Source organism: Mesocricetus auratus, unplaced genomic scaffold (assembly GCF_017639785.1).
Source record: "Mesocricetus auratus isolate SY011 unplaced genomic scaffold, BCM_Maur_2.0 Super-Scaffold_100003, whole genome shotgun sequence".
Classification (NCBI taxonomy): Eukaryota; Metazoa; Chordata; class Mammalia; order Rodentia; family Cricetidae; genus Mesocricetus; species Mesocricetus auratus.
The window spans coordinates 47,933,460-47,999,364 of record NW_024429188.1 but is presented as its reverse complement, the minus strand read 5'-3'; the positions used below and the strand labels follow the sequence as shown (position 1 = coordinate 47,999,364).

The following is a 65,905-nucleotide window of genomic DNA, read 5'->3' as shown; positions in this document are numbered from 1 at the left end:
CCCTGTCTCGAAAAACCAAAAACCAACCAACCAACCAAAAAAAAAAAACAAAACAAAACAAAATCGAGCGAATGCTCTACATGAGATGTTTGAAGTCATGGGCAAAACAGCATGTCTGGAAGAGGAGCCACATAAGAGCAAGGCTAGGATTGAACAGCCAGGAAGAAAAAGAAGCTGAACAGGAGTGGCTGCTGTGGTAGGAAGACAATGAAGAATAGGCCTGGGAAGCCTGTGTATGAAAGGTGTTTCAAGGAAGAAACAATCTTGAGGGTCACATTTTGCTTCATAGTTCAAGGAAGATGAGGACTAAAGGTGTCCATTGGATTCCTTGACTTGGTGGTCTATTATGACTTTATTATAAACTGAGGCTCAGAGGCCAGATTAGAATGTATAGAATGGGAGCAAACAAGCAGCCAGGCATAGTAACAAACATCTGTAATCCTAGCACTTGGGAGGTGGAGGCCGGAGGATCAGAAGTTCAAGGTCTACTTTGCCTCAGCTACATAGATGGCAAGTTTGAGGCCAACCTGAGCTACATGAGACCCTGCCTGAAAAAAATACAAAACCCAACGAAAGACAAGAAATAGGGTGTGAAAATAGCACAGGTTTCAGGGTGCAGCTCCTTGGGAGCCACACTTAACTCTATCATGATCCCCAGCACCATAAAAGAAAAGAGAAATGAAAAGAGAATACAGTTACTTCCAGAAGAAAGAAAAGGGAGTTAAGTAGTAGCAAGAGTTGGGTATAAAATCAAGAGAAACTTTTGAGGACTGGAAGAGACCTGATGTTTAGACATCCCAACAAGAGGGGAAGGCTGACTAAACAAGAGAGAAAAAAAGATAGTACCCTAAATCTTCTAGAAATGTGTGAGGGGATCAGATCAGACACAAAATATAATGGGTAGAAAGAAGTGTAAGGCTTAGGCATGTAGCTTGACAGTACTTGCCTAGCATATGTAAGGCCCAAGATTTAGTCTACACACTGCCCTAAAAACTGTAACAAACACTTCATTCATAAAAAGAAATATAAAAGGAGGTAGGGAGAGGATTTGTGTTACTGTGAACAAATGGAGATCCCAGAGTAGGAGATGAAGAGTTGAGATGATGCACTTAGCATGACGCCTGGCATGCTAGTTTTTATGTATCAGAAATTATACCTGTAGATGCCATTATTATTTTTGTTTGTTTGTTTTTCAAGACAGGGTTTCTCTGTATTGTTTTGGAGCCTATCCTGGAACTCACTCTGTAGACCAGGCTGGTCTTGAACTCACAGAGATCCACCTGCCTCTGCCTCCCAAGTGCTGGGATTAAAGGTGTGCGCCACCAATGCCCAGCTCTATGGATGCCATTATTGTCAGGAAATTCAAAGCAGAAGATGAGCCTAACTGGAACATGGAGACAGGGTCATGTCCTCAAGGTATACTCGTTGGAGGTCCCTTATTTATCTCTCTGCCTCTGGTGTGCCAGGTGAACCTCTTTTCTTTACCACATCCTCCCTACCTTGATGTTCCTCTGTTCCACACATGGGGAAGCAATAAAATAACTATTGGAACTAGGAGCTAAAAACATGTCTTTTTAAAAAATAGGGCTAGGGACATAGTTAGGTTGGTGAAGTGTCTGCTATACATGTATGAGGACCTGAGTTTTGATCCTCAGTACCCATATAAAAGCCACCCCAAGCTGGGAATGGTGGTGTATGCCTTTAACCCTAGTACCCAGGAGGCTGAGTCAAGAGGATCTCTATGAGTTCAAGGCTAGCTTGATCTACTTTGTAAGTTCCAGGACATCTAGACCTTGTCTCAAAAGAATAAACAAAATAAAAGCAATCCCAGCACTGGGAAGGCAGAGAGGAGGAGATCCCTGAAGCTCACTGGCACGTCAGACTAGCCAAATCAATAGTGAACTATAGGTTCAGTGAGAGAATGTCTCTAAAAAATTAAGGTGAAGAACAATTGAGGAAGATACTTATGTTTACCTCTGGCCTCTACACATATGCATGCACGCGCACACACACACACACACACACACACACACACACACACACACGCTGTGTGATTTGTTGTTACTATGCAGAAAACACAATTGGAAATCTTATGCTTTAAGTTTTGGCTTTATAAAAAGAACTAGTACCATACTTCGTTAACTCTAAACATTTGGCATTTTATATATAAACTTTACATATTAAGAATTACCTGGATTTTTTAAATCCTTACCTCCTTTCTCTTCAGGAGTTTGGGAAAGTTGATGTTATCCTGATTTTGATAAGATAGAAAAATGCTACACAGTTAAGATTAATGCATATATGTATCTTTCTCTAGTAATTTTACCTCAAACTTTGCTTGAAAGTCTCCCTTATGAAACCAACACTAGCCTTGAACTTGTTCCATAGCCCAGGGTGGCCTCAAAGTTGCCATGTACTTCAGTTTGGCCATGAACTCATGATCTTCTTGCCACAATACCCCAACTACCGATATTACAAGTAGGTATGCATTACCACAACTGACTTTGGGGAATCATTGTTTTTGTTTTGATTTTTAAGATAGGGTCTCATTATATAGCCCTCAGTGGCCTGGAACTCACTCTGTAGACCAGGCTGGCCTTGAACTCAGAGATCTGTCTGTCTCTGCCTCCTGTGAACTAGGATTAAAGGTGTGTGCCACCACATCTAGTTCATACTTTAACTCTAACTTTGTTCTTATTTTTGAGATAGGCTCTTGCTATATAACCTATACTAATATTGAACTCATATTGATCCTCCTGCCTCAGCCTCATGTTTTGGGACTACAGGTATGTGCCACCATGCCTGGCTGACACCTCTAACTTTAAAAAATATTATCAAGGGCTGGAGAGATGGCTCAGAGGTTAAGAGCACTGGCTGTTCTTCCAGAGGTCCTGAGTTCAATTCCCAGAAACCACATGGTGGCTTACAGCCATCTGTAATGAAAGTGCCCTCTTCTGGCATGCAGGCAGGACACTGTATACATAATCAATAAACAAATCTTAAAAATATTATCAAATCTACCTATGTCAACTCACCCCTTGAAAGATAATATTAAGAGTAAATTGTAGGTTGGTAAGGGTAAGACAGAGGGTAAAGGCAGTAACTCCCAAGTCTAACAATAGAGTTCAATGCCTGGAATATACATAGTAGAAGAGAACTGACTGCCACAAGTTGTCCTCTGACCTCTGCACCAGTACACACAACACGTGCATGCATGTCTACACAAAATAAATAAAATGTAATAAAATTTTTAGTTTTGGTTTTTTGATACAGGGTCTCACTATATAGCTCTGATTAGCTTAGAACTTGCTATGTAGACGAGGTTGGCCACTCAGAGATCCACCTGCCTCTGCCTCCTAAATCTAAGATTAAAGGCATGTGTTGCCATGTACATCTAAAAAATGTAATAATTTTATTTTGGTTTTTCGAGACAGGGTTTCTTTGTAGCTTTGGAGCCTGTCCCGGAACTTACTCTGTAGACCAAGCTAGACTCAAACTCATAGAAATCCACCTGCCTCTGCCTCCCGAGTGCTGGGATTAAAGGCATGAGACACCACCCAGCTAAATTTTTTAAAGAATAAACTGCTTCCAAGTTTAGAAAGTATTCTTGGCTGAATATAGCAGCACAAACCTTTTTAATCCCAGCCCTCAAGAGGCAGTGGACCTCTGAGTTAGGTCAGCTTAGTCTACATTTTCAATTTCAGTACAAGTGGGCTACATAATGAAACCCTGTCCCAGAAAAAGAAAGAAGGGGAAGGAAGGAAAGAATGGAGGAAGGAAAGGAGGAAGGAAGGAATGGAGGAAGGAAGGGAGGAAGGAAGGACTCTTGAGGTTTTAGTTCAAAGGAGAAACTTTATTTGCCCCCAGAATCCACAATGGGAGCAGTGAGAATTGTTATGTATCCTATAAACCCAGGAAGTCTCTACCTCTCATCAAACTCCTCTGTGGGTGGAACTCACATCCTTGGAGACATTCCCTGTCATCCCCTAATTTTCCCCAGCTCCCAAATCCTCATGTGCACTACTGTCCACACTTGTTCCCTCAATTCATTTTACACCTGGATCCTAATCAGATCAAAAAAGATACCAACAAAGAGCTTGACGCAGGTGCGGTAGCAGGAGGCTCTCCACAAATTCAAGGCTCACCTGGACCACATACTGGGACTCTAGGCTGATCAGGGCTACAAAATGATACCCTAGAAAGAGGAGAGGAAAAGAGGGAGGAGAGATGGAGGAGAGAGAGAGAGGATGGGTGTGGACTTAGGAGAAGTAAAGAACTTGAGACTGTCTGAGGTTTGGAGCTTCCTTGCTGGGTATTTCTTGGAAATGTATTATTATTGTATGTGTATGTGTGTTAAGTCATGCATGTGCGTGTGCAGGCACCCACATGCAATAGCACATGTGGGGAGATCAGAAGGCACCTTTCACCATTTGGTTCTCTATCATGGGTTCCAGGGATCGAACGCCACCAGCCTTGTGTAGCAACTGTCTTTATTCCTCAGCCATCTTTTTAGTTTCTTAGATTTTGATTCTCTCAGATTATTGACTATTCTGCTGAGGGAGACTAAAAATAAATCACAAGTCTACATTTTCAGGTAGGTTGGCTGTCACCCCAACATTCAGGAACCTAGGTAGGAGGATTTTTCCAAGTTTGAGGCCAATCTGAGTTATATCTAATGAGTTCGGAGTCATCCTGGGTCACAGTGAGAGAGCCTCAATCACAAAACCAATAAATAAGAACAATAAAATAAGAATAAATAGAAAGGTCTATACAGTCATTCCTTATCCTTTAATGTCAGCATGAGGGAGGGAGGTCCATTCAGGAAACTGGTGACTGTACCTAGCTTGGAAGATACTCAAATCCTTTATATAAAAAGGCATTGTAGTCATGTGGTAGTGCCCCATGCCTTTAATCCCAGCACTGGGGAAGCAGAGGCAGAGGCAGGTGGATCTCTTAGTTTGAGGCCAGCCTGGTCTGCAGAGTGAGTTCCAGGACAGCCGGGGACACAGAGAAACCCTATAGGGGAGGCACAGTATTTGCATATAACCTATACATATTCTATAACTATCCACCTCTAGATTATACTAAGTAAATGCTTTGTAAATGATTTCTACACTATCATTTAAGACAATCTATAGGGCTGGAGAGATGACTCAGCAGTTAAGAGCACTGACTACTCTTCCAGGGGACCTGGGTTCAATTCCCAGGACCCACAAGATAGCTCACAACTTACTGTAACTCCAGGATGCAACAGCCTCACATAGACATACATTTAGGCAAAACACCAACGCACTCAAAATAAAAATAAATAAAAAAGAAAATCTATAACCATTCAGTACAAATTTTTCTTTGTATCTTCAACTCACAATTATTAAATCCATGCATGCAGAATCTATGGATACAGTGAACTAACCATAGTGTCTTTTATTTACTTTTGAGGTTTTTTTTTTTAACTTCATTACTCGGTTGTGTAGGTTTTGAAATATTTCATGTGTGTGTGGGGGGGGTATGTGCATGTGAGTGCAAGTGCCCCACAGAGGCCACAAGAGTTGGATCCCCTGGATCTGGAGTTACAGGTGGCTGAGAGACACTTGATGTGGGTACTAGGAATCAAACTTGGCTCCTCTGGAAAAGCAGCACACAATTAAGCCTTGAGACATCTTTCAAGCTCCCATACTGTTTTTAAGTTCCCTTTTAGCAAAAGTTGTGGCTTGGTGGTAGGATGCCCTGCACGGCATGTGGCAGGCCCTGGGTTAGAGTATCCCCATCATTACAAACAAAAATACCCAACACTTTTGGGTCTGAGCATGGGGACTTGCACCTGTAATTGCAGCAGTGAAGAGGTCAACGCAAGATGGTCAGTATGAGGCCAGCCTGGGTCACATAACAAGACTATAAAAATATAAGGACCTATAATTTTAGAATTTTTTTCAATCTAGCCACACCCACTAAGTTTTTTGTCTTCTCCTTTACACATACTCTGATATGTAGTAGGGTAAACAACAGCAGAAACACTATGGTCACCAAGAAGCTCATTATGTAATCCAGACTGGTCTGGACTTTCTATGTAGCCTAGGTAGATCTTATACTTGCAATTCTCCTGCTTCAGTCTCCTGATCTCTAGACCTGTAGGAACAAGCCACTACACCTAGCTAGAATGTCTTTTTTTCTTTAAATCAATCTAGTCCAGGATGGCCTGTAATTCACTATGTAATCTAGATTGGCCTAGAAAACATGGCAATCCTTCTACTTCAGCTTCCCCAGTGCTGTGATTCAAAGTGTGTGAGCCATTGGACCCAGCTCAGAATGTCATTTCTTTTTTCTTTTTGTTCCTTTTATTCAGAGGGAGGGTTGCAAGACAGGGTTCCATGTAGCCCAGGCTGGCCTCCAATTCAGTATGTAGGTGAGGAGGGCCTAGAACTCCTGATCATCTGTTTTCACCCCCTAAGTGGTAGGATTACAGGCATTCACCACCATGCCCAGCTCAGGTCTTTCTCTTGAGAGAAATGAACAAGTCTATTTCTCAGCTATCTGTAAGCCACCCAACATGTAACTGGACATATAGGAAGTATTCATAAATTCCTGGTGGCTGTGAGGAACAGAATGCATATGCATGTGCTTGTTTTCACACATGTGCCAAAGACACAGCCAAGTGGGGGTGGGGTGGGGCTCAATCCACTCTTCCACGATGAGGTGAGAGATGACACTTATGTGAAACTGCAGAATATAAGGTTTATTTAGGGGAGCAGCAGCACATTTTGGACAGTTTTGCTTGTTCCCTCCTGCCGCTCAATGACAACACACAGTCAACCATATCCTGGTCTCTGAGGTTCTAAGGAGGTCACCAAGGGCCGGCCTAGAAACTCAACTGTCTGCTGTTCCTATTCCCCCATAGCTTCCTCCGCTTCCTCCGCTTCCTCCTCCTCCTCTTCCTCCTCCTCCTCTGTCCAGCTCAGGTCATCATCTGAACCCTCAGATTCTTCCTCATCCATCTCTAACAAAACCCCTGACCTAGCCTTCTCAGCTAGAGAATCAGGGTGCTCCAGCTGGGCCCAGGATCCTGGGTCAGCCTTGACCAGGGAGATTTCAACCCGTGATGGCATCAAGGAGACAGAGCTCTGCTCCACGTTTATGACCTAAGGAGGCGGGAAAGACAGAAAGAATGAAGAAATCACAGGCTTGGGATTAGAGTGGTGATGAATAGGAACAGAAAAAAAGGGGAAGGCAGAGGAATGCAATGGAGAAGGGCTGAGGAAGGAAGGGAGAGGGAAGAGGACAGGAAGGAGGGAAAACCAAGGCAGTTAAAGAGAAGTTCTCTATCTTCCCAGGGCAACTCTTCAGGATCCCTCTACCGACTGGCCCTCCTCTTACCTATCTACCTCCCTTGCCGCTGCCCATTGCTCTTCACTTACCCCCCAGAGCTTCATTTGTGCTTGGAACACACGGTTACCATCAAAGACAGCGTGGACATGAAGCTGAGACGAAAGAATTAGAAGGGTAGTATCAATTCCCGAAGGTCAGAAAGACGCACTACTATAGAACCAGGTCAGAGGCAAGATCCACAGGCAGCCAACCCTGATGTAATAACTTTCCATTCCTCTCAGGGGACTGCGGAACCTAAAGAGTGGCAGTGTAAGCTGGGCGTTGGTGGCGCACGCCTTTAATCCCAGCACTCAAGAGACAGAGGATGGAGGAGCTCTGTGAGTTTGAGGCCAGCCTGGTCTACAGAGTGAGTTCCAGGACAGCCTCCAAAGCCACAGAGAAACCCTGTCTTGAAAAACCAAAAAAACCCAGAATGACAGCATACAGCATTTCTCCCTGTAAGACTGTACTCCATCAGAGTTCACTCAGCCCCTACCCTGCCTCAAATCATTTCTCACCTCAGTTTGACTGGCTTTCACCCAGTTGAATGCAGGAAGTGGGATCTGGCCATATACAGTCAGCACTACCAAGGAATCTGTTTGGTGCCAATCATGGCGGCAAGATGCTGGCAGCTGTAGAAATGTGACATGAGGATGGTAAAAGTCAACTCTTCACTCAGGAGGAGTTTCACAGGATATAAAAGACATAAGAAACCTCAGAAAGATGAATTCTTTCACATGGCCAAGACTCTGGGCTATAAGAAAGCTAAAGCACAGAATCTTACTTGATTTTATCAGCCCAGGTACTAGGAGAGCATATCTCTGTAATTGGGACCTAACCAACTGTTTAGGAAAGGGGGCCTTACCTGCTTTGCCCAGTCGTGTCTACCAACTCTGCATCCTGGCTGTGCCAGGAATGCTCCAAAATCCAGAGTCTGGATACCACAACAGCTCCAAGACTTCATCCTGGGGGAGGAAGATAATTCATTTGAATCCCACTCCCAAGCCCTTACTCTCATTCATATTGGGAGAAGCCTGCCCAGTACCTTCTCTTACCCCTCATGGAACCGAGGTGCCCCGGGGTGGTAAGTACATGGAGCAGCATCACTCTCAGGACCTTGGTAAACCTAAGGTCAAAGGGGAATCAGGTCATTCAAATTCATGCCTGTACCCAGACATCCCTCAGGTATCTCTCAGCCACATGCTTGAGCCCCCCACAAACTCTCACTCACAGCATCACATCCTGGGTTCTGGCAGCTGGAACCAGTCCAGATCAGACTACTGTCAAGTCCTGGGCAAAGGAAACAGTCAGGAACCTTTCTATTCCCCCCACCCTACTACCACTTATATGAAATTCCAGTCTTTGAGACCAGTCCTATAACCCACCTACCTGCTCCAGGTTCCTGATCTAGTTCCTTCTGTTCCAATGCCACTCCCAGGGCTTGAGATATAATAAGTGGCAGCAGTTTTGGAGGCATCTCTGACCTAGAGGTTATAAGCAGGCATTTAGAGCTGATGCATTTATCAGAATTACCAGCTCTAGCACCCCTACCCACAGTTGGTCTAAGTAGTCAGGGTCAGAGAAGGCCCAGGGCTTCCTTCACACTGGGTTGTTTCTAATCTTCCCACCTTTCTCTGCAGAACTATATCACTTCCTCTTCCTCTATTTGATTGTGGATCTAATGTTTTCTTGCTTGTATTATTCTCTGCAGTCTCCGGCTAATACTACTTCCTGTGATGTAAGGTAGCTTTTTGGTTTTTGTTTGTTTTTTGAGACACAGCTTCTTTGTATAGTCTTGGCTGTATTGGAACTCATTCTGTAGATCATGCTGACCTCGAGCTCATACAGATCTGCCTCTCAAGTGCTGGAATTAAAGGTGTGCTCCGCCTGGCAAAATGTAGCTTCTTAGGGGGCTGGAGAGAATGCGTAGCCTGGGGGGACCATATTGCTCTTGAAGACTTGGGTTCAGTTCCCAGCACCTATACCAGGTGGCTCACAACCACCTGTAACCACACACATATATAGAAAAATATAATTTTCTGGGCAGTAGTGGCACATGACTTTAATCGCAGCACTTGGGAAGCAGAGGCAGGTGGATCTTTGTGAGTTTGAGACCAGCCTGGTCTACAAAAGCTAGTTCTAGGACAGCATCCAAAGCCACAAAGAAACCCTGTCTCAAAAAACCAAAAAAAAAATGTAATTCCTGGCTAGTCAGGGTTATCCTATTTCAAAAAATTCAAATAAAACATTGAGCTTTTGTTTTGAATTTTTAGTCATATTACTAGTTTAATGTAGGGAAGAAGGGCATGTATACTACATACAAATAAAGCACATGTACGGACAACTTGGTAGAGTCACTTTCTCTGTTTGCATCTTTATGTAAGTTTCAGGACTCAAACTCAGCTAGTATTATGTAGGAATTACCTTTTCCTGTTAAAGCATATTACTGGCTCTTTTTGTGATGTTTTGAGACAGGGTATTACTTGGTAACCATGACTAACCTGGAACTCGATGTATAGAACAGACTAGGCTCAGACCTGTGGTGGGTGATCCTGCTGCCTCTGCCTCCTAAGTGTTGAGATCTACAGATCAACAACATGTCTAGCAATTTAAGATTCATTGTTTTATTTTCTGTAGTCTAGGCCAGCCCAATATCAACAGACTCAACATTTTAAGTATTGGGATTATAGGAATGAGCCAACAAAAACTGTAGTAGCTGTAAGATAAAGTTCTTCCAAAACCAAAAAGATCAATAGAGGTGTGTTGGTGTGGGGGAGGCATGAACAAGGTACAATGATACATGTATGAAATAACACATTCTCAAGTAGGTGTGGTAGTGTACACTTGTAATGACAGCCTTCATGAAGTTAAGGTTGGAGGATCGAGTTCAAGACTGGGCCACACAGAACCTATCTCAACAAAATCAAAACACAGGTTATGTAGCTACTACTCTGCCATATACTATGTATTTGAGGAGCTATCTATTCCATCATCCTTATACTGTCTTATAGCAAAGGGCATTTATTTTTTTGTTTTTTTTTAGACAGGGCTTCTGTGCTAACAGCCATGGATAGCCTTGAACTCATATTGTGCTGGGACCACAAATGACATTTTTTGACAGAAATTTCCCCTATGACAAAAGATGCATCATGCAAACCAACCCATGACCCTCCTCATATCTCTAACCCCTAGTTTCCAAACCCCAGTGAGTCATTAATTCCTAGGAAGCTACATAGATATAGAAAAAAGTCCTGGGTTTCTTTACTTAGGCCTTTCTCGGAGCAAGGTCTCTGCTGACTTTGGAATTGTATTCAGAGGTTTTTGCTCCTGAAGTGAACTTGTGGCAGGGCCCTCAGGCTGAGGGACCTCAGGAAGCTTCTCAGCACAGTGTGGTCCTATAGTACAGCCCTAGTACAGATAAGGAAATAAGGATTAGAAGGAGAACTCTTCCATAGGGTGCAGAATCCAAGCAAGCAAATGTTTACCTCGATGTTTAAGAACTCAGAGAAATCTACAGTTCGTTTTCGGCAACAGGACCAACCCTGATAACAAAAGACCCTGATGAGCTTAGATTTCCTAGGTACATTTCCTTGGGGGAGATACTCTTGCTAGGCCATCACCTATTCCTCACCTTAAGTGCATCATGGAAGATTGGGACACCAGGGTGATAGTGACAGGAATCTGTAAATACCAGCAGAAAGATCAAGGTAGGAAAGACAACTGTCAAATATCCCTCATATTTTCTTCAGGTTTACGTTAATGGCTTTTCTTACAATGTGGAAAGTAAACCAGCAGACTAATTTATGCCCATTTTTTCTCCTCCCTGTTCCCAATGACCAGCCCACGGCTGAACAACACACACTCAGAGCCCCTGAGGACAGTACTCACCAGGGAGATTGGTATTGGGGTCAAAGTGTTGCCCACAGCCTTTGTTATGGCAGAGCAGAGACATGGAGGCGTTGGTTGAGCTTACTCAAAGGGTATTTCAAGGAGTCTGGCTGCAGAGTGGGGAACACCTCTTAGTCTGGAGGCTTTTAGCTGCTTAGAAGGGCCAGCTGTTTCTATCTTTAGTTCAGGAGGCGTCCACCTCCAAACATGGGCAAGGGAACTTCAATTGGGCTTACCAGCCAATAGGAAAGTGCTCCAGAGTATTTTAGCTCGGAGGCTCAGGAAAAAAGGATCAGGAAGAAGAGCCCTTGGAACTTGGGTGAGGTCAGTAACTACAGCAGTTTTAGATGTTGCCAATTCCAAGCCTCTGACATACCAGCAGCTGCTCAGAAACAAAATACTAATAAAGATCCCCCTCCCTGTGTGGTATGGATACAACCCCTCCATTTTCTGCCATTTGGAATAGCTTGCCTGCCACTACCTGCAGTGTCAACAGCATTAACACTAGCCACTCTTCCTTGCGTCGAACCCTCTCCTGCCCATGTTTGCCGGTTTAATATTTCAAAAGGTGACGAAGATCTACTATAGGCATCTCCCAAGACCCTCCCTTCCCCTTCCAAAAAAACAGCACAGAAAACTAAAAGGCTTCAAATGTATTTTAATAAGGTGATGCTGCATTACTGCTCCATTTCTCAGAAAAATTTCAAATTGAAGGTATCAGGAACAAATCAAACATAGTACACCAATAAAAAAATGCACAGCGTAACTACCTAAGATAGGCAAGGCTAAGAGCTACTGTTAGCCTTCAACATACAGCAACCCTGTTCCCAAGATTGTACTAGGCCTATCAAGAAAAGCTGTGGACAGCAATATCATAGACACAAAAGGTCATTCATTCTTGAGTAGTCCTTACCCAAGAAAAAGATGGGAGGCAAGTTAACACAAGACTTTTTTTTTTAAAGATAGACTAAAATGAAAAACCTCTAAGAGAAAATGTCTTCCTTAGGACATTAAGGGGTTATATATGAGATATAACAGAACCGTACGTATGCTGTAACCTCTGTGGACATTTGTCTGAATTCTCACCTGGGAGTGAATGGAGGAATTGGGCTAGGTCATTGGAGGATGTATAAGTTTTGTGGTATATATGGCAGTGTCTCTGGGGTTGAGGAGAACCAAGAAGAAATAAGTACTCAAAACATGATGGAGGGCCGGGCGTTGGTGGCGCACGCCTTTAATCCCAGCCCTCCGGAGGCAGAGGCAGGCGGATCTCTGTGAGTTCGAGGCCAACCTGGTCTACAAGAGCTAGTTCCAGGACAGCCTCCAAAGCCACAGAGAAACCCTGTCTCGAAAAACCAAAAAAAAAAAAAAAAAACATGATGGAGGGAGGGAGGGAGAGAAGGAAGGAAGGGAGGGAGGGAGGGAGGGAGGGAGGGAGGGAGGGAGGGAGGGAGGGAGGGAGGGAGGGAGGGAGGGAGGGAGGGAGGGAGGGAGGACCAAGATTAATGGAGCTTTGAGTTTGTTTTGCTATGGTTCTCCAGGCCTTCAACAATCGACACACTTCAGGAATGCACCAGACAGACTTGATAAAGCCAATATACCACACTTTGATTTGTTAAATACCACCCCTCCCTTACCCTCTGCCCCCAAGCATACTCCCTAGAGTAGTACAGGCAGGGAGGACCTATCTACTGGGAAGAACCCTAACACTTTTCCAGGGTAGAATTCTGGCTAGTCCAAAAAGGGCCTTTCTTTTAAGGGTTGCGGGAAACTAAACACTGCAACTTTATTTAGTATCGGCGGCGTTTATTTGGAGCGAATTCAGCTCCAGGAGCTGGACGGTTGAATGCAGGAGGAGTTCCACCAATTGCTCCAATTCCTTCCATTGTAGCAGCTTGGCCAAAACGTTCAGTTGTTGGCGGGGTCTTAAAAGAAAGAGAACAAAGTTACAATAGAGTCACTGTCCTCAGATTGCCACTCATCTATGGTCTTCCCACTACAGGCCATTTCTACTTAACTATTCAAGACTCCTGACTGCTAAGGGCAAGACAACAGTCTGTTTAGAGTTCTAGTGTAGAGCCCTGAGAGGAAGGCTGTATCAGTTACAGCTTCATTCTTTACATACAATTGAAATTCCTATTTGGATTGGTTCTATCCAAGTCCTTTCCCCTGAGTCAGGAAGTACAGGCTATCATTTCTCTAGCAACCTTAAGTGTGTCCAGTTTTGGAGTATTCTATTTTGATATTCAAACCAGGACAATTTCTGGACTTTATGTACCACAAGGCCCTTGGATTCACATAAGTTATATGTCATAATTCTAAGTTTCCTTAACTTTCCCCTCTAAATAAAAACCTGCGGGGAGGCTGGAGAGATGGCTCAGAGGTTAAGAGCACTGACTGCACTTCCAGAGGTCCTGACTTCAATTTCCAGTAACTACATGGTGGCTCACAACTATCTACAATTCAATCTGGTGCCCTCTTCTGGCAGGTAGGCAGAACACTGTATATGTAATAAATAAATAAATCTCAAAAAATTGACTGTAGACAAACCTGTAGGCATTTAAAAAAAGAAAAACCTGCTGGACAGGGAATGTGGTACATGCATTTGGAAGGTAGATGCAGGAGCATCTCTGAGTTTGAGGCCATTCTTGTCTACGTAGCAAGCTCCAGGACAATTAGGATTACAGACCCCATCTCAAAAAACAAAAACCACGAAACAAAAAGCAGCTTGTTTACTGAGGATAACAACTACAGTCAATTAATCTGACAGACAGAAGCTATTGTTTAACTTCAAGTTTAAAATGAATATGGCATTGAATCTTCTCAAGATTACAAACTAAGCTGGGTGGTGGTGTTGGACACCTCTAATCCCAGCACTTGGGAGGCAGAGACAGGCGCATCTCTGGGAGTTTGAGACCAGCCATGTCTACAGAGTGAGTTCCAGGACACCTAGGGCGTAACAGCCCTATCTTGAAAAAACAGAAACAAGAGATTACAAACTAGCCAGGTGTTGGTGGTGCACGCCTTTAATCCCAGCACTCGAGAGGCAGAGGCAGGCGGATCTCTGTGATTTCAAGGCCAGCCTGGTCTACAGAGCGAGTTCCAGGACAACCTCTAAAGCAATACAGAGAAACCCTGTCTCAATAAACAAAAAAAGATTACAAACTAAAAGATCAGGGGCACGAAATAGTAAGACAATACTTGCTTAACATAAATCAGATCCTGGGCTTCAATCATCCTTACTACTACCCCCAAACATTTAGGTTACATTATACCAATAACCCTAGAAATTGGCACCTGTAACAAAATCAAAGTAAACTAAAGTAGTGGATGCTGAGCAGATAGCTTAATCGGGTAAAGTATTTGTCCTGCAAGTTTGAGGGCTAGACTTTAATTCCCCCAGCATTCAATGTTAAGCACCAGTCAACCTAGCCTAATTGGTAAATTCTAGGTCATGGATGGTAACAAGCAGTTGACTTCTAGCCACATTTACATGTACACACACACACACACCTCTGTATCCACAAAAATTAGACCCTGGAGGTTGAGAAGCTTCTCCTATAAGTATTTACAATTATTACGAGGCCCTGCGGTTTATTACCAATCCCAAAGTTCCATCTGGCATCATAGTGGCAGGTCCTGGAGGAGCTGGGGTACCAGTTGGCACAGGAGCAGGAGGCATGGCGCCTCTATTGTTTATGCCCATAGCACCTAAAGCAGAGTAGTATGATCAGTATAGGGGAAAGAGTTAATCAGTCTCTTCCCCTACCAAGAAACAATTCAGTAGGATCTATAGACTAAGATGTATCAATCTCCTATTTCCAAGCCTAAAAACACTAATGTTTCTGGAAATGTCAAGTCATTTAAATGTGAACTAGGTAGAAGTTCCAGAACTCACTAGAGATCCTTTTTTTTTTTTTAAGAACAAAAAGAAATTAGGCTCTGCACGTATGAGGATCTGAGTTTAAATCTCAGGTTCACACATTAAAAAACACGCACGCACGAGTGCACGCGGGCACACACACATACACACAAAAACAAAAACAAGGCGTAGTAATACACGCCCTCAATCCCAGCACTTGGTGGATCACTGTGACTAGAATATCAGCCTGGTCTACACACTGAGTTCTAGGACAGCAATAAGCCAGAGTTACATAGTAGGATCCGGGAGGGAGGAAGGGGGAGGGAGGGAGAGGAAAAGGAAGAGGAAGGGGAGGGAAGGAGGGAGGGAGAAGGGGAGAGAGAGAGGCAGAAAAGAGCCAGGCAGGGCTTTGTGAGGCAGAGACAGGCAGATCATAGTAACACAGACAGGTAGTTCTTTTGGTTACCTACTGCTCTTTTCTATAACTACCCTTCCCTGCCCCCTAAATGGCAACCAGAACTATTTAACTCTTAAGTCCTTACCTCCCATAGCCATTTGGCCCATCCGTATCTCTTGTTCTCTCTGAAAAACAATACATATTTAATATTGTCCAAGACAACAGTCACTTTATAATCCACTGACGGCAACACAAACTGATGACATACTAAGCTCTCTTACCACCACTGAAGTACAGTGACTTCAGGCAACAAATTAGAATTTTCTATTAGGAACAAAAAGAGGCAATAGGAAGAAGAAAGAGCTAATTTCCTTTTGGGGCTACACAGGTAACACTGGATTAGCCAAAGTCTGCTATAGGACTTAATTTCTTATTGTCACTGGATATAAACAACAAACAGTTGTGTTGGCTTTTCATCCTAAATTTGCTTTAAGGCAAGAGCTCTCCTTCAAACCTTACCTTACCTCCCTATCAACATCTTTTTCCCTTAAAAGGAATTTTATAGCACAGAAAAACTGGCCTGGCACATCATAGGCACATGGGAGATATACCGCATCAGGGAAGGTTCCCTTGAATCCTTCTTGCTGTCGCCGCATCATTTCTTCTTGTTGTCGCCTCATTTCTTCCTCACGGCGCCTGCGCTCCTCTTCCTGCCTATAGAATCATCAAGGTATTCTAAGTTAAAGGCATTCCATAACAAACAGACCACTTGAACAAGAACATTAAGGCAAAGAGACAAGCCTACTGAAAACCAGCACAACTTGCCAACTACTAGGACAACACCCAAAGAAATCAAGAGATCTACACTCAGCTCTTTCCCTTTAGCAAAGCCCTAAGGCAATTCCTAGAACCAAATGCAACTAAAACGTCTATCCAGAGGGAGAATCTGAGAAGCAGCAGAAATACTTGCCAGTTTTTACAATATATATCAGGAAGAGTGGTGGTGACAAGGTAAAAAAAAATCAATACTCTTTTAGTTGTCAGAAAAAAAGGTTAAAGAAAGGGAGTTACAAGGCTGGTGAGATGGCTCAGTGGTTAAAGGTGCTTACCACCAAGGTTGATGACCAGCTCAATTCCATTCCTAGGACCACACATGGTGTGGAGGAGGGAATTGATTCTGAAAATTGTCCTATGGCCTCTATACATGGCAGCATGTGCCCAGGCCCCAAACAAATAAATGTTAAAAAGAAAAGGGGGGGCTGGGCGTTGGTGGCGCACGCCTTTAATCCCAGCACTTGGGAGGCAGAGGCAGGCAGATCTCTGTGAGTTCGAGGCCAGCCTGGTCTACAAGAGCTAGTTCCAGGACAGCCTCTAAAGCCAGAGAAACCCTGTCTCGAAAAAACAAAACAAACAAACAAACAAACAAAAAAAACAAAAACAAAAAAAAAGAAAGAAAAGGGGGGAAAAGGCAGTTACCTGAGCTCTAGTTGCTTTCGTTTCTGAACCTCTTGGTTATGCAGTTCCTCCATTCTCCGAAGCTCTTCTTGACGCCTCATCAAATCTATCAACAGATTGAGACTTTGATTTTATCTTCATATACACAATCATTTTCCATAAATAGCTATAAAAAAATTGTTGATGACCAGACACAAGCTAGAGTCATTTTAGAAGGAACAACAACAAAAAAGGGGAAACTCAATCGAGACTGGTTGTTAGACAAGCCTATGGTACATTTTTCTTGAACGATATGGAGTGGCCTAGCTCATGGTGGGTGAGCCAAGCGAGTGCCACACGCCTTTAATCCTAGCACTCAGGAGGCACAGGCAGGTGGATCTGAGTTCAAGACCATCTTGGTCTACAGAACTAGTTCCAGGACAGCCAGGATTTCACAGAGAAACCATGCCTCAAACAAACAATCAATCAATCACCGGCCCCCCAAAAAACAAAAAGAAAGCAGGATGGACAAGCCATGAGGAGCAACCTAATAAACAACACTCTCCATCAGTTCTTGCCTCCAAGTCTCTGCCCGACTTAAATTCCTGCCCTGTCTTCCCTCAATGAACTGTTATCTGTAATTTTGAGACAAAATAAACCCTTTCCTTCCTCAAGTTGCTTTTGATCATGGTGTTTTATCACAGTAATAGAAGCCTTAACTAAGACAGTATATAATCCAAGTGAACGCAAACCTTATCGTTTCCTTCTTCATAGAAACCATCCAGTAAACTATACTCCAAATCCATCCCCTATCAGAATTAACAAAGCATTTCAGAGATCAAAAGCAGGAATTTGTCTTTTTCTACTGCGGGACAAAGAAATTACTGAACAAAAAAATGTCATTTGATACTTATCTAGTTTTACAACTTACAGGCCTATACTCACCCTGCCTCATTAGCATAACCTGGTGCTCATGGCGTGCTGCCTCCATCTCCATCTCCAGTTTCTCACGAGCCTCCTTGATGTTGCGGTCCACTTGATCCTGCTGTTGTTTCTCCATCTCAATGAGTGCCTTCCAGCGCATGGCATACTCATATTCAAAGGACCCAGGCTGTGCAAATCTGGGTGGCTGTTCTCGCTCCCTATGTACAATAAATGTTATGTATGACATTACTTACTTTGTCCAAGATTTCTTAGACCCATTCTTTTCTAAGTGAACACATATATGTGTATATGTATATATGTGCATGCATGTGTACACACGCGCACACACACATACACACACACAGCAAAGACATGCCTCTTTTAAAACACCCCTTTAAATTTCCAGAACAGGAAAGTAACTAGAGGATGGAGGTGTAGTCAAATATATTAAGGTACTGGGTTCAACTGCCAATGCCCTATACCCTGCCACCACTACCATCATAGAAATGCATGAGTCAATCTATCTGGACCACATACTTGTGAAATTGCTGGTTTTTTATAACCAGCTTCTCTGGAAGTCCCTCTTCATCATCTAACTGGTCCATAGGCTCCACAGTCACAGGCCGAGGAAATCTAGGTGAAAGAAGGAAATTAAGTGTTAAGAAAGCCATACCCCAACAACCATGCCTGAAACTGGCATGATGAACTAACTAGGGATAAGAACCTCACAACTGGACAACTGCAACATTCATGACAGGAATGGAAATTTGGAAAGGACTCAAACTATAACCTGGGCTGGTCTCAAGCTAATGGCATGCCCCTCCAGCCTTAGCCTTCCAAGGGCTGGGATTATAGATGTGAATGACCACATCTAAACATATTTCTGAAGAGATTTTTATATCTAACCCCAAATAACTGACCCCCTCTTACTGGCATTATGGATAATTTGGGGTTAACAGTCCAGGTTTCAGATCTCTCAAAAAGGTTAAACGCCAGTAGGTAGAGTACTCTGTGTAACAGCTCAGGCCATCCTGGAACTCGCTTTGTAGGCAGGCTGGCCTCAAATTTAGATATACCTGCCTCTGGAGTGCTGGGATTAAAGACACGTGACACCACTGCCCCATGTTATGGATAATTTTGATTCAACAGGTAGGTGCTGAGAATCAAACTCAGGTCCTTTGCAAGAGCAGATAGTGTTCTTAACCACTGCAGCATCTCTCAAGCCTGAAAAGTTATCATCATGCCACTTCCATTAACTTATGATTCAGGTACAGCAAGATAGTTCTGAGCTCGGTCCAGAAACCCATGTAAAGGTGGAAGGAGAAACCTGACTCCCCTAGTGGCACCATGGGGCATTTACATGCATATACATATGCAAAAAACCGTTATTAGAAAAGCTGAGTTAATGTTAAGTTTTTAAATGAAAATAAGAACAGGATTACTAGATGTTAACTCTCCAGACCAAAGGAAAACTAAGGAGCCCCAAACCATTGGCAGAAAACTCTACTTACGTGGTTAGCAAGAAGGAGCCTTCACTGCATCTGTCCAGGGCTTTTCGAGCAGCTGGCTTCCCTGAGAACTCAACAATGCCTTTCCCTGAGGGCCTTCCTCGGTCATCCACAATGACCACAGCCCTCTCTACCTGCCCAAAGACAGAAAAGGCTTCTTCCAGCAGTTCGTTGGACACGTACTGAGGAAGGTTGCGGACTGTAAGGGATGCACTATGACAGGCAAAGCGCACGCGCAGCTGCTTTCCACGGAGTGGCATATTATCCAATTCCACTTTGGCAATTTCTGCCAGGGTTCGTGTTTCCTGGGAAAAACAAGAAAATTAGAATTTAACAAAGACCAATTGAGCAGCCAACAACAAAACATACCTCAAAAATCTTGGTGGGTATGGTGGCATATGCCTTTAATTTAGCACTCAGGGGGTAGAGGCAGGAGACTAGGCCAGCCTAGTGTATATATTGGCATACTGAGTTCCAGTGAACGTCATATATATACTTAACAATTCAGGATAGTTAACAGTTCAGAGTATTTTAATTTACACTAACACACCAGAATTACACCTGTCCTAAAAATAATAATAATTTATGTGAATGAATATTCTGACTGTATGTGCGTTAATGCACAATGTGTGTACCTGGTGCCTATGGAGGTCAGAAAAGGGCATCAGATTGCCTGACCAAGGTTATTTAGGCCAGGAGGTGTTGGTGCACACCTTTAATCCCAGCACTCAGGAGGCAGGAGGCAGATCTATCTCTGTGAGCTCTAGGTCAGCCTAGTCTACAAAATGAGTTCCAGGACAGCCGGAGCTACATAGTGACACCTTGCCTTGAACAGCTCCCCTACCCCCACAAAAAAACAAAACAAAACAGAACAAATGCTTCTTTCTCATATACTATTCTTAAATCAAATTCGATTTTTGTTTGTTGAGACTGGGTTTCTCTGTGAATCCCTGTCTGTCCTTGAACTTGCTTTGTAGACCAGGCTGGCTTTGAACCCAGAACTCTCCCTGCCTCTGTCTCCCAAGTGCTGAAACTAAAGGTGTGCACCACCATTGCCTGGCTTAAATCAGATTTTAAACATAAAATCTGCATATAAAAATAGTAGAACTGAAAGTAATGCTGAGTGGCAGCACACTTAACTCACATGCATGAATCTGTATTTGATTCCCAACTGTCTCCCTCAGAAAGAAAATGGATATTCACCTGCCTTAATATTAAAAAGATTTTTGGAAAGATAAAAATAACTTGTCCCCCTCCACCCTAGGGTTTTGAAGAGTAAAACAACACACATCACATACAAGGACTTTGGAGATTCTATAAAGCTTGGTAATCATTAAGATGAACTTCACTTTCACTTAGCCCAAGCATGGTGGTACATACATGTATGTCATCTAGCACTTGGGAAAGAGGTAGGAAGCCTGCAAGTTCAAGGAAACCCAGGCTTTACAATGAGATCTACAGCAAAAAAAATCCCCATATTTAGCACTTGTATTCCAGGCAAATAAACCTATACTAGTTTTCAAGTCTAAGGGAAAATAATTTTTTGCTTTGTACCATTAACTATTAGCATATAGACACTTTTACTGCTTTCTCTTCCATATTCACTCCCAGTCTTCCCTGTTTTTCAAAGCATATGCATCAAAGCTCAGTTACTCACCAAGCGAATAAAGCCAAAACCTTTATCCTTATGAATGAAAACTTCGCCTGCTTTCCCATATTTCTCAAAAAGTTTCCTCATTTCCTCCTCAGTGATGTCAGGTGGAAGATTGCCCACAAAGAGACGGCTTCTTTGGGTGAAGGTCTTCTCTCCTGGTTTCCTAAAGTTCTTCAGATCAATAGTTAAACCTTCATCTAGAAGAGGACAGTCAATTAAAAGGTTAGGAAAAGAATTAGTCATATCCCCAGTAGCGTTTCTGTGAAGAAGACAAATACTACTTCCCAATGCAACCTATCCAACTCATCAGTACATGGCATCTTAGAATGTTAAAGCAGCAGTGGTGGCACATGCCTTTAATCTCACCACTCGGGAAGCAGAGGCAGGAGGAGCTCTGTAAGTTCAAAACCAGCATGGTCTACAAGAGCTATTTCCAGGACAGCCTTCAAAGCCACAGAGAAACCCTGCCTCAAAAAACCAAAAACCTAAGTAAAAAATAGTAATGTGCATATATGCCTGCCTGGATGCATTTATATGCCGATCCCCTGGAACTGAAGCTAGTTACAAGTGGTTGTAATCCACCTGATAGGAGTACCCAGAATGGAACCTAGATCCTCTCCAAAAATAGTATAGCTCTTAACTACTGAGCCACCTCAACAGCCTCTACTTCTATTGCCTCCCCTTTAAAAAAATTACTTGTATGCATGTGTGTGTGTGACCATGTGCCATGTTGTATAAGGGCCCCCACGGAGTCAGAAAAGGATGCTGTATTTCCTGGAACAGGAGTTATAGTTGGTAGTAAGATGCCTTCTGGTGTGGGGACCCTAACTTAAAACCTCTGGAAGAGCAAAAGTGCTCTTCACCACTGAACATTTCTCCAGTCATCCTTACACCATCAGGTTTCTGGTTTGTTTGTTTATATGTTTTTTGAGACAGGGTTTCTCTGTACTGCTTTAGAGCCTGTCCTGGAACTCGCTCTGTAGACCAGGCTGGCCTCGAACTCACAGAGATCTGCCTGCCTCTGCCTCCCAAGTGCTGGGATTGAAGATGTGCGCCACCAATGCCTGGAAGGTTTCTATTCTTATAGGTACAGTTTCCTAAAGGAATGAGAACTTTTTACAGATTAAAAGTGGGCTGGGCATAGACTAGAAACTAAGTCTTATAGTTAACACTCCATTAAGGCTTAAAATTTTCCCTATATTCTCTGATGACTATCTCTAAGACCCAAAGTACACACAGACATTTGTTTGGTAGCAGAACATGCCAATATGATAGTGGAACCTATACTCTATTGATTTCTGCTCCTTTGTTTCAGGTGATCAACCCCCTTCTATCATAAAATACCAATTAAGAACCAAGTAGGAAAAGCTAGAGTTGGCTGAGCAGTCTACCAGAGGACCCAGGTTTGATTTCCAACATCAATGTGGCAGCTGACAACCATCTTTAAAAAAAAAGGGTTGTAAACCCAGAAGATCCAATGTCCTCTTCTGACCTCATGAGTCTCAGGCACAGACATGGGGGAAAATATTCATATACATAAGATGGCTCAGCGGATAAGAGCACTGGTTACTTTTCCAGAGGACCCAGGTTCAATTCTCAGCACCCACATGGCAGTTCATAATTGCCTAGAACTCCAGTTTCATGGGGATCTGACATCCTCATATGGACACACACAGACAAACACCAATGCACATAAAATAGGAATAAATAATTTTTAAAAATGTTATAAAAAACCCCACACAGACTGGGTGGTTGCAGCGCATGGTTTAATCCCAGCACTCGAGAGGCAGAAGCAGGTGGATCTCAATAGAGTTTGAGGTCAGCCTGGTCTATGGAGTGAGTTCCAGGACAGTCAAAGCTACACAGGGAAACCCCTATCTTGAAAATGCTCCCTCCCCCACAAAACAAAGTACCCAAAACTCAGGAGGGAAGCAGAGGCAAGTTTAAGCCAAGAGCCATGGGCTATATGCTGAAACAATATACCCACACCCAAAGCCAGGTAGTGATGGGGACTCTTCTAATCCCAGCACTAAGGAAGCAGATTTGGTCTATAGAGTTAAGTTCCAGGATAGCCAGGGTTGTTACACAGAGAAATCCTGCCTTGATAAAACCAGAAGAAAAAAAGTAAAAACAAAAGTACACTACTAAAGGCCTATTCACTTATAATCCTGAGGGATTTATCTAAAAACCATGAAATCATTCTCAATGGAACCTACCTACGACCACATCATCCACCATCTACTTACTCTGGCTGCTGGCCTGCTGTCCATTTGCAGGTACTGGTGGGGGTGGCTGCTGCTGCTGCTGCTGCTGCTGCTGCTGCTGATGGTGCTGCTGATGGTGATGCTGATGATGCTTCCTTGGAGTGTGGTTCTGCTTCTCCAAATTAAAGGTTTTATTGCTCTGCATGTTTACACCCTATAGGAAAATGTGGAATTTAGGATTTAGTCATTATCTTCCTGATGGTTTACATGCCATTAAATCTATCTTGGTAGTCTATCTTTTGTGTGATTACAACTGGTTTCTCTGAATAATAAAAACAATTTAGGACAGCCTAGGATATTTAAGACCCTATTTCAAAAAAAAAAAGACAGTCCTATTGTGCATTAAAGCACATTTTAAAAACATTACTCCCAGGGCTTATGAGTCAGAGGCAGATAGATCCGAGGTCAAGTGCAGCATGGTCTATAGAGCAAGTTCAAGGACAGCCTGGGCTACACAGGGAAACCAAGTCTTTTTTAGGAGGAGGGGGTCGAGGAAGGGTTTCTCTGTGTCTATGGAGGCTGTCCTGGAACTAGCTCTGGTAGACCAGGCTGGTCTTGAACTCACAAAGATCTGCCTGCCTTTGCCTCCAGGATTAAAGGCGTGTTTTTTCAGAGCTGAGGACTGAACCCAGGGCCTCTACCACTGAGCCAAATCCTCAACTCTGGAAACCAAGCATTAAAAAACCAAAAACAGCTGGGCGTTGGTGGCGTACTCAGGAGGCAGAAGCAATCGGATCTCTGTGAGTGCGAGACCAGCCTGGTCTACAGAGTGAGTTCCAGGACAGCCTCCAAAATAATACAGAGAAACCCTGTCTCAAAAAAAACCCAAAAACCAAAATTGTAAGGAAAGGCAAGATGACTCAGCCTCATGCCACTAAGCTTGATGACCTGAGTTCAATCCCTGGGTTGGTGGAGCAGGCCTTTGGTCCCAGCACTGGGGGAGTCAGAGGCAGGCAGATCTCTGTGAGTCTAAGACCAGCCTGGTCTACAGAGTTCCAGGACAGGCTCCAAAGCTACACAGAGAAACCCCGTCTCAAAAAAACCAAGACTAAAAGTCTGTATGTAACCAATGCTGGTCTTGAATTCGAATCCTATTTCCAGCTCTGAAGTGATTGTTTTATAAGCATGTCCAACCCAACCATGCCTGGCTAAAAAGTTGTCAGTCTCTAAAAAACGGAGGACCGCTGTCCTCAAAGATGATTATCCAGTGAATGAAGATCCCCTAGTCAGCAAAGTTGTCAATAAAAGCAAAAGGTTTACCAGGCGTTGGTGGCGCACGCCTTTAATCCCAGCACTCGGGAGGCAGAGGCAGGCGGATCTCTGTGAGTTCGAAGCCAGGCTGGACCGATAGCCTCCAAAACAATACAGAGAAACCCTGTCTCATAAAAACCAAAAAAAAAAAAAAAAAAAGCAAAAGGTTTCCCCACAGATATTGTTGGTATCACAAGATAACTTTAAAAAAGAAAAATTATTTCCCAAATTGTGACAAATCCTTGACTGTTGGTTTTAGTTGAACACATATAAAAGTTTTTCCATTCTTTTAAATCTGAAGGCTGTTTGAGAAGATAGAAAGTGGACCAGAGTCAGATCAGTGGGTAAAGGTTAACTAACAAGCCAGTCCTGAGTTTGATCCCAGAAACCACATGATGGAAGGGGAAGGAAAAAAAAAAAAAATCAACCCATGAAGTGGTCCCATGACTCTCTACATGAATACCATACCATGGCACACATAAACCCATACATACACATAGTAATTATTTTTAAATCTTAAGACAACATACAAATAAGAGCTATCAAGATGTTTTTACTTTTTCAACTCAGGAACCAGAATCACACTCCTAGACTCAGAAAACTAAAAAGCCAGCCAGGTGATGGTGGTACACGCCTTTAGTCCCAGCACTTGAGGCAGAGGCAGGGACATCTCTGAGTTAAAGCCCAGCCTGATCTACAGAGTGAGGTCCAGGACAGTCAGGACTACACAGAGAAACCCTGTCTCAAGAAAAAAAAAACCCAAAAGAAAGATAACTAAAAAGCCTAAACAAAAAAATCCCATTGAAGCAATACATCAGAAGGTTGAAGGGAAATGATGGAAAGTTCCAGGCCAACCTGGGGGTATAAAGCTAAGACCATATCTTCAAAACCAAACAGCAGGGGACTAGTGGGACAGCTCAGAAGTGTGTGTGTGTGTGTGTGTGTGTTTGAGAAAGGGTGTGGAGCTGGGTGGGTAGAGAGGATCTAGGAGTTGGGGGTAGAGAAAGCATGATCAAAATGTACTGGATGAAAATTTTTTCTTATTTAAAAAAGATATACAGGGCTGGGCGTTGGCGGCGCACGCCTTTAATCCCAGCACGTGGGAGGCAGAGGCAGGCAGATCTCTGTGCCTGGTCTTCAGAGCTAGTTCCAGGACAGCCTCCAAAGCAATACAGAGAAACCCTGTTTCGAAAAACAGCAACTACAGGGGGCTGGAGAGATGACTCAGCGGATAAGAGCACTGGCTGCTCTTCCAGAGGGCCTAGGTTCAATTCCCAGCACCCACATGGCAGCTCACAACTGTCTGTTGTAGTGAGAGTTCCAGGTACCCTTGCCACTGACCACACCCATTTTGGGCATGGCTACAGGTGTATATAGGGTGTGAATAAAAGAATAAAAGAGGTTCTCTTTTCTGGGGTTCTGGTCAGGTCTTAGAAAGCTGCTGAGACTAGCCTGGGTTGCTGGTTTCCTATACCCTCTCCAAGTGTACGATTTAAATTTCCTTATCAGCTGGTCTCTCCCTACAGTCTGTAATCTAGCTCAAAGTGATGACATCTTCATATAGACATAAATGCAGGCAAAACACTTTAGAAATCAGTATGGAGATTCCTCAGGAAAATGGGAATCCGTCTACCACAAGACCTAGCAATTCCACTCTTAGGCATAAACCCAAAAAATGCACATTCATACATTAAGGATATCTGTTCAACTATGTTCACAGCAGCATTATTTGTAATAGCCAAAACCTGGAAGCCACCTAGATAGATGCCCCTCAACTGAGGAGTGGATAGAGAAAATGTGGTACATTTACACAATGGAGTACTATTCAGCAGGAAAAAAAAAACAATGGAATCTTGAAATTTGCAGGCAAATGGATGGCACTAGAAGAAACCATCCTTAGTGAGGTAACCCAGTCACAAAAAGAGAAACATGATATGTACTCACTCATATATGAATTCTAGACATGGATCAGGGAAGTGCCAGCATACAATCCCACTGCCAGAGAGTCTAGGAAAACAACCTTCATCCAGCGACTGATGAAACCAGAGGCAGATACCCACAGATAAACACTGAACTCCTGGAATCCAGTGTCAGAAAGGGAGAACTGATGGGCAAAGGAGTTAAAATTGGGGCTAGTTTAACCCACAAAAAAAAAAAAAACAGTTGCCCTGAACAACTTGGACTCCAGACTGATGGCTATGTGGAAAGCATGGGACTGATCCAGACACCCTGAATGTGGGTGTCAGTGAGGAGGCCTAGGTAATCTATTGGGCCTTGGGTAAAAGATCATTATTTACCCCTGGAGTACAAATAGACTTTGGCTGCCCATCCCACAATAAGGGATGCTCTCTCAGCCTGGACTCTTGGGGGAGGGCCTCACTGTACCTGGGGATCGGAGTGGAGATTGGGTGGGGGACTGCGGGGCCTGGTGGGGAGGGATGTGGAGGAGGGGAGGGAGAGGGAGCTGGGATTGACATGTGAAACAAACTTGTTTCTAAGTTAAATAAAAAAAAAGGGGGGGTTGAAAAGATGGCTCAGAGGTTAAGAGCACTGACTGCTCTTCCAGAGGTCAATTCCCAGAAAGCACATGGCGGCTCACAACCATCTGTAATGAGATCTGGCGCCCTCTTCTGGCATGCATGCAGGCAGAATACTGTATACATAATAAATAAATCTTTAAAAAAAATAAAAAATAAATTAAAAAGAAAAAAGGCAGCCAAAACACTGAAGTATTTTTTTAAACCACAAAACAGCAAAAACCCACAAGCGGTGGTGGCACACGCCTTTAATCCCAGCACTGGGGAGGCAGAGGCAGGTAGATCTCTGAGTTCAAGGCCAGCCTGGTCTACAAAGAGCTAGTTCCAGGACAACCTCCAAAACAATACAAAGAAACCCTGTCTCGAAAAACCAAAAAACCCAGCAAAAACCTGAAAAATTTAAGGCATGGCCATGAAATTACTCACTATGATGGTGGCCTTTATGGAGACAAACAATAAAAATGACTGGATTCCTGAAGTGTTTGTTTTTTAAGACACAGTTTCTGTGTAACAGCCCTAGCTGTTCTGAAACTAGCTCTATAGATCAGGCAGGCCTTGAGCTCACAGAGATCTGCTGCTGGCATTAAAGTCACTGAAGATTATGAGGACTACAGTGTGAGAGGGAGAGAAAAGTGTTCAAGAGATAAATGAATAGTTTACCTCCAAAAATAAAAGGGCCTTCCTTGCTTGTAGACTGATAATTTGTCATTTCACCAATTCATTTAACATATAATGAATGCCTACTATTTGCTAGGTGCTATTCTAGATGGACATATGTTTTTTGCCTTCAGAGCCTACTTTTCTGTGAAAGATAGACACCATAAACAAATTACACAGGACTGAAGAGGTTAAGTGCCAATTAAATACAAAACTAGGAGAGATGAGGCACAAATGGGCTATCAGGGGGGCTGAATATGATTTTTGAACTACCTGACTGAAAAGCTGGCATTTTGGCTTAGATTTGAATTCTCACAACATTTTTCCTCCTCCTCCTTTTTTTTTGTTTTGGGACAGCATTTCCCAGTGTAGCCCTGGCTGTCCTGGAACTCAAAGAGGTCCTCCAGCCTCCCACTGGGATTAAAGGCATACACCACCACACCCCTCTCACATTTCAACCACAATTCTCGGCAATGTTGCAAAGCATCAGAAATTATAATAAACCCCTAGGATCCTTATAGCTGAAGGAAAACTGACTCCTACAAGTTGTCCTGACCTCACATACATATGTACACTGAATTAAAAAAATGGCTCAGGGCCGGGCGGTGGTGGCGCACACCTGTAATCCCAGCACTTGGGAGGCAGAGGCAGGCGGATTGTGAGTTCGAGGCTAGCCTGGCCTACAAGAGCTAGTTCCAGAACAGCCTCCAGAGCCAGAGAAACCCTGCCTCCACTTTATCTTACTGTGTAGATGAGACTAGCCTTGAACCTTCCAGAGTTCTGGGATTAAGGCATGCACCTCTATGCCTAGCCAGGCCAGAACCTACACCTGGCCTCCTAATTAAAAAAGAAATAACCCACGAACCCCACGCAGCCATGGTGGTGGTGGCTCATGTCTGTAATTCCAAGCACTCTAAGAGCCCGAGTCACCGGGCGTTGGTGGCGCACGCCTTTAATCCCAGCACTCGGGAGGCAGAGGCAGGCGGATCTCTGTGAGTTCGAGGCCAGGCTGGACCGATAGCCTCCAAAACAATACAGAGAAACCCTGTCTCGTAAAACCCAAAAAAAAAAAAAAGTGTGCCAGCCAAGGGTGGTAGTATTTGCCTTTAATCTCAGCATTGGGTAGTCAAAGACAAGTGGATCTCTGTGAGAGATACAGAGCTAGTTCCAGGACATCTAGTTATACATACATACATACATACATACATACATACATACATACATACACGCCCGCACGCACGCACACCCTGTCTCAAAAATCAAAGAAATAACAAAAAGAAAAATGTGCCCCAAAATACAAAAATTAACCAGTTTGTATAACCTCTTAATGGTAAATAATGAACAATTATCACATAATTAAATCTTTATCACTGCTGGACATGGTGTGGCACACCTTTAATTCCATCATTAAGGAGGCAGAGGTAGGCAGATCTGGGGTCTATACCAGTTCCAGGGTAGCCAGGGCTACATAGAGAAATCCTGTCGTCCCCATCACCTCTCCAAAAATAAAGACCCCTATTTGTGTTGGACACTTTAGGTTGTTCTAAGTTTTACTATTCGAATCAATGCACACAGATATTATCGTTAGGCACATCTGCATTTAAATATTCCTTTCACCATTTCTGTCCCTGTCTATTTACTTCCTGAGACATTACTGTTTTAGTTTAAACATCAATGTGCCATTTGTTCAGCTTTTCCTCATTTCTGCAATGTCAACATAATTTTAATGTCTACATAAAGCACACCTAGATATATACTAATTTATTGAAGTACCATAATTTAGGTTGCTTTCAGCTTTTTCCTATTATAGCACTATAGTGCTTTTAGCTGTGTTTACTTATTAGAAAACAGAATCCAGCTTTGTGACTCTCGACAGTATAGTTTTCCTGAAAAGCTATACTTTTAAATGTTATCAATAGGTGAAGCAATTTAATGGCAAATAAAACAACCTATTTAAACAATATTTTTTTTCTTGGTTTAAGACAGGGTTTCTGGGCTGGGCGGTGGTGGCGCACACCTTTAATCCCAGCACTTGGGAGGCAGAGGCAGGCGGATCTCTGAGTTCTAGACCAGCCTGGTCTACAGAACGGGTTCCAGGACAGCCTCCAAAGCCAGAGAAACCGTCTCGAAAAACCAAAAAAAAGACAGGGTTTCTGTGTGTAACAGTCCTGGGTGTCAAAAAAACAAAGAAAAATGGAATCCTGAAATTTGCAGGCAAATGGATGGCACTAGAAGAAACCATCCTGAGTGAGGTAACCCAGTCACAAAAAGACAAACATGATATGTACTCTCTCATATGTGGATTTTAGACATAGATCAGAGGAGTGCCAGCCTACAATCCCATGGCCAGAGAGTCTGGGAAACAGAACCTTCATCCAGTGACTGATGGAAGCAGAGGCAGACTCCCATAGCTAACACTGAGCTGAACTCAAGGAAGCCAGTGACAGAGAGGGAGGACTGATGAGCAAAGGGGTTAAGACTGGGATGGTTTAACCCCCAGAAACAGCTGACCTGACAAGGGTTAGCTCTCGAATCCCAGACTGATGGCTGCGAGCCCAGCATGGGACTGATCAAGACCCCCTTAATGTGGGTGTCAGTGAGAAGGCCTAGGTAATCTATTGAGTCTTGGGTAGTAGATCGGTATTTATCCCGGGTATACAAATGGACTTTGGGCTCCCATCCCACAATGAGAGATGTGCTCTCACCCTGGACTTTTGGGGGAGGGTCTAGGTCCTGCCCTGGATGGAATGACAGACTATGGACACCCCCATGGAGGGCCTTACCTCCCTGGGGAAAGGAGGAAGTATGGGGGGGGTTGGTGGGAGGGTGTGGGAGGGGAGGGAAAGGGAGAGGGAGCTGGGATTGACATGTGAAGCAACCTTGTTTCTAATTTAAATTTAAATAAAAAAAAAGTCCTGGGTGTCCTGAAACTTCCTCTGTAGACCAGGCTGGCCTGGAACCTAGAGATCTGCCTGCCCCTGACCCGCCTTCCCCCAGTGCTGGGAGTAGGGGCATGTACCTACAAGCAGGGCTCCAGGCAATGATTTAAAAATAAACTGGACAATGTGCCTCATTCCTATAATCCTAGCCAATGCTGTTTTGAGTCAGCCTGGGCTATAGTGTAAACCTGTCTCAAAAAGGAAAAAAAAGATGTAAGCAAGATATGATGGTGTACATCTGTAATTCCATCGTTGTATAGGCTGAGACAAAACAGTTTCAAGAAAGCCTTGACTATGTAACAAGCAAGACTCCTACCTCCCTTCAAAAACACAAAAAAATGAAAGCCCCCCCCCAGAAACAGTTGGAGATGGGAGAAAATACCAAATCTTTTCCTATTTTAAGTGTAGGTATTAATTAAATGTCCCCTTCCTCCATCTCAGAAGTAGTCAGAGGCAGATTTGTCATCTTCACAGCCATTTGTCCCACTAAATCTTACCTTTTTTCAGGTTGGAGTCCAAGAAACATTTTTTTCCCTCCAGCTTTTAATTGCAGTGACACTCCATGAAGACCGAGGTAGGGCAACCCCAGGTTTCAGGCCAGCATGGGCTACAGAGTTCCTGTCCAACCTAGGCTATATAGTGAGTCCCTGTCTCCAAAACCAAACAAAACACTGGGCATCCTAACCCACTCCTTAATCTCAGCACTGAGGTAGGGGTAGGTGGATCTCTGAATTCCCGGCCTAGTCCAGGTGAGCTATACCTACACAGTGTAATTCTGTCTTTTAAAAAAAGAAAAAAGGACTGGGATTGACATGTGAAGCATTCATGCTTCTAATTTAAATAAAACATACATTGAGGAAAAAAAGTAGAAGGATATTCTAAACCATTTTTCTTTTTGTTTTTCGAGACGGGGTTTCTCTATGTAGCTTGAGCCTATCCTGGCACTCACTCTGTAGACCCGCCTGCCTCTGCCTCCTAAGTGCTGGGATTAAAGGCTTGCGCCACCAATGCCCAGCTAAACCATTTATTTCAAGGAAGGTTGGCTTTAGGAAATATATTCTGGAAAAGGTAAGTATTCTGGAACTGGCAGAGAATAAAGATGATGAAGAGGAAGAGTAACCAGAATGCATCATAAACATGAATGAAATTGTCAAAGAAAAATGATTTTTGTTTTTTTTTTTTTTTTTGGTTTTTCGAGACAGGGTTTTTCTGTGGCTTTGGAGGCTGTCCTGGAACTGGCTCTTGTAGACCAGGCTGGCCTCGAACTCACGGAGATCCGCCTGCCTCTGCCTCCCAAGTGCTGGGATTAAAGGCGTGCGCCACCAAGGGCAGTGGTGACACACACTCCAAATACAGAGAATCCCTATCTCGAAAATCCAAAAAGATTTTTAAAAGGTACACTCTGAAAATTAATATATTTACTGCCCATTACAATGCAGGCAACAAGCTGAATGTGGTGACACACACCTTCCTTCCCAGCTTGCACTCATGATGCAGAGGGAGGTGGATCTCTGTGAGATAGGGGCCAACCTGGTCTACTGGTCTACATGATGAGTTTTAGACCAGGCTATTTAGCAAGTGAGACCTTGTCTCAATAAAGTCCGGATAATGTTCTACATCTGCATCATTTCATTTAGTGCCCTGAGCTGTTATTCTTTTAAATGATAACAGAAACCTAAAAAATACTTTATCCACCCAAGGCCACACCAGTGTAACAAATGGAACCCAGATATGCTGTCCTATAAATTCAGTATGCAGTAAAGTCTTCAATTCAATATAAACTCCAAAAAACTCACCGGCTATGTCACCTAACTTGTGTAACCTGTTAAGATAGCAATGGTGAGTGTAACTGTGAGTGACCTTAAAGGAGTGGCTAGTTAACTTTAAGGCCTAAGTGAGATACTACTACAAAGCATTTAGCTATCATTCAGGAATAGATGAAGCACTTGATCCTGAAGGAAACTACCATTCTTATTTCCACTTTAAGAAAAACTGTCTCAAAAAAAAAAAAAGAAACAGGAATGCTAAACAAATGTCATCTCAGGAGGCCAAGGCACTCCATGCAGACCAGGCTGACTTTTAATAATTAAACTGCCTACCTTTATGTTTTTTGAATAAAGATCCCTTCCATGTAGTCTTTTCCCAGTTTGCATTTGCCAATGAAGGTGAGTTAATACTGCCTAAAGAACCTGAGGTACCACTGAATACACAGGAAGTATCAAGCACTCAAGATATACTTCCTACCACCAACTGCGGCAGTACAATGTCAAGACATATGCAGAAATAATCTTAGTAACCCCCCCTAACCACTGGGCAATAAAAAGAGAGCAGCAGCAAGGATTTCTGTCTACTTACGTGTCCTAAGACTAACCAGAATGAAAAGGACTGTTGAGAAAATATGTTGATGATTAGAACGACTGTAGATACTGTGTGTGTTACAACTGCACACGTGTTTAGGTACAGGGCCACATTAACCACGGGCACATGAAATCTAAGTCAAGGATCTCTCTCAATTTTTAGGACATTTGACTAAGTGAAAACTGCTGAAGGAATGAATCCAGTGTGAATTTACCAGGCTGCAGTGGACACCTGGTGTGTCACCCTGAAAGCTCAATTAGTAACAGCCAAGTTGTACAAGCATAAATTTAAGCACTATCCCCTATTAGCGCAGCCAGGATTAGGGGAAAAAAAAACCAAACCCACACAGCTCTGTCACATTTTAATTTCAGATTTAAAGACCATTTAGCTTAAATAACATGAAAAGCCCACCGAAATTCATCTGTTTTCAATGTGAAGTCCGTATTCAACTGAGCATTCTGCACTTCACCTGGTACCCTAACTACACCTACCTTGACTTGGATTTGAGCACAGCACAGTGTCTGTCTCCCAGTCCTCGCTAACCTCGACTTCTGTTAAAAATACAAAGAAAGGTGTCAGCTTACAGTAAGACTTCCGCAAAGTGAAAAATACCCGAAAATAAAGCCATAAATTTAAGCTTAATTTAGAAGAGTGATACCTACAAATGGCTAGGAAAAGCTTAAGCAGCAGAGGTTTGGAAAAAAGGCGCGAGCGAGCGAGGGTGGGGTGGAGGTGTTTTATGAACTTAGCTGCCAAACGTCAAGGGGGATCTATCTGAACTAGCAAACTTTCACTTAAAAGTTGTTTTCACAAAGAAACATAGCTGCAGGGGCCCCACGGGCCCTCTCGGAATTAATGGCCTCGCGGGGCTAAGGAGGAGGAGCGTCCGACAAAGCAAAGCGCCTCCTCCTCCAACCACGACTTCAGGGCTTTCGCATAAAAGACCCCACACCCTGGGGCCCAAGCCGCCAACTCAAGGTAGCTAAGGTCTGGGATGAGTAGTACAAAAACCCCGAACAGGAAAGCGAGAGATGCATGGGCTAAACCCCAGGGCGTGGAACGGCGAGCGCGCCGAACCCCATGGGTGGGCTGTGAAGGCCGTGCGCGGAGGGGGAAAGGCCTCACGGGCCTTAGAACACACATCCTCTGTCCAAACTCGGCCTCGCCCTAGCCCCTTCCTTCGCGTATCGTCGCAGGAAGTCCCACTGCCCCCCAAACAACCACGCAGCAATCCCCAAACTCACCCTCTGCCCACAGTTCTTTGCTCAGACTAACGGCGACGCTGCACGGCCTCCACCGTCCCGAGAAAAGAGCGCGCGACCGCCGGAAACGAGCCGACGGAGCTCGGTGCCTCCCGAGGGGGTCAATGTTGGATTCCCGATTGGCTACATGAACTGCCAATCAAAGTTTATCTCCAGAGGAGGAATCATTTGTCCGCCATTTCTTAGATTCTATTGGCTACCAACTGTCAAAGCCTTGGGTTCGTGTGAACGACAGATGGGGGACAAAGAGCGAGGCTTTGTATCTTATGCGCATGCACTAGAGGCTCTGCCCGAAGGACGGAAAAGGAAGGGGGAGGGGAGCTAGCCGTGGAAGGTAGGAGGTTGGAAGGAAAGACTAAACGGCTCTACGAAAGGACTGAAAGACCTAGTGGTGGGTGGGGGAAGGAAGAGTACTAGTGAGAGAGGAAAAGTGGAGAGAAAAGGGGAGAAAATGCGTGCGTAGGCGTGCGCTGAGAGTTTGTGCACTGCGCCTGTGCAAAAATCGAGTAACGATGTCATTGTACTCTGTGTGGCAGAGCTAGCCGATTGCAACTGAAAAATGCCCGCCATGTTTCTTTTTACACACTTCCTGAAAGCTTGCACCCTGACACTGTACCATTTTAGTTTACTTTCCCAGTGCTGAGAATTTTCGGGAAGTGCAACTGAAATGGTCGTGATTATAGAAAGGGGCAAGAGGGTAAGCGATTTTGACACTTTAATCCCAGTGTGATTACCCAGAACTATTTCCATGGTAACCAGAGAATCTGATAGGCCAAACATCACTAAGGATCCCATTGCGGAAAGATTCAACAGGTTGGTCGGCGGTGCTGGAACCATTATGTTGGAGGTCTTCACATCCGACCTACACTATATCCCATAAGAGGCCTTTCAGGTAATAATAACCTTCGTTGTTCCATAATGTCAAGGATTACAAGGTTCAATTGATAGGCACCAGTAGTTAATTCCTAGTAATTAATTCGTACTCTGGTTGGTAGATTATCCTAATAGGCACTACCTACTTTACATGGGGACACAATGATCGACCTGTGTTGTCTAATAAGACTTCTTAGAATGTTGGGAAGGTTCTGTGGCATGCACGTTCAATATACATTAGCTATATTCTACCCCACCCACCTCAGGCTTGTGTGTGTGTGTGTGTGTGTGTGTGTGTGTGTGTGTATCAACATACAGTTGCTAGCTACTATATATTTAGCCCAATGGTTTCCAAACTCTGAAACAAAAAAAACATGTATTATGAAAAAAGAAAATAAATCCTACTGGGCATTGGTGGCGCACACCTTTAATCCCAGCACTAGGGAAGCAGAGGACGGTAGATCTCTGTGAGTTCGACACCAGCCTGGTCTACAGAGCGAGTTCCAGGACAGCCTCCAAAACAATACAGAGAAACCCTGTCTCGAAAAACCAAAAAAAAAAAAAAAAAAAAAAAAGGAAAAGAAAAAGAAAAAAGAAAAGAAAGAGAGAAAAAGAAAATGAATCCTTGCCCATGGGGAGAAAAAGAATCAGAATCAAACAATGTTCAACAGTATGAAGAGGAAAGTCTTACCCCTTCTACTCATCTCATATCTACTTCCCAATTATGACAGCTGTTTTCTATGTATGACTGTCCCAATCACAGGGAAATTATTAAGCCTTTAATACCTGCACGCAGGAGGTTAAGAAAGGAGAATTGCCCAGGAGGCCATCATGGACTATCAGGCCAGCCAGTGCATAAAACAAGATTGTGTCTCACACACACAAAACCACACACACATGTATGTATGATTTAAAATATGGATATACTTTTCTAAGTCGTGAATTTTTCTGTTTTTTAACAAAAAGATTTATTGGGGGCTGGAGAAATGGCTCAGTGGTTAAGAATACTGGCTGCTCTTCCAGAGCACTAGAGTAACTATCTCAGCTGGCATTGGTGGCAAACACCTGTCTGTAACTCCAGTTTCCAGGCTATCTGACGCCCTCTTCTGGCTTTGGCAGGCACTGCATGCGTGTGATGCATAGACATATACATAAAATTTTAAAAAAAGAGTCAAATACATGAAAAAAATAAATGATTTATTTGTGTGTGTGTGTGTGTGTGTGTGCTTTGCTGGCATGTATGTAAGTTCACCACCTGTGTGTAGTGCTCAAGGAGGACAGAAGACAGTGGTGGATCCCCTAGAACTGGAGTTACTGATAGTTGTAAGCCACCATGTAGTCTGGCAACACAACCCAGGTCCTCTGCAAGAGCAGTCAGTGTTCTTAACCTCTGAGCCATCCCTGAAGTGCCAGCTGTGATGTTTTCTAAGCCATGATTTTTTTTAGAAAAACACACGGGCTGGAAAGATTGCTTAGAGCACTGGAACTTAGAGTTCCATTCCCACCCGCCATGGGCATGGCAGCTCACAGCTACTGGTAACTCCAGTTCAGGAGATCTAATACCTCTCCTGACATCCTCAGGCTCCTGCATGCTTGTGATGAACAACATACTCAGGTATAGCCCATCCCATCGGTGGTGACCCACTTGGAAGGCAGTGCTGGGATCAAAGCTGGGATCCCATTGTCTGTGAGTTCTAGTCCAGCCTGATCTACAGAGCAAGTTTCAGGACAGCTAGGGCTACACAGAGAAACCCTATCTCAGAAAACAACAAAAAACTCAGGTGAACACACACACATACACACAAATTAAATAAAATAAATATTTAAAGAAAAAAAAACTTTAGGATGTTGCACACCTTTAGCCCCAGCATTCTGGAGGGGAAGGCAGAGGCAGGTGGATCTCTGAGTTCGAGGCCAGCCTGGTCTACAGAGTGAGTGCCAGGACTGTTTCATAGAGAAACCCTGTCTCAAAAACAGAAACAACTTGCCGGGCGTTGGTGGTACACGCCTTTAATCCCAGCATTTGGGAAGCAGAGGCAGGCGGATTTCTGTGAGTTCGAGGCCAGCCTGGTCTACAGAGCGAGTTCCAGGATAGCCTTCAAAGCCACATAGAAACCCTGTCTCGAAAAAACAAAAAACAAACAAACAAACAAAAGAACCAGAAACAACTTAACAACTTTAGCAAAGTTGGGCATGCCAGTAGTGTTCACCTGTAATCTCAGCACTTGAAACCGAGGAAGGAAAGCCTTCAATTTGAGGCTAGATCAGGCTACATAATAAAACTGGGTTTTTTGTTTGTTCATTTTTGTTGTCTTAATTTTTTGTTGTTATTGTGTGTGTGTGTGTGTGTGTGTGTGTGTGTGTGTGTGTGTGTGTGCATGCGCTGCGCATGCTGATAGGATTTCTCTGTATAGCATTAGCCACTGCTGCCCGGCTTGATTTTTATTTTTAAAGCTGGGTTTGGTGGCTCATGTCTTTAATCTGAGTGTTCACTCAGGAGACAGAAGCAGAGGATCTCTATGAGTTTAAGTCCAGTCTGATCTACATAGTGAATTCTAGGCCAGCCAGGACTCCATACTGAGGCTGTCTCAAAACAACAACAGAACAAAACAAAAAGTAAGGGCCAGTAAGATAACTTAGCAGGTAAAGGCACTCCACTATCCTGACAACTTGAGTTCAAGCCCCAAGACCCACATTGTGGAATAGGAAAATCAACTCCTTCAAGTTGTCCTCTGACCTCCACACATGTGCTGTGGCATATGCACACCCACATATATAAATACATATAGACATATAAATACATAAACTATTAGAAAATTATTTATTGTGTGTGGTGTGTGCCACATGGAGTTATAGATAGTTGTAAGCTGCCCATTTTGGGTGTCAGGAATAGGAAGTTCTCTTCACCACTGAGCCATCTTCCAGCCACAGAAAAATATTTTTAGAAAAGATGTCACTGGGCAGTGGTGACACACACCTTATTCTCAGGACTCAGGAGGCAGAGGCAAGCAGATCTCTGTGAGTTCGAGGCCAGCCTGGTCTGCAGAGCGAGTTCCAGGACAGCCTCCAAAGCAATACAGAGAAACCCTGTGGGGGGGACAACAACAACAAGGATAGTCTATGTTGTACATGCTGGACTCTAGCCCTTCTTGCCTCAGCCTCCTGAGTACCTGAGACTATAGGCCTGTGCTATTTGGGTTATTTAGCTGTCTTGCCATATAGACACTGATGTATTCAAACTTTTCTTTTTGGAGGGTAGGGGTGAGACACAGCTCACTATGTAGCCCAGCTTGGCATCATACTCTCCATCCTCCTGGCTTGGCCTGTACCACCACATCCAGTTTCTAGTTCATTTTAATGAGGTTAATTTTAGCCACATATTGCTAGTTATATCATTTCACAGATTTCTAATCCGAGCACTAGAGAAGTTAAGGTAGTAGGACCAAGATTTTGAGACCATGGCTGTCAAAGTGGCTCAGTGAGTAAAAGTGTCTGCCGTCAAGCTTTTTAATCTGACTTTGATCCCTAGAACTGATGTGAAATGAGAACAGACTCCCACTGGTTGCCCTTCATACACAGTGGCACATGAATGCCCCTCACACACATTAATCTTGGGTTGGGACTGGAGACAAAATTAAGAGCACTGGTTTTCTTAAAGAGGATCTGAATTTGAGTCCCAGCACCCAGGAACTCCAGTTCCACGAATATCTGATGGTCCCTTCTGGTCTCTGCATGAAGGTAGCACACATATATACATATAGGCAACTGATACAGTATAAAATAATGTTTCTAGGGGCTGGAGAGACGGCTCAGCGGTCTGCTCTTCCAGAGGGCCTGGGTTCAATTCCCAGCACCCACATGGCAGCTCACAACTGTCTGAAACTCTAGTTTCAGAGGATCTGATACCTTCACACCAATGCACATAAAATAAAGTTATATGAATTAAAAAATAAAAATAAAATACTGTTTCTAAAAATAAATAAATGTAACTGGGTGTGGTAGTGCATGCTTTTAATCCCAGAGGCAGGCAGATCTCTGTGAGTTTGAGGCCAGCCTGGATTACAGAGAGAGTTCTAGGACAGCCATGGCTACTCAGAGAAAGCCTGTCTCAAAAAAACAAATCAAATACAATAAATAAATGTTTAAGAAAAAGAGTTATGAAGCCAGCCTGAGCTACATAACAAGGCCCTAGCTCAACACACACACACACACACACACACACACACACACACACACACACACCAATAAATGTAATTAAAAATATACCAGGCATGGTGGTACAAGCCTTTAATCCCAGCACTTGAGAAGCAGAGGCAGGAAGATCTCTGTGTGTTTGAGGCCAACCTGGCCTACATAGCAAGTTCCAGGCCAACTAGAACTACATAGTGGGACATGTCTCAAACAAAACAGGGTAGCTCATTGCAGAACAAGTGCTTCCCAGGTGTAAGGTCCTTAGGTTTGATACCCAGCACCAAAAATGTGAATAAAAGATGTATTTATCTGTAAGTGATAGGTCATCACATTATTTTTAGTTTTTTACTTTTGTGTGGGGGTGGGGGTGCAAGCATATATTATGGGTGTGGAGATCAAATGACAACATGCAGAAGTTAGTTTTCTCCCTATACCTAATATGAGTCCCAGGGGTCAAACTCAGGTCATCAGGCTTGGCAGCAAGTACCTTTACCTGCTGAGCCATGTTGCTGGCTTTGATTTTTGCTTGCATGTTTTGGTTTTGGTTATTTTTTCAGACAGGTTTTCTCTCAGCAGCCCTGATTATCTTGGAACTCCCTCTGTAGACCAGGCTCATCTCAAACCTGGAGATCCACCTGCCTCTGCCTCCCAAGTGTTGGGATCAAAGGTAAAGGTGTGTGCCACCACCGCCCAGTTTTCTTAATGCTTTCTATGCTTTCCAAAATCTTTACTATGAAGGAGTGAACATAGATAGATAGATAGATAGATAGATAGATAGATAGATAGATAGATAGATAGGACATGGTATTTATTTGTTTATTTGTAGCACTGGAGAGGATTGTGTATACATATGTGTGTGTGTGTGTGTGTGTCTTCATTGCAAGTGCTAACAGGTCTCTCTTGTAGGAGGGAGGGGCTTTATATACAGGTTTACAGCACAGTGGAAAAACCCCAGGTAGAAGAGAGCGTGTTTTCCTCCTGCTGAATGTTGATGTCAGAAGGTCAAGGCCAGGGCAGTAAGTCAGGGACTAGAAAACAGGAAGCACTTGGACTGGAAAACAAGTTGCACTTGTAGGCTGACCAGCAACTCACAGAGACCCCGTGGGGCTGGGGCCCAACATCTCCCCCCTTCTTTATATATAAATTAGCACCTATCTCAGGTGACTAAGACGTTAATGCCAGTCTTAGTATCAATAACCAACCCTGTATAAATGTAAACAAACATTTATAAACAATATTTGGGAATGTGGATGTCGTTCTTTCTAAACTACTTCCTGCTTTTAAGGGGTGCTGAAACACCATGGGGATCATGACAAAAAAAAACCCAGAAACCTGTTGAAGTTCTTGTTTTTGTGGTCTGTAAGGATGCATCATCTCAGCTGTTTTAGATGTTGGATCATCTGGGCCACTGCTTTAGGTGGTCTCGCTTTATCAAACCATACTAGTCTGGAAGGAACCAACAGCTTTTTATGTTCTGTGGAAACAAAAGTAGAAATTCTTTTCCCAAGTAACCTGCCCTTATATTTAAATTTAGAAGTCAAAGCATTTTCAAAATACATAAGTTGGATTAATTTAGCAACATTAATAATCAAATGTCTTTTAGCAGTTTTTGTTTCTTTTTTAGCAATTAAACAATTTAAAGACTCAACTGTACACAGTATCTAGACTCTCTGTGTATTTTTCATTCCATATACTTTTATCTTTTACTTTTTTTACTTAATACCAGTACCTCGTTTATTAACTGTTACCAATTTTTAATTTACCCACTTTTAATCCATCCTCCAACTGAGGGTGATCACTCAGGTTCCCTTTTCTTTCCCGACCTTGGTGTCAGGGGAAGTCCTGGAGATTTAATCCAATCCACCCTCCAACCTAGGGTGATCTCTCAGGTTCCCCTTTCTTTCCCAACCTTGGTGTCAGACGAAGGCCTGGAGATTTAATCCAGTACACCTTCTTCTTAGAAGGTGATCTCTCAAGCAAAGCCTGGAGATTTGACCATTCAATTATACTGTTAGAAGTTGAGATACCTGTTTTTAATTCTTTTCTTTCTTGAGAAATTCTGTGGCGCCTGTTTTTAAATTTTTTCTTTTTCGAGTCTCTTCTCTCCTGAGTCTTCTTTCTGGCCAATCTTTCCCAGTCTTTCCAAGTCTCTCTGGATCTCGGTGTGACCTCCAATTGCGGCGCTTGCACCACAAGCAACTCCAAGGTATCAGGAAAAGAAAGACCAGACATCCACTTGTTTGTACTAAGAGAATGCATGTGTTGCCTTTATTGCCAGGAGAGAGAGTGAGAGAGAGAGAGAGAGAGAGAGAGAGAGAGAGAGAGAGAGAGAGAGAGAGAGAGAGAGAGAGAGAGAGAGAGAGAGAGTGTGTCTTCATTGCAAGTGCTAAGACGTCTCTCTCTTGTAGGAGGGAGGAGCTTTATATACAGGCTTATAGCACAGTGGAAAAACCCCAGGTAGAAGAGAGTGTGTTTTCCTCCTGCTGAATGTTGATGTTAGAGGGTCAAGGCCAGGGCACTTGGACTGGAAAACAAGTTGCACTCCGTAGGCTGACCAGCAACTCACAGAGACCCCGTGGGGCTGAGGCCCAACAGTGCATGCCTTTAGTCCCAGCACTCGGGAGGCAGAGGCAGGAGGATCTCTGTGAGTTCGAGACCAGCCTGGTCTACAAGAGCTAGTTTCAGGAAAAGAAAAGACCCTTACCCCAAACAAAAAAATAATAATAATAATTTCACCCAAACCCAAAGAGTTTTTGAGGGGGCTAGAGTTTTATTTTCATAGTAAAATTTGTAGAACACAGCTTTCCTGTATAGCTGGTGTTCCTACACACATTCATAGCCTTTCCAACTATTAACATCCAGGAAAAGACAGGTACATTTGTACATTTGTTGCAATCCATGAATAGACACCGGATGTATCATTACTAACCAAAGCCCTTGGTTTACATTAGCACTTACTCTTAGTATTTTACATCATTTTGAATAATGTATGTTGACCTGTATCTACCATTAGAACATCATGCAGAGTGATGTTACTGTTATAAAATCCTGGGTTCCTTGTCATTAGTTTTTAAAAATATATTTATTTATTTTGTGTGTACATACATGCTACATCACAGGTGTGAAGGACAGAGGACAACTTGCAGGTTCTCTCCTAGCATCTGGGTCTTAGACTTGGCAGCAAGTGCCTTTACTACTGAGCCATCCCATCGCCCTCAGTTGTTTTGCATTACTGAAGTTCTGTTGTATTTATTTTTTTATTTTTTTCGAGACAGGGTTTCTCTGTAGCTTTGGAGGCTGTCCTGGAACTAGCTCATGTAGACCAGGCTGGCCTCGAACTCACAGAGATAGGCCTGCCTCTGTCTCCTTAGTGCGCCACCAACACCTGGCTGTTTTGTTTTATTTTGCTTTCGTTCATTTGAAACAGTGTCTTGCTATGTATTCTAGGCTGGCTTCAAACTGCATGGAATCCTCCTGCCTCAGGTTCCCTGTGTGCCGCCCCACCCAGGTTTTGTTTTTGTTTTAAGACAGAGTCTCACTGTGCAGCCCAAGGTATTCTCAGGGTCATCATCCTTCTGACAGCCCCCTAAGACCTGGGATCACAGAGCACTATGCTCGATCAGAACTCACTCCTCCCTCTCTACACCATCTGAAAATTAGTGATCAAACATTCCACCACCACAGCAGCCAAGGAGCCGGCATGAGGGGGGGCAGACAAATAAAGGAACTCTGTGGCCCAACTGAGAAGGAACAAACAAAATATAAAGAAGCAGTAGAAAGAGAAAGAAGCAGAAAGCGGGAGATGGGTACACAGCATACTGATTAAGATACAGAAAGCTGGGTTTAGGCAACCTACACTGAAAAAAATTACATTTATCACTGACGTAGGAGAGAGCAAAGACAATCTCAAGGCTATTGGGGGGAGCTAGGAAAGACAAGGTTTCTGTGAAAATGTGGGTCAAACTCCCAAGGACTAGGCTTGGGAAAGCTTTACCTGGAAAGGAGGAAAGGCCAGAGGCACACTAGAAGGGCAATGAACAACACTGGACTCCCTTCTTGCCTGAGTTTCTAGTGTTTAAGCTAGTAAATACTGTGCAGCCCTTAGGAGCTGTGGTGGCAATGGGGTGGGGGCATGGGGTTGTAAAGTGTTCTATCCTGAGACCTGAGACCTAATGTTAGTGACCCCCTACCTCTACCCTACTCAAGCCTTAACCGTAGCCACGCCCACCATCAAGTAGGATCCCTGGAGCCTGTGTTTGCCTGAGTGCTCCAGAGAAGCAGAGACAGGGAAAGAGATTGACAAGAACTGAAAGAGGGTAGAGGGGAGGACAGGGTGTGGGGGTGGGTGGGTGAGGGTGTCTGTGCTTCTGGTGAGGAAAACTATTTGAGATAATTCAAGATCCTATAGAAAGATTCAGTGAAATGATCCCAGAACTTCCCCAAAGGTCATGAAGGGAGAGGGGCGTGTAGCCTTGCAAAACCTGCTTTGGGGGTCACCAGGCAGTAACCATTACTGCATAGGCGTTGTCACTAAGCCAGAGGCATTTAACTGGCAAGGGTGGTTGGAGAGCAAGCCTGAGACACCCCATAACTACGACTCTTAGATGGGTAGGAGGGGGGCTGAGGCTGCAGACAAGGGGAGGAGGGGCACTTGAGGGTTGGGTCTTTGCCTCCCCCATTCTCTGCTGTCACTCACTACCCCAACAGTCGCCCGGGGGGCGGGCCCCGGAGAGGTGGGGATGGGGGAGGGTAATCTTGGCAGGCGTCTGCTGCTTGGCGTAGGTAGGGAGTGCTGAGGGGAGACGCGGGGGCGGGGGACGCTGAACACGAGTGGGAAGCGAAGAGAGACACGGAGAGGGGGAGGGGACCGGGAACCATTTGAATGAGAGGAGGGGATCACGGGTACAGTGGGCTCTGGAGGTAGGGCGGGCACGGGTGTGACGGGGCCAGACTCGTGCCAGGTAAGGAAAGCAGGTGCGTAGATCTGGATTTTTCTTCTTTTTGCGTGTGTGTGTGTCTTTAGTGTACTGGGCCCTTCGGTAGAAAGGGGGTGCCGCCTTCCCCGGGGGCGGGCTTCAAAGCTCCAGAGGCTATCTTTTCCTCAACTAACGGGGCCCCGGGCGGGGGCTCAAGCTCCATCCCCAGTGACTATACTCCACTCCGCAATTTCCAGGCGGCCACTGGGCTGGGAGTCTCGCGCCGGGGGCCGGCGCTGTCTCGCGAGCCCCCTCCTCCAGCCAGCCAATGGGATTGGTTGCTGGCACCGCCCGCCTGCCTGGTGCAGAGCGCTCAGCGCTGCAAGCGGCGCTGCCATTTAAAGGGGCCGCGACCCCTGTCCCGGCTGCTAGGGAGGGAGGTGGAGAAGGAGCGCGGGGCCGTCGCTGTCTGCAGTTCTAGGCTCCTAGCCGTTACTCTAACCCTGCCGCAGGTAGGGGTCGGGTCTCATCAAGCCGAGCCGAACCTGCAGGCGGGATCTCGCCATAGCCGGGAGGGGGGGTCTAAGAAATCGTAGCTCCAAAATGTCTTCCTGTAAATGCCTGAGGTGGGGGGTGGGCAACAGGAGAAGGGAAAGACTAGGGGAGCAATAGGGAAGGGGGACGGGGCTGAAGAAGTGGTCCACCCTGAAAGGTAACCGAGCGGGGGAATGGTTAGGAAGGGCAGTTTGTGGGGGCGGGGAAGGGCTGAGGGTGGACGGGGCTTTGCAGGGAGGGGCGGCGGGGCTGGACAGGATGGGTAGAGACTGGAAACCTGAGGGGCTCTTGCAGAGTAAGAAGGGACCAGGGGCTGAGATCGCTGGAGCGGGAAAGGCTTCTGGCTGCGGCGACCAGAAGAGACTCTGAGGGGGCGTTTAGCCTGAGGTGGGGGGTGTGTGAGAGGTTGGGAGGAAGGAGCTACGAGTCTCGGTGGGGGGTGTCGGGTGGGTTAGAGACCAACTGCCTGGCGAGTGTGGGCACCGGGCCAGGGCGGGGAACGCCACTCCCCACAGAGGGCGCTGTATTGGGTGGGGGGAGTGGACATTGGGTCTGAAGCCTGTGAAAATGCCTATCGGTTGTGGGGGGCGGCTGCTAATGAGAAATCCAAGTGGATGACGGGGTGTGTCCCATAGCCTACATAAGAAATTCAGGCTAAGACCACCTCTACTGCCCCCTCTTCCGATCTGCAGCCCGTACCCAGCCATGGACCCCAGTGATTTCCCCAGTCCATTTGACCCATTGACCCTGCCAGAGAAGCCCCTTGCTGGAGACCTTCCAGTAGACATGGAATTTGGAGAGGATCTGCTGGAATCTCAGACTGCCCCAACTCGAGGATGGGCTCCCCCAGGTCCGTCTCCATCCTCTGGAGCCCTGGACCTGCTTGATACCCCTTCTGGCCTGGAAAAAGACCCCGGAGTAGTCCTGGATGGAGCCACTGAGTTACTGGGGCTGGGGGGGCTACTTTATAAAGCCCCCTCTCCCCCAGAGGTGGACCATGGTCCTGAGGGGACCCTTGCATGGGATTCGGGGGAGCGGACCCTAGAACCTGGACCAGGGTGTCAGACCCCTGAGGTCATGCCCCCTGATCCAGGGGCTGGGGCTAGTCCCCCTTCACCCGAGGGGTTACTAGAACCTTTGGCTCCGGATTCTCCAATAATCCTGGAGTCTCCTCATATTGAAGAGGAGGAGATACCCCTCATAGCTACAAGGAGAAGGGGCTCCCCTGGGCAGGAGGAGGAGCATACCCAAGGGCAGCCACAGAGCCCAAACGCACCCCCTAGCCCTTCAGTGGGAGAGACTCTGGGGGATGGAATCAACAATTCTCAGACCAAACCTGGGGTCTCTATCCCTGCTGCACATCCTTCTTTGCCAGGTAGGTTGCCTAATCATTTGGAGGGGGCTGGGGAAAGGGTGGTGGGGAGGAGGGCTGGCTATGTGCTTTGAGAACTGGAGGAGGAGGAGGGGCAGGAGGGTGGGAAGATTAGAGTAGGGATATGTGTGGGGAAGGAATTGGGGTTTGGGAAGGAAGAGTGGGGTGTGGTGGAGATTCTGGAAAACGGGTGGGTGGAGTGGAGGGGCTGTGCAGGGTGAATGGGGTAGAATGAGGGAATGAATTTGATGGCAAAGGTTCCCCTTTTCCTATCCCAGTGGGCTTTCAGTACCAGGGTCCTCCAGCATTTGAAGGAAAATAGCAGTCTTCTAGTCTCTTAAAATTTTCTAGCTGTTTGGTTTTAAATGGGAGTGGAGTTTCTGGGATTGATGAATGGTAACTCCTGTCTGAAGTCCCTAACAGCATACTGATTTCAGGGGAATGATAGAGAGGCAGGATCTAGGATGCATCTCTGATAGGGGAGGGACAATCTAGACCTGAGGCTCTAGCTTCTCCCCTAATCTACCTAGTGGTATCCTTCCTCTAGGCTGTGATAAGGATCTTCAAATATATAATCTTATATGATATATCTTATGTATCACTAAAGTCCAGAGAAACCTACCCATACATTGATGGATTATTTTTTCTTCTTGCTCCCTTTCAGTGGTTGCATTTGTTTTTGTTGGTAAAATATAAATTCTTCATGACCAGTGGGACAGAAATGATTGGAAGAGTAGGATAATGCATTTATTTAATGGAGAATAGCTGCACACGTACCCTCCCCACTTCCACCTTAGTACCAAATCTGAAGTAACCCTGGAAGGGTTAGAAGCCACAGGCACTCAGCTCTCCCTTTCTGTTTTGAGTAAATTATTCTCCAGGAATGGAGGTGGGAGTTGGGCCTGAATAGGCTGAAGATTTAGGCTACCTTCTTGCTTCCTTTGCAGGAGATGACCTGTCGGGGAAGGAGAGTGAGAAGCCGCCTGAGAGGGTGAGGGTGGGAGGAGATTGGAAAGAGTCTGGTTCCCCCTATAGCTCTGAGAAGGACAGACCCTCCATTTTCCTTCCTAGATGTGTGTATGTGTGTGTGTGTGGGGGGGTGCTGTCAGGTGATCCAGAGAAGGGAGGAGCTCTGTGTCTACTGTTCGTACGAATGTAGTCCAGCTCCCATTTCCCCCCTTCTTCTCAGGGATGGGCCAAGGGTCCCAACTCTCTCACCACACCGTCCATCTCCTAGTCTTTCCCAAACCTTGTACTCCAGTTAGCCTGCCACTAGTGTCAGCTTTCCTCCCTGCCCCTTTTTCCAAGGTACAGAAGAGAAGCGAGCGCGTTAGAAGAGCAGAACCTCCAAAGCCTGAGGTTGTGGATTCCACTGAGAGCAGTAAGTAGGATTTGAGGAAGTGTGACCTGGGAATTCTGGGTATAGAGAAGAGCTGAAGGTGGGATTATGACAGGGCACGCATCTTCTGGCTCCTGTAGTTCCTCTCTGCAGAAAGAGAAGTGCCTGTCTGCTATGGGTTGACGTGGGAACCAAGAGGTAGTAGGGCGGAAATTGAAAACAAGTACAGTAAGAATAGAGAGTTTCATGTTTCAACTATACTGTCCCTGTCCCCAGTCTTCTTTCTTAGAACCACCCTCCTGAATATTGTAAAATAACCATGGGTACCTTAAGATACCAATGTAATGGGAGAGGAAATACAACAGCCAGAACGAGAGGAATCCCAGAGATCCCAGGATCAGTATTGAACTTACTATTGGTCTGGTCATCAAATGACTGGAGATCTGTTCTGGTGGTCTTTTCTCACTGCCCCGCCTACTCCCACAGTTCCAGTGTCAGATGAGGATTCTGATGCCATGGTAGATGATCCCAATGATGAGGACTTTGTGCCATTCCGGCCCCGGCGCTCTCCTCGCATGTCACTGCGCTCAAGTATGGCACAAAGGGCTGGGCGCTCTTCAATGGGCACCAAGATGTCTTGTGCACATTGCCGGACACCACTGCAGAAGGGGCAGACGGCCTATCAGCGCAAGGGGCTGCCTCAGCTCTTCTGTTCTTCATCTTGTCTCACTACTTTCTCCAAGAAGCCCTTGGGCAGAAAGACCTGTACCTTCTGCAAGAAGTGCGTGGAGATCCTAGGGTGGGCGGGGGCAGGGACCAGGGGAGGGAGTTATGGGTAAGAGAGATTGAATTGGCAAAGCCAAGCAAGATGGAGATGATAGGGTTAATTTAGGGAAGTGGTTAGAGTATTTGACTCTATGGTCATCAGTCCGAATCCTAGGGAGTGCAGGGGTTACTGCTGGAATAAGAGGGTGGTTCTGAGAATACTCAAACCTGTTCCCACCTCCAGGGAGATCTGGAACACCAAGGACTCAGTTGTGGTACAGACTGGTTCAGGAGGCTCCTTCCAAGAGTTCTGCACATCTGTCTGTCTGTCTCTGTATGAGGCCCAGCAGCAGCGTCCAATCCCCCAGTCCGGGGATCCTGCCGATGCCACTCGCTGCAGCATATGCCAGAAGACTGGAGAGGTGAGGCTACTCACCACAGGCCAATTTACAGAGCCTGCTGGCTCTGACCTGCCCCTCTGATACTGGAGCTGCAGGGGCCAGGCCCTAGGGGATTATGGGTGGGAAAAGTAGCCATTGTGAAAGAGCAAATTCAGGATAGAGCTTCTCCGGGACATATGCAGCTGGCCCTCCTTACCTCCCAGGATCTCACCATCAAGTGTGCGGCCTGGCACACAAGTTGAGGGTTCCTAGGCCCACTCTTTGCCATGAAGGTCTAGGGTGAGGTGGGAGTTCTGTCCTTTGATTGGGATGGGTGGTGGTGGTGGTCTGGCCTCAGCTCAGGGTACGCATATGTCTGTGTGGCAGGTTCTACATGAGGTCAGCAACGGCAGCGTGGTGCATCGACTCTGCAGCGATTCTTGCTTCTCCAAATTCCGAGCCAACAAGGGACTGAAAACCAACTGTTGTGACCAGTGTGGGGCTTACATCTACGCCAGGCCTGGGAGCCTTGGCCCAGAGCTCCTCTTCCATGATGGTCAACAAAAGCGGTTTTGCAACACAACGTGCTTGGGGGCATACAAGAAGGTGGGGCCGAGGGAGTAGTGCATTAGAGGGCTATGGAAGGGGGTGTGGTTCTCGGGTGATAAATAAAGGTGCCTGAAGGGTCGAGGGCTGGGAAAAATAAAACAAATAAAGGGGGTTTCAATTGTATCTGTTATGTTTTATTTTTGAAGCTGGCTGGTGGACACACAGGTCTTTGTTATATCATCATCTATACTTTTTTGTATGCCTGAAAAATTTCATGTTTAAAAAATTTTAAAAATAAAAGTGAAGGGACAAATCCAGCCTCAGCCTCTCCTTCCCCATCCTCACAGAAAAACACACGTGTGTACCCATGTGTCTGGTGCAAGACCCTGTGTAAGAACTTTGAGATGCTATCACATGTGGATCGTAATGGCAAGACCAGCTTGTTCTGTTCCCTGTGCTGTACCACTTCTTACAAAGTGAAGCAGGCAGGGCTCACTGGTAGGTGCAAAGCCCTCTTCTCTGAGATCCCTGCTGGCCTTCCTTCTACTTCCCACGTTCCCCTCTTCTAGAGTAATTTCTGCTGCCCAACCTCAGCCCCAACCACATCTTCCCGTGGATTTTGCTATTCCATCTCTGCCCTGCCTTACACCTTCTATGTGCTCTCTCTTCCTCTTTCTCTTTCTCTTCTCTCTTTCTTTCTATGCCCCAGGCCCTCCCCGACCCTGCAGCTTCTGCCGCCGCAGCCTCTCTGACCCTTGTTACTACAACAAAGTTGACCGCACAGTCTACCAGTTCTGCAGCCCCAGCTGCTGGACCAAGTTCCAGGTACTCCGGACCCTGGACCAGGGATAAAGGGTGTGGCAACAGGGAAAGGGTAGGAGAACTGGGGTAGGTAGGCCTGGGTAGGGCGAAGAGCAAGCCTGATCCCCCCTCCCCTGCAGCACTGCAGACATCTTGCCCCTTACTTGTCTTCCTTCCCTCCAGCGTACTAGCCCTGAGGGGGGCATTCACCTGAGCTGTCACTACTGCCACAGCCTCTTCAGTGGCAAGCCTGAGGTCTTGGAGTGGCAGGTAAGATCCCCCCACCCGCATTTTGTCACATGTTTGAAGAAGTCTTCTCAAGCTGTGCCTGTGAGGTGCAGATGTCCGAGTTGTGCCCTCCCTGTCTCGTGTTTCCGCCCCAGGACCAGGTCTTCCAGTTCTGCTGCCGTGATTGCTGTGAGGACTTCAAGAGGCTTCGGGGTGTGGTATCCCAGTGTGAGCACTGCCGGCAGGAGAAACTCCTGCATGAGAAACTTCGCTTCAGTGGGGTGGAGAAAAGCTTCTGCAGCGAAGGTAAGGAAGTGAGTTAGGGACCGAGGCCCTGGTTCTTATGGCCAGGGAGGATAGCAGAGAAAGGAGCAAGGCTTAGAAAGCGGTACACAAACCGGGCGTTGGTGGCGCACGCCTTTAATCCCAGCACTCGGGAGGCAGAGGCAGGTGGATCTCTGTGAGTTCGAGGCCAGCCTGGTCTACAGAGCAAGTTCCAGGACAGCCTCCAAAGCCACAGAGAAACCCTGTCTCGAAAAACCAACAACAACAAAAAAAGAAAGTGGTGCACAAGGTAGGGCCTTGTCAAATGCTCCGCCCCATTTATGCTAGGCTTTAGGTGAAGTGCTATTCAGATGAGGTTTCAGGTGTAGCACTTTGAAAAGCCTGGGTCTTCATGCCTGTGACTCCTTCTCCAGGCTCTCTTTCCTGTTCTCCCCTTTCTAGGCTGTGTACTGCTGTACAAACAAGATTTCACTAAGAAGCTGGGCTTATGCTGTATCACTTGTACTTACTGCTCCCAAACGTGCCAGCGTGGAGTCACTGAGCAACTGGATGGCAGCACCTGGGACTTTTGCAGTGAGGACTGTAAGACCAAGTACCTGTTATGGTACTGCAAGGTAAGGAGAGTCAACATGTCAGAAAGAAGGCAGCAGGGGTATGAACTGTTGTTCTGCCGTCAGCATCAGACCTCCAGGGAGGGGAGCTCACCTCTCCAATCTCTAAACTGGTCCAGTTTCCAAAGAGAGAAACATGGTTTATCATAGGGTACAGGGCCCAGCGTATTTTCAAGAGACAGGTCTGACCATTCTGTCAATGCCCTCAGGCTGCCCGGTGCCATGCCTGTAAGCGCCAGGGGAAGCTGCTGGAAACCATCCACTGGCGTGGGCAAATCCGTCATTTCTGCAACCAACAGTGTTTGCTGCGCTTCTACAGCCAGCAGAACCAACCCAACTTGGATACCCAGAGTGGGCCAGAAAGCCTCCTGAACAGTGAGTCTGGGACAGTGTGACATTATTAGAACTGGCCTGGGCTCTTCCAATGTTGAGTCAAGCCCCTTCTTCCTCAGTTGCAATAACCTGTTCCCTGGCCAGAGTACCTGCTACCGTGCTCTTTTATCTTCCAGACTCTTCTGGTATTCTTTAATTAACCCTTGGAGTGAGTGTCTACTGGTTTTCTCTAAGAATATATAGTTTAAGGTGTACTCAGGTGGATAGGACTTTGATGGTTATGGTCAGCTTTCAGAGAAAGAGAAGTGTCAGCATAAACTTTACCTTTAGTGACACTGAAAACTGGTACCATTTATAGAACGTTAGCCTGGCGTTTCAGTCACTCTAGGGATACTTAACTCCTGAAGACTGTCTAAATGGAAGGTATAAAGTGAGGGCCAGGGGGTGTTGTTGCTTTCTAAATTCAGTGTTTCATTCTTCTTGGTAGCCAGAAGCAAAGAATCTTCTTGGCTACTGTTTCTAGGGCCCAGAGAAGACTAGACCTGGGTTAGGAAGGAAGAGAAATCCTAGACTTCCTATTTCTAAAGAGTATACTCTTTTATAAAGCTCTCCCAGAACAGGAGTGAGGAAAACAGTTAGTTCCTCTGACAAGAGCATTTATTTGTTTGATTCTACAGGTCAGTCTTCTGAGTCAAAGCCCCAGACACCTTCTCAAACCAAAGTGGAAAACGACATCACAGTGAGGACCCCAGAGGAAAATGGGAATTTGGGCAAGGTCAGGACAAACGCCAAGAGGGAGGATTATTTCAGAGGAGGGTACTGCAATTGGCAGAACTTACATTCCTTTGATGCTACAGATCCCTGTGAAAATTCCATCTACTCCAAGTGTGCCCACTCCTCCACCCCCACCACCCCCAGCGATGCCCCGGAAAAACAAAGCTGCCATGTGTAAGCCGCTGATGCAGAACCGGGGAGTCTCCTGCAAGGTGGAAATGAAGTCCAAAGGAAGTCAAACAGGTGAGTGCCATAATACCTCCATTCCATGGACTGTACCCCTAAATCCTAAGCCTCCAGCTCTATGTCCAGGAACTTAGGTAGCTCTCTCTCTCTCAGTTTGCTCAAGGCAGCTTTGTGACCTTGAACACATGTTTAGAGCTTTTGGGAATGACAGGTGAGCATCCGGTCCTAGATCAGATGTCACTAATCTAGAAGGGGGTGCTAAAAAGAGTGTTCTTGTCTGCAGAAGAGTGGAAGCCACAGGTGATTGTGCTGCCTATCCCAGTGCCCATATTTGTGCCAGTGCCTATGCATCTATACTGCCAGAAAGTCCCGGTGCCTTTCTCGATGCCTATCCCGGTAAGTCCTTGCCCTTCCTGACCAGTCCTCCTTTATCCTTCTAGGATTGAGGCCCACCCTCTCTGGTTTTCTCATAAGTTGGTACCCTTATCCACTGCTGTGATTCTTGACATTTAATTAGAATTTGTGCCTCCAGGTGCCTGTGCCCATGTTCCTGCCCACTACCTTGGAGAGCACAGACAAGATTGTGGAGACCATTGAGGAGCTGAAGGTGAAGATCCCTTCCAATCCCTTGGAGGCTGACATCCTGGCCATGGCGGAAATGATTGCAGAGGCTGAAGAGTTAGACAAGGCCTCTTCTGATCTTTGTGGTATGCAGTGGATAGTGGTCATAGTGGAAATAGTGCTAGCAGACTGTCTGCCTATGAGAGTGGGAGGTGTGGTCTTGGTGCTAAGTGGAATGGGAGGGGGTAGCTGGGACCAACCCCTGATGCCTGTGAGGGTATTGGCCAAGAGCTGCAGTGACTGAGCTGACTTCTCTGCCTCTCAGATCTTGTGAGCAATCAGAGTGCAGAGGGACTTCTGGAAGACTGTGACCTGTTTGGGACAGCTCGCGATGATGTCCTGGCCATGGCTGTTAAGATGGCTAATGTCTTAGATGAGCCTGGACAAGACTTGGAGGCAGATTTCCCCAAGAGTAAGTAGGATTCAAGGCATACCCACCAAATATGGTAGCATCTGTGCTATTAGGAAACGAGTGTTTCTTGTGACCCTGAGCATGGCTCTAAGCCATGTTTATTAAGACAGGACAGGGGCTGGGCAGTGGTGGTACACACCTTTAATCCCAGCACTCAGGAGGCAGAGGCAGAGAGATCTCTGAGTTCAAGGCCAGCCTGGTCTACAGTGAGTTCCACAATAGCCTAGGCTACACAGAGAAACCCTGTCTTGAAAAAACAAACAAACAAACAAAAAGGATAGTTTTTTTTTGAGACAGAGGGTCGTGTAGCCCAGACTGTCCTTGAACTCACTTTATAGCTGAGGATGACCTTGAATTTCTGATCCTTCTGTTTGGATTATAGATTTGCATCACCACTCCTAGTTTATATGGTACTGGGGATTGAACCCAGAGCTTTATGTCTACTAGGTATATGTCTGCTAAGCTACATCCCCTAGCCTTTGTCTTTTATTTTTATTTGTATGAATGTGTATGGGTATGTGCGGCTGTTCATGTATGTACATGTTCAGGCTAGAGGAAAACCTTGTGTACCATCCTTCAAGCACTGCCTGCCTCCTTTTTGAGATGGGATCTCTTTCACTGCCCTGGAACTTGACAAGTAGGCTAGGAATCCACCTGTCCTTGCCTCTCCAGTGCTGGGATTTCAAGTGTATGCTACCATGCCTGGCTTCTCATTTGTGTGCTAGGGAATCAAACTCAGGTCCTCATATTGGCATGGCAAGTACTTTATCAACTGAGCCATCTCCTCTGTCCCCATTGTCACCATTTTTATGTGTACAGTTCAGCCATATGTTGCTTTGAATTTGCGAATATTTGTATTCAATGTGGTTGTGGGAATTAAATCCAAGGCCCTGTGTATGTTAGGCAAGCTCTACTACCGAGCTACATCCCAACCCTATTTTTTGCTTTTTATTTTGAGAAAAGGCCTCTTGAGTTGCCCAGGTTGGCTTTGAACTCATTCTGCAGCCTAGAAGGTCCCCTGCCACCATGCATAGTTTGTATCTGGTGTTTGTGTGCCCCTGACTATTTTTCATATAGTTTTACTGGTTCCTATTGAGTTCAGTGAAGCTGACCAAGTAGCAAGTAGCAAGGATGGGATGAGAGGACTTCAGAGTTGAGGCCTAAAGAAATTGATTTCTTCTTTCTTTTCCTTCTATTAGATCCTTTGGACATTAACCCAAGTGTAGACTTCCTCTTTGATTGTGGCCTTGTAGGGCCTGAGGATGTATCTACTGAACAGGACCTTCCTCGAGCCATGAGGAAGGTGAGGACTGGGGTTAACTGTATCCACAAAAAGAAAATGGACATCTGAAGGGGCAGGGCTGCTCTCATAGCCACACAAGAAAGTTTAATTTGACCTTCCCGGGCCTCCTTTCTCCAACACTAGAAGTACTGAGATCTAGCCAAACTTTGCTTTTCTTCCAATTCACAAGATTATCAACACTATTCTTGGACTTTCAGCCATGGTGGCTTTCTGTGTTCTTACATTAGTGCTTCCATTCCCAATGGTCAACACTGTCCTCACTAGCTTTCGGGTGCCCTGACCTTGCCTTTGCCACCATCCTTCCTATTGTCTTCCTTTCCAGGGTCAAAAGAGGCTGATGCTTTCTGAAAGCTGTTCCCGGGACTCTTTGAGCAGCCAGCCTAGTTGTACCGGTCTCAACTATTCATATGGTGTTAATGCTTGGAAGTGCTGGGTGCAGTCAAAATATGCCAATGGAGAAACCAGCAAGGGTGATGAGCTACGCTTTGGCCGTAAGTACTTGGGAGGAAGAGAGCACAGAGGGAAAGAGAAAGAGGCTGTTACCTAGGAACAGCTGAAGATATCTAGGAGTAGTAATGGTGTGATCATGTATGGGTTCCCCATCCAGTAAAGACAATGAACAGTTGCAGTCTAGAGGGAGATCCTGTCTAGGTTCAAGGCTGGGGCATCCTTTTGTAATTGATGGGTTTTTTCCCAGGAGCTAGTTGTGACTAAAGGGTTAATGGTGGAGCTATGTGAAATTCTCCACATGGAGTTTTCTTAATCCTACCTACCTCTATACACATCACTACAGCGAAACCCATGCGTATCAAAGAGGATATTCTCGCCTGTTCAGCTGCTGAGCTCAACTATGGTCTGGCCCAGTTTGTGAGAGAAATTACTCGACCCAATGGTGAACGATATGAACCTGACAGTATCTACTATCTGTGTCTTGGCATCCAGCAGGTACCTCTTATACACCACCTTGTTTTCTATCACTTTCAACACAGTGTATACAATTATACTGGAAGCACTTCTAACCCACTCCTTCTTGTCACTTGTCTCTTACCCTGAATAGGCACTTTGCCTAAATCTCCTGTGACAAATAGATGTCAATAGATTACAGATAGATGATCTCCTAAAATCAATGCTTCATTCCACTGTTCAAGCACCAGTCTTCATTATTATCTGGATCCTCTAGGTCACTATTGAGTCATCAAGGCTTCAGGAGGAATATGAGGGCTGAGTTTCTTGAGTAGTTGGGTAATGTTTATAGTTCTCCCTAGGTGAGCTTAGCAACGATGAGCTGCTGATAAGGATATCTGAGTTTGGGCAGTGGTGGAGCACACCTTTAATCCCAGCACTCAGGAGGCAGAGGCAGGCGGATCTCTGTGAGTTCGAGGCCAACCTGGTCTACAGAGTGAGTTCCAGGACAGCCAGGACTACACAGAGAAACCCTGGCTCAAAAAACCAAAAAAGGGTATCTGAGCTTGTGAGGAATATCTCCAAGCTGTGCCTCTTTCAGCAAAGCCTCGGTACATCAGCAATCACACCTGGGGGAAAGGATACTGGGTTATCTACTGAAGCCGTTGTTTCCCATCCTCTTTAATTATCAAGGGCAATGACTGCAGCTTTCATCATCACTTTCCCGTAGATCCTAGTCTGGCTTTATGTATTTCTGTTTTTCTTTCTCTAGTATTTGCTGGAAAATAACCGAATGGTGAACATTTTCACGGACCTTTACTACTTGACTTTCGTTCAAGAACTCAACAAGTCTCTGAGTACCTGGCAGCCCACACTCCTCCCCAACAGTAAGGGACAGGAACTTAGCAGCCCCTTCTCCCTCTCTTCCCTTCTTCCAACACACCACTGCAAGTGTCCTGTACTGTCTGGCCTGTTACTCTTCACTAAAGGTTCAAGGGTAGGAGTATATGCCTGGATGCCTCAGGGTTTCAAGCTAATAGAGCCGGAGTCCCTGCCCTTGAACATGAGGAGGAGAGTCACATGTGGTGATGCATGCCTATAATCCCAGCATCAGGGAGGCTGAGGCAGAATTGTGAGTTCTGAGCCAGCCTGGACTATAGAGTGAGACACTGTCATTTAAAAAAAATAAGTTAAGTATGGTGGTATATGCATTTAACCCAGCATTTGGGAGGCTGAGGCAGATGGATCTCTGAAATCAAGGCTAGCTTAGTCTATATAGTGACTTCTAGGCCAGCCAGTCCTACATAGTGAAACTCTGTTTTTTTGTTGTTGTTGTTTTGTTTTTTGTTTTTGTTTTTTAAACGGAACACTAAAAGAGGAACATGAAGAGAAGGTCAAGACTTTTAGTCTGATCCAAGAGCAATGATATTTGCGTATAGTTCAGGCTATTTGGGAGACTGAGACAAGATCTCAAGTTTAAGGCTAGCCTGAGCTACATAGGGGAACCTTTTTCTTAAGAAGGAAAAAAAAACCTCAAGTCTGTAGACTTATCTCTGAGACCAGAAAAAAAAGACAGTCCCGGTTTGGGTGGTAAAGTTAAGAAAAGAGTGCCGGGCGTTGGTGGCGCACGCCTTTAATCCCAGCACTTGGGAGGCAGAGGCAGGCGGATCTCTGTGAGTTCGAGGCCAGCCTGGTCTACAGAGCTAGTTCCAGGACAGTTTCCAAAGCCACAGAGAAACCCTGTCTCGAAAAACCAAAAAAAAAAAAAAAAAAAAAAAAAAGAAAGCAAGATATGGGAATCCTAAGCTTTATGCATATAACTTGGTGATAGTCAGAGAAATGTTAAATGCAGGTGAAAAGTATATAAAACCCTCCCAATTCCAGGATAGGAAAGGCTACACAGAGAAACCCTGTTTCAACATCACCACAAATGCCCAGATTGCCCAGCCCTACTGTGTAGGTCAAGTGTCAGAGTTTCTATACGACAAGAAGCCTACCGTTAAGTATATGTATGTGTAGGAACGCAGGTGCGTTTGGGAAGCCGATCCCCTTTGTTTTTCTCTTTGTCCGTCACAGATACTGTATTCTCCCGTGTGGAGGAAGAACACCTCTGGGAGTGCAAGCAGCTGGGGGTCTATTCTCCCTTTGTCCTTCTCAACACCCTCATGTTCTTCAACACTAAGTTTTTTGGACTGCAGACAGCTGAGGAACACATGCAGCTCTCTTTCACTAATGTGGTACGGCAGTCTCGCAAGTGTACCACTCCTCGGGGCACCACAAAGGTGGTGAGCATCCGCTACTATGCCCCAGTCCGACAGAGGAAAGGGCGAGGTATGAGGCTCTCCCCTCCTTTGCTTTTGCCCTTTATGTTCTTTCTCCTGGCATTCCCACCATACCTGCCAGGTTGATCCTCTGCTTTGCCACCAGCTTCCCTCTGTGTTTCCAAAAAGATGAAGACAGTCCTGATAGATAGTGGCTGGCTGTTTCATAATAGGAGGGCAGTTAACTGCCTGTTTCTCATCTTCATCATTTCTAGGTAGTTTATTTGCTTGCCTTATTTTGAAAGAATGAGGGTGGACAGGTAGTAAGCTGTTAGGTATATCTGACTATCAGGGAGAGTTGAGAGTGAATAACAAACTTTCTATGATTCAAAAACTACATACCAAGGACTGGAGAGATAGCTCAGTTGGTAAAATACCCATACAAGCCGCATACATATGTAGGACGACCTGAATTTGAATCCCTAGCACCCACATAAACCTAGGCATGGTGACCTGTGTCTATAACCTAGAGCTGGAGCAAGCAGGGGTAGAGACAGATAGATTCCCCAGAGCTTATTGTTCAGCTAGTCCACCTAGCCGGTGAGCTCCCAGCTCAATGACAGACTCTGTTTCAACAATATAGAGAGGACAGAGGAAGATACCCAATGTCAACCTCTGGCCTCCACATGTGCACACATGCGCCTGCACGCTCATGTGTACATGCACAACAAAACATGCACTCACACATACACACAAAATGTCAACAAAATCAAAACTGTACAGAGGGAGAAAAAGAAACTACATATTGGTTTCCATTCTCTTTGGCTCTGGAATTCTGTCCTGTGTGCGTGTGATTCTTCAAGTCCCTTATGTGTACCTCTACCTAAATTGATGGGCAAAGGTTATGCCCATCATTTTTAATCTGACCTAGAAGGCAAGCCCAACTGTCTAACATACTGCCTTACTAATTATTTTGTATGACTTGTGAGTTCGCCTCTTTGAGAAATGATTATATACACTTTGGCAGGAGGAACTGGAGAGGCCTGCAAAGTAGTACATCTATAGGATGTTTGGTTAGTGTGAAAGACTAACCAACTCTTCCTCTTTCCTTCCCTCCCTCCCTCCTTTCTTCTTTTGTGGTAATGTAGGTAGAACCCAGAACTTTGTGTGTGCTAGGCAAGTCCTCTTCCACCTAGCTGCACTCCTAGCCTTCCTTTATTCTCTCTTATTTCTTTATGAAGCTGTATTTTTCTATCCTGTGGCCTTATCTCTGTGTCCTTGATTGTGCTCTGGGAGGTAGCTCATTGGGCCTGTGTTCTAACAAGTCTGGGTCATCTCCCTTTACTGTAGACACAGGTCCTGGGAAAAGGAAGAGGGAAGATGAAACTGTCTTAGAGCAGCGTGAGAATCGCATGAATCCCCTCCGCTGCCCCGTCAAGTTCTATGAGTTCTATCTCTCAAAATGGTGAGTTGGTGAGCTTACAGGAATGACTTACCATGTGGACCTAAGAGGCCTGCTTTGTCTTGGTACTACTAATGTCTGTCTTCTCTCACCCCCACTATTGTAGTCCTGAAAGCCTCAGGACCCGAAATGATGTATTCTACTTGCAACCTGAGCGTTCCTGCATTGCGGAGTCACCGCTCTGGTATTCTGTGATTCCCATGGACCGAAGCATGTTGGAGAGCATGCTTAATCGCATTCTGGCTGTGCGTGAGATTTATGAGGAACTTGGTCGTCCTGGGGAAGAAGACCTAGACTGATCCCATGTGGTACCTTGTATCCATCTTTCACATCGGTGTCTGTCCTGTGGGGTAACTGACCCAGGAACCAATGCTATCCATTCTCAAGGGTCCTGACTGCCTCTTTCTATTCTCTCATTCCCTGCCTTTTCCCAGGAACCCCTGACTTTAACCTTCCATAGCACTTGTAACCATAGGGCCCCAGTGTTCTGTATTCATGGGCTAGTCCCCCAGTGATGGGCATGAACCAGGTAGCCAATTTTCTTTATGTGTCACAGTGAACTCTTTCTACTGGGGCCTGACTCTGATGGAGTGATAATAGCTCTGGTGATCCTGTTGGCTTTGGATTTTGTGACCTGTATCTATATAGGTGAAACCCTGTGTTCCTAGGTCTGACCTAGGGAAGAACCCAGCTGCCTTCTCTGCCCTGTGTCCTCTCTTCTCTTCCCCAGTACCATGTGAAAGGGTCTTGTCTGAAAGATGTGAAATAAATAAATTTCCCTAAAGCACAGAGCTCAGACACGTTTATCCCTCCTGAAATAAGTGATTGTTGGTGCCCTTCACCACCATGTCCCTTACCTACCCTTTGAGCACCGCTCTTGGTGCTACAGTTTCTCAAGGGTTCCAGATGCTTTCTTTCCCTCAAAGGCAGAGAATGTCTCAGTATGGGGAGCAGACTCCTATTGTGCATATTTCTGACCCTTGGCTTATGTGTTTCTCTCTCTATTCTCTCTGTCTCTCTCTTTCTCTCTCTCTCTGTTGTCTCTCTGTGTCTCTCTCTCTGTCTTTCTCTCTGTCTCTGTCTCTCTCTCTCTCTCTGCCATCTTAGGATGGCATGAGCCATGGTGTCAACATGCTTAGTCCCTCTGTAGCTGCCTCCCTTTGGTTTCATGAACAGTGCTCTCAAGGCAAAGATAAACTTCTGGTTTGGATTGGGGCTGGGTTCCCCAATGTTGTTCTCCCCCTATCATTAGGGCCAGGCCCAGCCTATGGGGGGGCTTGGCTATACAGGATGGGGTTTGTGGTCAAAAGATAGGTTAGGAGCTATGGGTAAGGGTCCTGCTTCTACTGCCTACATCTTCTCTTTTCCCCCATCTTACCTTTGTGGGCCCAGAAAATTTTGTGTGTGGCAGAGGGAGTGCCCAGTTCTTTCCCTGTTGGCTTTGGTGTTCCCCAGCCTTCTTTTTGTGTTTTTATACCTGTCACCCGTTTAGCCACTGTTTAAATTGTATATATTGTACTGAGGTGCCTGGCCTGTTCCTTCAGGATGCCCACCCTTGTGTTGTAGTGAGAACCTGTTGTCACAACTAACCTCCTGTCTCTGGAATTGTTTGTTTCAAATAAAGAGTTAAAATTGTCCTTTGCTTTCTCTGGGGGAGGAAGACCTGGCTTTGGGGGAATGGGAAATAAGAGAAAGAACGCTAACTGAGGAGCCTTTACAGTTATTCTTACCTCATCCAACAAATATCAGAAACCTGGTTCTTTTGTCATATACTTTCAGAAATATTAGAAAAAAATCTAGTTTTCAACAGCTATTTATTGAGCTGGAGTGGCTCATGTCTGTAATCCCAGAAGTTGGGAGGTAGAGGCAGGAAGATTAGGAATTCACAGTCATCTTTGACTACATGGTGAGTTCAAGGCCAACTTGGGCTATATGAAACCCTGTCTCACAAAGGGGACAGGGGTTGGAGATGTAGTTCGGTTGAGAGAGAATTTACTGAGCATGCACAAAGTGCTGGGTCCAATCCTTAGCAACACATAAGATTGAGTACATGCTTCTAATCCCAGCATTCTTTCAAGGTCATCCTTAGCTACATAGCAAGTTTGAGAACAGTCTGGGCTACATGAGACTCTGTCTCAACAAAAAAATAAAAAACCAAGATATCCATCTGTTAAAGATCCCTTAGGTTTCAGCACTTAGTTTACATGTGTGTTTCAAGAAAGACTGATTAAACCTGTATCCAGTAAGCTCTTGATTTAGGAGACCAGCAAACACAATCAGTCCTGGTAGAATGGAATAGATAGGAGTATGGGAGAGCATAGTACAGGCAGAATGAAATAAATAGGGCTACAAATCTCCTTTCAAGGTTATAGTGAGGCTGAGAGTTCACTGGGGAGGTATCATTTGACCTGGCCTCAAAAGACAAAATGAAAAGGATTGGGAAATTGCAAGTTTAGAGGTGGGAGTGCAAGTCTGGAGTTTTTTCAGCTAAGGAGTGGCAGACTCAGAGCTGTTCAAGGAGAAGATTCCTAGAACAATGAAAGAGTGGAGGGGGCTGGGCGTTGGTGGCACACTCCTTTAATCCTGGCACTGGGGAGGCAGATACAGATAGATCTCTGAGTTTGAGGCCAGCCTGGTCTACAGAGCAAGTTCTGGGACAGTCTCCAAAGCCACAGAGAAATCCTGTCTTGAAAAACAAACAGACAAAAAAAGAGTGGAAGGAAAGGCCTGAAACCCTGCAGATGGGAGCAAGGAGTAAGTCTAAGATATTGTGCGCTTTCACAAGGACTGTAGTGATGGGAGGGATAAAAGATGAATTAAAATGATTGCAGGAGGAAGGGAAAACATTAAATATACAATTTTAGGCCCTGTAGGTAAAAGTAATTGTCACATAACCCTGAAGACCTGAACTTGAACCCTAAAGTCCACGATCAAAGGAAAGAATCCACAGATCCCTAAAACATCCTCTAGCCTGGATTTGTGCACACACACCAATAGTAAAATATTTTCAATAAAATATTGAAGCCAGAAAGATAGATCAGTGGTAAAGAGCACTTGCTTTTCTTGCAGAGGACCCGGGGTTTGATTACCAGCACCCCCATGCTGGCATACAACCATCTATTAACTCAAATTCAATGGGAACTGGTGCCCTTTTTTGACATGTGAGGGCAACGGGCATGCACATGGTGCACAGACATACTCAAAAGCAAAACGTAATACATAAACCTAAAAAATACTTTAAATAAAAAGTGAAGCACGGGTCTTACTATGTATCCCTAGCTAGCCTGGAACTCACAGATTGCCGCCTGTCTCTGCCTTCCAAGTGTTGGGATTCCAGGGATGCGCCTTCATGTGTGGCTTCAAAATCAAGTTTAGACATCAAAGTTAACTCAGATTTTGAGGGTTAAGTCTGCAGGATCCGGTGAATGAGTGGCAGTGAGTGTGGGTTTCTAGGTTTGATTATACCCTTAACTAAAGGCCAGTGTGGTGAGGCTGAGGATCGTCCCAAATTCCAGGTCAGCCTGGATTTTAGAGAAAGATCCTCTCATTGAAAATCAACAAAGAACCAAAACAGCAGAACTGAAGAGATGACTCAACAGTTAAGATAGAGCACCGGCTGCTTTTCCAGAAGACCCAGGTTTTATTCCCAGCACCCACATGGAAGCTCACAACTATCTGTAACTCCAGTCCCAGGCGATCTGACACCCTCCTGGTGTCTGGTCACCAGGAATACATGTGGTACACAGACATACAGGTAGGTCAAACACTCATACACATAGAATAAAATAATAAAAAAATCTCAGGCTGGGCAGAGGTGACATAATGTTTTAATTCTCAGCACTTGGGAGGCAGAGGCAGGGGGATCTTTGAGTTTGAGGCCAGTCTGGTCTACAGAGTGAGTTCCAGGACAGCCAAGGCTACACAGAGAAACCCTGTCTCAAAAAACAAACAAAAAGATATACCTAAAACTAGCCAGGCAGTGGTGGCACATATCTTTAATCCCAGCACTTAGGAGGCAGAGGCAGGCAGATCTCTGTGAGTTCAATGCCAGCCTGGTCTACAGCGTGAGTTCCAGGACAGGCTCCAAAGCAACACAGGGAAACCCTGTCTCAGGAAAACAAAACCAAAAAACAAACAAACAATAAAAAGAGCTAATGACCTTGGAAGAGGTGTGTCATTGCAGTTGAGCTTTGGAACCTCAAGCCCAAACCATTTCCAGGCAGTTCACTGGTCTGCATAGTGAGGTCCAGGACTGCCAGGACTATAGAAAGAGAATCTGTCTGAAACAAACAAAAAACTAAAACAAAATACCACTGATAATGTTTCTCATTAACAACAACAAAAGACTAGAGAAGGAGAGAGGAGGAAAGCAGGAGGAGCCCCCAAGTCTACGATGTTAAAGGTACATGTGATGGTTGTTTTCACAGCCCAGGCCAAGGTGAAGTGCTTTCTGTCTTGCATTCACAAAAGGGCCCAGAGTCATCATCTTTCTGGCCATCTTAGTTCTGTTGGATCAGAGAAGGATGAAACTCATGTTCTTTATTCAGATAAATGTCTACTTGGTGCCCAGCCTTGTCTAATCACTAGGGATAGATACAAGCTAAATAATAACTTGGGTCCCTCACTTGTGATCACTCTTGTCTGACAGAAAAGACCAGGCTGCAACTAGGGTGAGGCAATGGAGGGATCTACAGCGCATGGAAGACTCTTGCTCTTGGGATCACAGAAGTTGAGGGTTCGCACCTGTGTGGCCCCTGAGAATGAGTGCCTCCTTTGAATTTGCATTCCGTAAGGTTACTGCTCACCCTCATTCTAACTCTGGGAAAGATTCACATACCGACAGAATGACCAGAGTCTAATGGAATTATTTCTTGTTCTCTCTCCAGAGGTGACATGGGAGCTCGGTTTTCTGTGTCAAGAAAGAGTGGGCACTAGTGCAGATACAACAGCCAAGTGTGAACAAAGCCAAGGAGGAGGCACAATACAACACTCGTGAGTGTGTGTGAGTGTGAGTGAGTGAGTGTGTGAGTGAGTGTGAGTGTGTGAGTGAGTGTGTGAGAGTGTGTGAGAGTGTGTGAGAGTGTGTGAATGTATGTGTGAGTGTGTGTGTGAGTGTGTGAGTGAGTGTGTGTGAGTGTGTGAGTATGTGTGAGTGTGTGAGTGAGTGTGTGAGTGAGTGCGTGAGTGTGTGAGAGTGTGTGAGTGTATGTGTGAGTGAGTGTGAGTGAGTGTGTGAGTGTGAGAGTGTGTGAGTGAGTGAGTGTGAGTGTGTGAGTGTGTGAGTGAGTGTGAGTATGTGTGTGAGTGAGTGTGTGTGAGTGTGTGGGGGGGGTGGTTAAGGAAAGAGTAGCTGGAAGCTGGGCTGTAGGAAGGTACACAGGAGGATTTCCTGGAAAGAATAAGGGTGGTAGGAGGTCCTGCTGGGAAAACGCAGATCAGATTGGAAAAGTCATTAACTGCTGCATCCTGGCCTTCCCCTTGTTGGACAGAATTCACCCAAGACTTTTTTTTTGCAGTGAAAAGTCAGCAAGGCAAGAAAACCCTCACATTTGACAAGTGGGTGTTGTGTGGTCAGACCTGATCCCTGCTGTGCTTTACCCTAGAAGCAAAGGAAAGCCATTACAAGATGATCATAGTGTTGGCATGGTAGCACAGGCTTAAAATCCCCAGCAGCCAGAAGGCGGAGGCAGGAGGCTCCTGGATTCAAGCCCAGGCGAGACCTGATCTTAGGGAAAAAAGCTGAAGGGAAAAAAAGAGCTGAAGGTGTAGCTCAATGGTGGAACATTTGTGTAATACATACAAGGTTCTGGGTTTGCACCTCAGCACCACAAAAAACTAAATGCAATTAGGACTTTCACAAAGAATTGACAACACAACAGGACACTGGGGCTGTGTGTGTGTATGTTTGTGCAATGTATACAGACATATGTGTGAATGTGCAGTGGAGGCCAGAGGTCAAGATCAGGCATCTTTTGCAATCACTCTCTAACTTAACAGGGTCTCTCATTGAACATGAAACTCCTCAGTCCACTAGGTTGGCTGGCCAGTGAGCTCCAGGGATCCTCCTGTCTCTGACTCCCCATGCTGGGATTACAAGCACACCCCAATATACCCTGCTTTTGTTTTTAATTTCTTTTTTTTGAGACAGTTCTCACTACATACCCTGTGTGACTTGGAATTCACTACATATGCCATGCCTGCCTCTGCCTCCCCAGTGCTAGGATTAATGGTATGTACTATTGTGCCTGATGTTTCTACCTTACTTTTAAGCAGATGCTGGGATTTGAACCCAGGGCCTCATATGTGGCAAACATTTTTCTCATTTAGACATTTCCCCCAGTTCCATGATTTCATGCTTCTAAAAAACATTTTATTTTTAATTGTGTGTGTGTGTGAATTTGTATGTTCACATGAGTATGTTCATTGTCCATGGATGCCAGAAGAGGTTATCAGAACCTCTGCAGCTGGAGTTACATGCCATTGTGAAC

General features: G+C 45.2%; 3 protein-coding genes across 11 annotated transcripts; 1 reads left to right on the top strand and 2 right to left on the bottom strand.

Moving 5' to 3' along the window:
• Positions 1 to 6,712: 6,712 nt before the first annotated feature.
• Itgb1bp2 (integrin subunit beta 1 binding protein 2) lies at positions 6,713 to 12,584 on the bottom strand. Its single transcript, XM_005081205.4, has 11 exons — positions 11,251 to 12,584; positions 10,994 to 11,043; positions 10,848 to 10,904; positions 10,628 to 10,770; positions 8,752 to 8,846; positions 8,594 to 8,652; positions 8,418 to 8,488; positions 8,228 to 8,327; positions 7,881 to 7,994; positions 7,413 to 7,475; positions 6,713 to 7,136 (listed from the first exon to the last, which is right to left on the bottom strand). Exons 1-11 carry the CDS (start codon positions 11,312 to 11,314, stop codon positions 6,882 to 6,884), a joined length of 1,071 nt encoding a protein of 356 aa, XP_005081262.1. The 5' UTR covers positions 11,315 to 12,584; the 3' UTR covers positions 6,713 to 6,881.
• Positions 12,585 to 13,011: 427 nt separating this feature from the next.
• Positions 13,012 to 34,430, bottom strand: Nono (non-POU domain containing octamer binding). Its single transcript, XM_005081204.4, has 12 exons — positions 34,280 to 34,430; positions 33,527 to 33,586; positions 23,276 to 23,447; positions 21,033 to 21,226; positions 19,379 to 19,680; positions 18,405 to 18,500; positions 17,889 to 18,085; positions 16,986 to 17,070; positions 16,121 to 16,223; positions 15,655 to 15,694; positions 14,852 to 14,961; positions 13,012 to 13,175 (listed from the first exon to the last, which is right to left on the bottom strand). The coding sequence occupies exons 3-12, from the start codon at positions 23,436 to 23,438 to the stop codon at positions 13,041 to 13,043; spliced, it is 1,425 nt and encodes a 474-aa protein (XP_005081261.1). The 5' UTR covers positions 23,439 to 23,447; positions 33,527 to 33,586; positions 34,280 to 34,430; the 3' UTR covers positions 13,012 to 13,040.
• Positions 34,431 to 34,869: 439 nt separating this feature from the next.
• Positions 34,870 to 61,052, top strand: Zmym3 (zinc finger MYM-type containing 3). 9 transcript variants are annotated; one of them, XM_021233618.2, is made up of 25 exons: positions 44,098 to 44,143; positions 45,525 to 46,207; positions 47,152 to 47,195; positions 47,513 to 47,585; positions 48,030 to 48,324; positions 48,553 to 48,730; positions 49,076 to 49,294; positions 49,585 to 49,735; positions 49,947 to 50,062; positions 50,222 to 50,308; positions 50,422 to 50,572; positions 50,993 to 51,165; positions 51,372 to 51,537; positions 52,173 to 52,270; positions 52,353 to 52,512; positions 52,739 to 52,851; positions 52,988 to 53,162; positions 53,342 to 53,488; positions 54,688 to 54,791; positions 55,114 to 55,282; positions 55,585 to 55,736; positions 56,467 to 56,581; positions 57,771 to 58,025; positions 59,306 to 59,420; positions 59,524 to 61,052. In XM_021233618.2, exons 2-25 carry the CDS (start codon positions 45,538 to 45,540, stop codon positions 59,714 to 59,716), a joined length of 4,119 nt encoding a protein of 1,372 aa, XP_021089277.1. In that variant the 5' UTR covers positions 44,098 to 44,143; positions 45,525 to 45,537; the 3' UTR covers positions 59,717 to 61,052. The 9 variants fall into 9 exon arrangements, with proteins under 9 accessions (XP_040600194.1, XP_040600193.1, XP_021089277.1 ...); XM_005081196.4 differs by lacking the exon at positions 44,098 to 44,143 and adding an exon at positions 44,208 to 44,335; XM_013121342.3 differs by lacking the exon at positions 44,098 to 44,143 and adding an exon at positions 44,632 to 44,789 and having other exon boundaries at positions 45,525 to 45,682; positions 47,519 to 47,585.
• The last annotated feature ends 4,853 nt before the right edge of the window (positions 61,053 to 65,905 follow it).

What these genes read in the sequence shown, in the direction of transcription:
- Itgb1bp2 (XM_005081205.4), bottom strand. Translation starts at nt 11,314, where the DNA reads ATGTCTCTGCTCTGCCATAACAAAGGCTGTGGGCAACACTTTGACCCC. An exon ending in CTGAGTTCTTAAACATCGAG is followed by an intron (nt 10,771 to 10,847) that starts GTAAACATTTGC and finishes TATCTGTACTAG; the next exon opens with GGCTGTACTATAGGACCACA. An exon ending in AGAACCCAGGATGTGATGCT is followed by an intron (nt 8,489 to 8,593) that starts GTGAGTGAGAGT and finishes CTTTGACCTTAG; the next exon opens with GTTTACCAAGGTCCTGAGAG.
- Nono (XM_005081204.4), bottom strand. Translation starts at nt 23,438, where the DNA reads ATGCAGAGCAATAAAACCTTTAATTTGGAGAAGCAGAACCACACTCCA. An exon ending in ACAGCAGGCCAGCAGCCAGA is followed by an intron (nt 21,227 to 23,275) that starts GTAAGTAGATGG and finishes GTCCTCTTCTAG; the next exon opens with ATGAAGGTTTAACTATTGAT. An exon ending in GTTTTGGCTTTATTCGCTTG is followed by an intron (nt 19,681 to 21,032) that starts GTGAGTAACTGA and finishes TGTTTTTCCCAG; the next exon opens with GAAACACGAACCCTGGCAGA.
- Zmym3 (XM_021233618.2), top strand. Translation starts at nt 45,538, where the DNA reads ATGGACCCCAGTGATTTCCCCAGTCCATTTGACCCATTGACCCTGCCA. An exon ending in ACCTGTTATGGTACTGCAAG is followed by an intron (nt 51,166 to 51,371) that starts GTAAGGAGAGTC and finishes CAATGCCCTCAG; the next exon opens with GCTGCCCGGTGCCATGCCTG. An exon ending in TTCCTCGAGCCATGAGGAAG is followed by an intron (nt 54,792 to 55,113) that starts GTGAGGACTGGG and finishes CTTCCTTTCCAG; the next exon opens with GGTCAAAAGAGGCTGATGCT.